General features: G+C 35.4%; 3 protein-coding genes and 1 pseudogene across 3 annotated transcripts; 1 reads left to right on the forward strand and 3 right to left on the reverse strand.

Moving 5' to 3' along the window:
- Window positions 1-11,877: 11,877 nt before the first annotated feature.
- Window positions 11,878-12,812, forward strand: LOC103550125 (olfactory receptor 10G7-like; annotated as a pseudogene).
- Window positions 12,813-28,123: 15,311 nt separating this feature from the next.
- LOC103550124 (olfactory receptor 10G8-like) lies at window positions 28,124-29,155 on the reverse strand. The gene has a single exon (XM_008518858.2). The coding sequence runs from the start codon at window positions 29,153-29,155 to the stop codon at window positions 28,124-28,126; it is 1,032 nt and encodes a 343-aa protein (XP_008517080.2).
- A 24,734-nt stretch (window positions 29,156-53,889) lies between these two features.
- Window positions 53,890-54,822, reverse strand: LOC103550146 (putative olfactory receptor 10D4). Its single transcript, XM_008518872.1, has one exon. The coding sequence runs from the start codon at window positions 54,820-54,822 to the stop codon at window positions 53,890-53,892; it is 933 nt and encodes a 310-aa protein (XP_008517094.1).
- Window positions 54,823-63,478: 8,656 nt separating this feature from the next.
- LOC103550145 (olfactory receptor 10D3-like) lies at window positions 63,479-64,410 on the reverse strand. The gene is given in 2 exon segments (XM_070624636.1): window positions 63,479-63,792; window positions 63,795-64,410. Coding segments are annotated over 2 exon segments (930 nt in total).
- Between the last annotated feature and the right edge of the window lie 7,679 nt (window positions 64,411-72,089).

The following is a 72,089-nucleotide window of genomic DNA, read 5'->3' on the forward strand; positions in this document are numbered from 1 at the left end:
CTTTTCTGGTGGACATGCAAGATGGTACAGCCACTTTGCAAGACAGTTTGGTGGTTTCTTACAAAACTAAATATACTCTTACCATACGCTCCAGTAGACATACTCCTTGATATTTCACAAAGGAGTTGAAAGCTTATGTCCACACAAAACCCTGCACATGGATGTTTATAGAAGTTTTATTCATAATTGCCAAAACTTGAAAGTAACCAGGCTGTCCTTCAGTAGGTGAATGGATAAATAAACTGTTATATATATAGATAATGGAACATTATTCGATGTTAAACAGAAATGAGCTATCAAGCCATGCAAAGATGTGGAAGAATCTGAAATGTATATTACTAAGTCAAAGAAGCCTATCTGAAAAGGCTACCTACTATATGGTTCCAAATATATGACTTTCTGGAGACAGTAAAAAGATCAGGATTTTCCAGGGGTTGAAGGCAGGGCAGGGATGAATAAGTGGAGGACAGAGAAATTTCAGGGCAGTGAAAATGCCCTATATGATACTATAATGATAGATACATGTCATTATACATATGTCCAAGCCCACAGAATGTACAACACTGAGAGTGGACCCTAATGTAAATTATGGACTTTGGATAACTATGATTTGTCATGTAGATTCATCATGTGTAACAAATGTATCACCCTTGTGGGGGATGTTGATAACGGGGAAGGCTGTGTACGTGGAGGGGAATGGGGTAAATGGGAAATCTGTATTTTCTGCTCAATTTTGCTGTGAACTTAAACTACTCCACAAAAACAAAGTCTTTTTTAAAAAAGGGCAGGGAAAGACACATGGGTCAGAAATATGTTATTTTCATCAGACCCACAACAGAGTATTATGTAACTATACTGGCAGAATTAAAAGATCTCTTTGTAGGCTGGAAATGCATAAACTTTCCCCTTTACCTGAAACTTTCTAGGTCAGCAGCCAAATTCACAAAAGTGTCTGGTCCAAATTTGCCATAGATGAAAACACATTTTCAAAGTCCTTCTCACTCCTCGTCTTCAGTCAACACTCAATGACTTATCTCCATCCAAACCTAATCTCAAGAAAGAATCTGACATAAGCCCAGGAACAAAATTCTAAGAACAGATGTTGCGTAATCGTGAAGTAATTTGGAAAAGTACTGAATTTCCTTCACAGATTTTCAAGCAGAACTTATAGGTTCATCTCTTAGGAAAACAGAAGGCGGCATTATTCTCCTGCAAAGGTGAGTAAATTAGATCTTTTCTTCCAACTCTAAATCTAAAATTTTATGCTATTGGCTTTTTATAAATTTTGTGAGTTTCATTGTCACCTCATTCACTGATATTTCTAATTTAACCCTTAGCCTTTAATGACAGAATACAAATATAGACGCCTGTGAAAGGAAGTTCTCACATTCATAAGAAGAATAGATTGATATTGATAAGAGGACTATTTGTGAACAGTGGGAATAATCTTTGATTTTTGTACTAACAGCAAAATAGAATACATGAACAAAGAATCTATCCCCTTCAGTATCCCCCACCTTCCCTTACAAACTATCTCCTGCCACACAAGCACACTTCTCTGTAATACCCTTTATTTCTTCCTCAGTGCTGACTTACTAATGAATCACTGAACTCAGCAATATATAAGAATTTTATTCAGTTGCACGATTTTCTTATTCAGTTAGTTGAGCAGGGAAATGACCAGGACAAATAAAGAATAGAAATAGGACAGAGGGAGAGAAAAGGAAAGAGGTAGTATAAGCAGAACACTTGTCAAATAGAAGCAGGGAAAGCTTTAGACACACACCAGCTAGTGGAAAACACATCCAACATGGGTAGAGAGGTTTTACTAAAGTTTCTAGGCAAGAGGAATGTGTTCTTAAAGCCAAACCTCTTCTTGGGAGTCAGAGGTCCTAGCACAGAGCCAGGGGTTTACACCTTCTGCTCTTGAATCCAAGACAGAGATGCCAAACTCAGCCCTGCCATGTAGTCTGGTCCTGAAATTCTGGATTTATAATGTTCTCAAACTGGAGAGTTTATTTTGAGACAATATCCCCAGTGGCCCAATCTTCAAACTTAAGAAGCATGAATGGGCAAAGGGAGTAATTAGAGGCCCTCCTCTCTTTCCTCACACCCGTTTCCCATTACATATCTCATTATTTCATAATAAATGATATATTCATTGTAAAAGTAGCATTTCAACTTTATAAAACATTTGCAAATATGCAAAAAAAGCAAGAAAAATGTCATGGTTACTCTATCGTAACATTGCCAATGTTAACTTTTAATGTTTTCTTTCCAATCCCTGTACCACATGGTTATGGTATATTCTTAACTAGTTAAAATCGTACTATATCGGTAGTTTTCCATATTTTTCTTTTAATTTTAAATTTTTAATTAACAGTTATATTTCCTAAAATAAACAAATATAGGTAGGTAGGTGGATGGGTAGATATACATATTCTGATGCACTATGATAAATCTCTTAATTCATGCAGTTATCCATATTTGAGACTTTACTAAAGGTAAGCTTACCTAAGTACAAATACTATAAAAATTATAAATATTATGGGTTTTAAGATAATTGTCAAATTACTTACTTTGTTAGAACAAGTGCTTATGAAGGCCAATGCTACCTGCATTATGTATTAAAATATTTCAAAGTTGAAAGGCTATTTCATAAGAAGTTGACCACCAGCTAATTTTTAATATGCATTTTTGGGTATTCCTCAAGCTAAATATATTTACAAGTGTTTATTTATTATTTTTATAGTAATTAAAACAAAGTAGTGTTGATATAGGTTTAGACAAATGGAAAAACAGAATAGAAGAAAGAACATAAAAACACACCCGCTGAATATATAAATAATTGATTTAAGTCAAAGGTGGCATGAAAGATCATAGTAGAAATTTTTTTCAAGGCTTTATGATTGGAGAACTAACTCAACAAGGAAAAAATAAAATTAATCTCTTACTCACACAATACAGAAAATCAATTCCAGGGGTGCTATGAACTCAAATCCGTAAGGGAAACAAACAGCTTTTACAACTTAAACCAGAGAAAATATTTTAGATCCAGATATAGAAACTAGCGACAATAAGGGAAACAATGGTAATATTGGTTGTTTTAAATTTGAGAGTGACATTAAAAGAGTAAAAAAGAAAAAGTGAAAATCAGAGATGTTACTTATAGCACATATTACTTACTAATAATGATTCATTTTCAAATATGTAAGCAACTCCTAAAATATATATTAAAAAAATGAGCAAGCCCTTTGGGCTGGCCCCGTGGCCGAGTGGTTAAGTTCGCGTGCTCCTCTGCAGGCGGCCCAGTGTTTCGTTAGTTCGAATCCTGGGCGCGGACATGGCACTGCTCATCAAACCACGCTGAGGCAGCGTCCCACATGCCACAACTAGAAGAACCCACAACGAAGAATACACAACTATGTACTGGGGGGCTTTGGGGAGAAAAAGGAAAAACTAAAAAATCTTTAAAAAAAATTCATCTTAAAAAAACAAAATGAGCAATCCCATATGAAAGAAGGTAAATGACTTTGCCAGGCTTCACAAAAGAAGGAATACAAATGGCCAATAAACAGAAACAAAAAAATCTGCTCAATCACTTTAATAATTAGGGAAATAAAAATTAAAATTGCAGTACAATTTTGCTTAAAGTCAATGTCAAAATCATCAATTACTAAAACTTTCACATTATTGAAAGGAGTATAAATTTACAGAACTGCCTTAGAAAATGGTTCATCACTTTGAAAAAATTGGGGAAATATTTTCCTCATAATACAGAAATCTCTCTGCAGAAACCCATGTACACGGGCATCAGGATAATGTATGAGTAGTCAAAGCAGAATTTTTGTTATTGCTGAAATCGAAAAGCCAAAATGTCTACCAAGGGTATATTTTACAATGGAATAATACACATTAATTAAAAGAATGAATTTACAGCTACACATAAAGATATATATGTCTTTGAAACATTTCAAATGATAGAAACTGGAGATTAAATAGTACTATATGACTCCACATATATCAATTTTAAAAAGACAAAGTTAAACTATTGTTTAGAGATAACTTCAAAATTACTAAGAAATCAGGTTTACTATAGAAGTCATGGTAGTGGAGTGGAAGAGGATTGGATTCAGGTAGGCAGATGTGAGGGTTCAAAGGTTGCTGGTAATGTTTAATTTCTTAATTTGAGTTGTGGTGACGTGAATGTTTGGTTTATAATAAATTTTAATTGTGCGTTTATGCTTCTGCACTTTTATCTACGTATGTTACATTTCACAACACAAGCAAATGACTAAAAAATAATTGTATTAGAGATGTTCTATTCTGACCCATGATACAATAACATGGATTGGACTTATTATCTCATCATAAATAAATAGAAAACTGGACCAAAGGAGACAAAAACAGGTATTTTTATCTATTGGGCAATAGGCAGCACAAGATTGTAATCCCTGACAGAGGAAAAACAAATGAGGTGAACACTTCTTCTAGGAAGCATATTCTGGACCATAATACATGACTGGGAGCCTCAAGCAGAACAGCAGAGTCTTGCTGACTGAAGAGACAGAGCTAGGAGTTCAGGAAGGCTGACTTAGAGGTTGCAGAGCAGAGTTCCTGACATGACAGGGTTATACAGAAAAACCCTCTAAAAATCTGTGTTTACTTATTACTAATCTGTGCATGTGTAGGATGAAACTCTATTAGATTGGAAAGGTATTAGATTGGTGTCTGTAAGCTGAACAATTCCTGGAGGCCACTCAGTTTTGAGGAATGTTTGAACTATGGTCAGCCAAAATGGAAAGTTCTAGCTGAACACCACGACATTCAGTAAAGACCCCCAGAAGTGTCAGACATTAGTAATAGAGATAAAATGTCCTTTGGGTAGATGCTACTATAGTCCCATCCTATACAAAACAAATACTATCCTCAAAGATGTCAAGTTGATCTTTGGGAATCTAATACCTGTCAAAATAAAGCCCAACCCTCTTTAAAGGAAAACAATAAAAATCCAGACATCAGTAATGTAAAATCCAGCATAAAAAATTACTAGAAATGCAGAGACACAGAAAAATATGACTCATAACCTAGAGAGAAAGTTATCCAGCAGGAAAAAAAATAACAGATGTGATGAGATTAGTAGATAAAACATTTAAAACTGCAATTGTATGTGTGTTCAAAATGCTCAGTGATTTAAAGAAAAATGAAGATAATGAACAGATAAATTGAAGATATAGAAAAGAAAGCTATTGAACTTCTAGATAAGTAAAATGGAATATCAAATTTAAAAATTGCTGGAAGCAAATGAGGCACTGGAGAAGAATATATCAGTGAATCAGAAATCATGACAAAAGAAACTATACAAAATGAAGAACAGAAAAAAAAAAGGAGAGAAGAAAACAGAGTCTCAATGATTTGTGTAACACTGTCAAGAAGTCTATCATATGTTACTGGGACCTAAGAAGGAAGGGAAAAGAGAGAAAAAGTGTTTAAAGAAATGATAGATAAAAATTTTCAAATTTTGATGACAAAGATAAACCAAGAGATCCAGGGAGTTGAACAAACCCCAGACAGGATAAACAAAGAAAATCACACAAGTTACATTATAATAAAATTGATGAAAACCAATGAAAGAAAAAATATCTTAAAAGAAGTCAGATTAAAAATGTATATTAGATACAGAATAAAGATAACATTGAATGTATAATTATCATCAAAACTGTGCAAGACAGAAGACAATGGAAAAATATATTTAAAAGGCTGAAATGAAAAATGTTTATCTAGATTTCTATATTTGGCAAACACATCCTTCCAAAATGAAGGGAAAATAGAGTTGTATTCAGGAAAACAAAAGCTAGAAGAATTTTGTAAACAGTAGACCTGGACAATAAGAAATGTTAAAGGAAGGTTTTCGCACAGAGGGAAAATGAAACCAAATGGAAAATTGAATCTGTAGAGATAGATAGGAGTGCCAGAAAAAGAAAATTCACTGTTTGAAATAAAAATAATAGCAATGAATTGTGGGGTTTATTACATATATATAAGTAAAACGTGTATTAACAATACCACACAGAATGGAAACCGTGCTGCTTTAAGATTCATCCATTACACATGAAGTGGTAAAATTTCAAGGTAAAGTGTAATCATTTAGGGGTCGGCCCATTGGCATAGTAGTTAAGTTTGCATGCTCCACTTTGGTGGCCTGGGGTTTGCAGTTTCAGATTCAGGGCACAGACCTACACACTGCTCACCAAGCCATGCTGTGGTCGCGTTCCACATACAAAATAGAGGAAGATTGATGTTAGCTCAGCGACAATCTTATTCAAGCAAAAAGAAGAAGATTGGCAACAGATGTTAGCTCAGGGCCAATCTGTCTCACCAAAAAACAAAAGGTAATCATTAAAAATTGTGAACCCTAGAGCAACCACTAAAAAAAATGAGATATATGGGACAGGCAAATAATGAAGATGAATAAAAACACTAAAAAATAAATAAGGACACTTCACTAATATGAAATCAGAAAAAGATAAGGAAGAAACAAAGAAGACATCTGAAACAAATAGTAAACAAAAGTGCAAGCTGGTGGGACCTAAATCAGCCTTATTAATGATTAAATTATGCATAAATGGTTTAAACATTCCACTTAAAAGCATGGTATATCAAAGTGGATATAAAAAAGGAGAATCAATGATACGCTATCTAAACAAACTTTACATACCACTTTAAAATGTGGGTGGGTTTTAAGTAAAAACATGGGATAAGGCACACCTATCATGTGAACACTGACTATAAGAAATCTCGAGTGACTATATTAGTATCAGATATAGGAGACTTCAGAACAAGGATTATTACTTGTAATAAAGAGGGAAATTTTATAATGATAATGGGATCAATTCACGAAGAAGATGTTAAAATTCTAAATGTGTATGTACACAATAATAAAATTTCAAATATATGAAGCAAAACTTGATAGAGTAGAAAAGAGAAATGGTCAAATTCCCAATTATTGTTGGAGTCTTTAATACTCCTCTATCAGTAATTGATAGAACATAGAAAAGCAGTAAGTACATGGATCAACACTGTGAATGATGTTGACTAAATTGATGTTTATAAAATACTCCATGGTCTTGCATGAACAGAATACACATTTTTATCAGGTGTATATGGAATATTCAGAAATATCAACCTTTGCTGGACCACAAAACAAACCTTAACAAGCTTAAAATGATGAGGATGTTTTTTGCTACAAAATAATTAAATTAGAAATCAAGCCCACAGGGTTTTACCAGTGAATTCTACCAAAGATTTAATGAAGAAATAACACCAAATTTATACAAACTTTTTCAGAAACTTGAATAAGTAAGAAATGTGCCTACTTATTCTATGATTTCAGTGTTACTTTGATACAAAAACTAGTAAAGACATTTCAAGAGAAGAGCTACTGATGAATATCCTTTAAAAAACAGGTACAAACATTTTAAACACAATTTTACCAGATCAAGTCCAACATATATATAAAAAATTATTATACATCATGATCAGATGGGGTTGAGTCCAAGAATGTGAATTTGGTTTAAGGTTCAAAACTCAAGCAATTTAATTCAGCATACTAACAAACTGAAAAAAGAAAACTGTATGACCATCTCAAAAGATGCAGAAAATTCATTTGACAAATTCCACAAATCCATCCCCGATAAAAACTGTTAGCTAACTAGGAAGAGAAGTGATCATTTCAGCTTATTAAAGAGAAAACAAAAGCAAAAACTAATAAAAACTCACACCTAACATCATACTTAATGGTAGAAAACTGGATATTTTCACCCTAAGATCAGGAACTAGATAAGGATGTCTACTCTCACTACTTCTATTCAACATTGTCTGGAGTATCTAGACAAGGCAATTAGACAAGAAAAAAAATAAAACTCATTCTAATTACAAAAGTAAACTGTTTATATTTGTAGACAACATGATCATCTACGTAGAAAATCCGGTGGAATATCTAAAAAGGCTACAAGAACTAATACGTGAGGTTAGCCATGCAGTAGGATATGACTAATATACAAAAATTAAGTGTATTTCTATTTATTATCAATGAATAATTAGAAATTGAAACATTTTAAAGTAACACTTAAAATAGCATCAAAATAGAAAGTAATGATAAATCTGACAAAAGATGTGCTGGATCTGAACACTGAAAATAGACAACACTCTTGGAAAAAATGAGAGCTATGTGGCATCCATGGGTCAGATGTAATATTGTTAAGATGTCACTTCTCCCAAATTGATGTATAGATTCAATGCAATTCTAATGAAAATCCCTGCAGACTTTTTGATACAAATTGAAAAGATGATCCTAAATCCATACAGAAATACAAGGGACCTTGAATAGCAAAAAGAATTTGAAAATAAAGATAATGTTAGAGGAATGGTTCCCAGCAGAGCAGGCCCAGTGAGGAAAGAGAGTGGCAAATACAAGTACATGGGGTTCTACCCCTCTCTAGCCTTGTTAGAGTATCAACAGAAGTCACAGGAATGTGTGGGTGGGCTCTGCTGTGCCTTTTTCTATGTGCAAACAACTGTCAGTGTAGAATTCTTGATGTTGGAAGTTCTGACTCATTTGACACCTAGAACACCATTGAGTTTTATTGAAATGAGCCTAAATGGCAAGATCATTAATGGAAAGAAAGTAAAAGTTGGCAAATGTCATTACCTTTTGAAGGGAAAAGGGACTGAACAAGTTGTGCACCACTCTTAAGAAATCTAAGTAATCCCTGAACAACAATTGCTGGGCAACAGCAGTGGATTTGGTCAATGCAGTCAGATAGGAAAGAAAATTAAGGTGTGTTTACTTTTGGAAAGCAAAGGACAAAATTAGTATTTTTAAAGATAATATGATTTTATACCTATATAACCAAAGAGAACCAAATAGAAGTTAAGAGCATTCATAAAGTTATATAAAAGAAGTTGGGTAGAAGTTTAACTAAGAAAATTATTAGTAAGAATTTTATAAAGAGATTTTGAAATATGTTAACTGGATCTAAATTACAAATAATTCTTGAAGTAACCTTTCAAGATAACATTGTGATTTTACATTGATTATATATACCTTATACTAAATGGATAGCTCATATGAGAAAATTGGGTAATGTGACAGGTTAGTTGAGAGAAATACTAATTCAGGGGCTCCAGTTCCTCAAAATCTATCCCATGGAAAGTGATATTCTACTGTGTTACAACAGGTTTTCTCCTTGTTTTCATAAAGCCTCTTTCCTGATAACTAAGACCTACATTAATTCTAGAAGAAAAGCATATTTTCCCTTCCTTTAGTTATACTAATTCAAGCTTAAAAAATTCAACTTTCAAGGGCTAGCCTGGTGGCATGGTGGTTAAGTTTGGCATGCTCTGCTTCAGCAGCCCAGAGTGTTTGCATCCCAGGTGCAGACCTACACCACTCATAAAGCCATGCTGTGGCAGTGACCCACATACAAACATAGGAAGACTGCCACAGATGTTAGCCCAGGGCCAATCTTCCTCAAGCAAAAAATGGAGGATTGGCAACAGATGTTAGCTAAGGGCCAATCTTCCTCAATGAAAAAAAATTCAACCTTCACAGAAACTCTAAATATAGTCTAAGTTTAGAGATAAGGGGAACAAAGGCAGAAGACCCTGGAAAGAGAGAAAATCTCTGAGTCAGACAAAGTGAGTTAACATCCATTCTTGACTAGGAATTTGCACAGCCTGCCAGGTCTCAGAGGAAGAAAGTTTAATTAGTAAGATGTTTATCTGGGGGAGTGATAGTCAGATCTCCCTGGATCAAAGAGGCTCCAGAGCTCCTTTTTGTGATCAGCCATAATCACCAGAAAGTAAAAGATTCATCAAGAGACTGTGAACCTCACCAGAGAATTGTCCCTTTGGGGATGGAAGTACATATTTTCTACCTTTGAATTTAAAGAAGAAATTAGAAAAACAAAACAAAACACAACACAATTAAATCATTCCCAGCACGAGGAATTTTCAAACCCTGAGTACCATGGTTCTTTATTTTGGAAATTAATTTTTGGCTAAATAAAATACCTTAAGTAATGATGGCACATCAAATGCCAAACCAGCTTCAAGCTGGAACTTTAAGCTGGTTTCCAACTTAAACTTGGAAAAAAATCTGAGTATTTATCATAATGTAGAAACACTATCCTCATCCGTGAGGAGTGAAGGGCCAAGGCAATTTCTCCTGAGATATCAAATCAATTTTAAGCTCTTTTATTGAAAGTGAGTTTGTTTCTATAGCTTGTTCTTCTTGTGGTTTCATCTATGCAAGGAAAAAAAAAGCATCCTACTCATCAAAGACTGAGTTTCTTTAAATCTTGAATTTTGTTGTCAGATTGGTAAGTAGCAAAAATTGGCAAAACCTTAGCATTTTTCATTGTTGGGAATTTGCGATGGTTAGGACATATTTATGGTCATAGTTTTATTCTTCTTCAGCTTCAACTTCAGCTGTATTGCCTTAGTCATGGCTAAAAGACCAACTTTACATAGTTTTATGAAACATCAAAATTCTATAAAGCCACAGTCAATAAAGTGCTTTCTCTATAAATCTTAGCATTATTCCTCTGAGTTGAAACAACAGAAAAAGTCTGTTTTTATTAAATACTGCAAAATGGAAACATGTTATTGATATGACTCTATATGGCAGAAGCATCTTAGAAGTAAGTGAAGAAATGCTCCTTTTCCATCATTCTATCTTCATTTCTTCATAACTTTTTCTTTCTTTTCTCTGAATAAACAAATTTGCGGACATTCAGATCACTTTTTGAAAAGAAGGAAGAAAAAACCTTACAGTCTGAGCATTGGAACAACAGAAATCCCAGGAAAAAGAAAAAAAAATTTCAAGTATATATATATATATATTTTACTTTTAAAAGCAAATTTTATCTGTTTTGGGTAAATATAAATAATCAGTCTAGGAACTTCAACCTCAGAGATACAGTTTAGTCCCCTTTACTATATAAGCATATCTAACTTCCCGTAGGCATCTCAAAATACATAGTAAGTTGATTTGATCACACTTTAGAGGGAGGATGATTAATTACTTGAAATGCTGGAGGAAGAAATAAAAGTTTACAAATAGAAATAAACATCAGATAAGAGGAGTTGAGGAAAGCCGAGATACTCTGACCATTATTGCATTGGTTTAGTGTCAGATTTCACGTATTATCAGGGGAGTATGGTCTAGGGTAGAAGAGAAGAACTTGGCTACAAGTAATGCTTGACCATTGCTGAGGTCCCACCTTGACACATCTGCTGCTGAACAGAGAGCCTTAGGAAGGCAATTTTCTCTCAGCCATCAATGATGCTTTCTTTAGGAATTTATATTTATAGTGGATGTTCTCTCATGATCAGAGGCTGAACCTGTATATTTGGCTGTGTGTGTGTGTGTGCCTCCATGTGTGTGTTTATATGTGTGTGAGAGAGAGACAAAGAGAGAAAGAGACAGGCCTGAATAAAGGCTTATCCCTGGGAGAGTGTAGCAACTCTGGAAAGTTGCTAGATTGAGCATATCTTTTCTAAATCTACAGAATCCAGAATACAAAATGTACTCCTCTTTTCTATTTGGTGGATTTTATATGAATTTATTCCCCTTTTTTATTTGACTGATTCCTTTCTATTTGGCTGATTTGGGTACTGAAATAAGGAAGTGACCATTCCTCTTTAAAGTCCCACGTTGAAGCAAAAGTGCTAAGAAAATGATAAATGACAATTTACCTGCTGTGTTCTCCACCAGGGAAAAAGGAGTCGCCATATTTCATAGGAAATATGTTCACAGTAAATGTTGGATGTGCCTTTCTTCCTATAGGGACAAAGCAACATAGATGAGAATAAATGGCAAACTTGAGCCTCGTGACAACATTCATCCTCATGGGCCTTCCCCACACAGCACCACTGGACACCCTTCTCTTTGGAATCTTCTTGGTGATTTATGTGTTCACTGTGGTGGGGAACTTGCTCATCCTGCTGGTGATCCTGGTAGATTCCCACCTCCACACCCCCATGTACTACTTCCTGACCAACTTGTCCTTCATTGACATGTGGTTCTCCACAGTCACTGTGCCCAAAATGCTGATGACTTTGGCCTCCCCAGGCGGCAAGGCTATCTCCTTCCACAGCTGTGTGGCCCAGCTCTACTCCTTCCACTTTCTGGGGAGCACCGAGTGTTTCCTCTACACTGTCATGTCCTATGACCGCTACCTGGCCATCAGTTACCCACTCAGGTACAGCAGCATGATGAGTGGGAGAATGTGTGCCCTCCTGGCCACAACCACGTGGCTCAGTGGCTCTCTGCACTCTGCTTTCCAGACCGTATTGACGTTCCGTTTGCCCTACTGTGGGTCCAACCAGATCCAGCATTACTTCTGTGATGCACCGCCCATCCTCAACCTGGCCTGTGCAGACACTTCTGCCAATGAGATGGTGATCTTTGTCAATATCGGGGTAGTGGCTTCAGCTGCTTTCTCCTGATAGTGTTGTCCTATGTGTCCATAGTCTGTTCCATCCTGAAGATCCGCACCTCAGAGGGGAGACACAGAGCCTTTCAGACCTGTGCCTCTCACTGCACTGTGGTCTTTTGTTTCTTTGGCCCTGGTGTTTTCATTTACCTGAGGCCAGGCTCTAAGGATGCTGTGGACGGACTTGTGGCAGTTTTCTACACAGTGCTGACACCTCTTCTAAACCCTATGGTGTACACCCTGAGGAACAAAGAAGTGAAGAAATCTCTGCTCAAGCTGAAAAGTAAATCAATATTCACTCACAGTAAATAATCAAGAAGGGACAGATATGACTAGCTCCTTTTTAAATTTATAATTAAATTAAACTACCAGCATGAACATTACACTATTAAGCAACATTTCAATTACACAGTCATAATTTTTTAATGATTTTTAAATGTTTTTCCAGTGCAATGCTTCTCACAATCCCAGTTTAAGCAACCATTTAATGGTAATAATCTAAGAGGAAGGATAATGGATTATTCTCATTTTTTATGTTCTATCAAGTAATTCACCAATGAAGTGTTTTCTTCTAACCCTTGTATAAATATTCTCCAGAATTTCTGTCCGGTATAATACTTTTGTATTTTATTTTGTGCAATTTAAATCAAGGCTTATAAAAAGCCCCTTATTTCCCTTTGTAGACTTTCTCTATTTAAAAATTCACTTGCGACATTCACAATCCATTATACAATATAAAATCCATACAGGGAAATTTTTACATTAGAAAATATCAGACAAAATGTGCTTGAATATCAAGAAGAATGGTTTTATTCATGTTTATGAGCTAATGAAAACTGTATTTTAAGTTTTTAATTTTTTTCCCTTTGACCTCCAAGATTTTTAAAAGTAAACATGTGTCTACATATGCATTGTATGCAGTGTTTTTACTATATTGGTCGCTGATACAACTGTCTGGATTTCCCTCTGCATTTACAGAGCTCCTGGTCTTTTCTCCTAAATACAAAGCTTATATTTTTAACAATCTTAAACTTATTTCCAGTAACCACTAATCCATCCTCTTTATCCATGTGTTTGTTTATCTTCCACATATGATTGAAACCATGAAGTGTTTGTCTTTCTCTGTCTGAATTACTTTGCTAAACATCATATCCTTAAGATCCATCCATGTTGTTGCAAATAGGACAATTTTGTCTTTTTATGGCTGAGTAGTATTCCTTTGTATACATATATACCACACCCTCTTTATCCATCCAACAGTTGAAGGGCACACAGGTGTCTTCCACATCTTGGTTAATGTGAATAATACTGCAATGAATACAGGGGTGCATAAGTCTCTCTTAATTGTTGATTTCAGGTTCTTTGGATAAATACCCAGTAGTGGGATCACTGGATTGTATGGTATTTCTATTTTTAAATTTTTGAGAAATCTCCATGTGGTTTTCCATAGTGGCTGCACCAGTTTGTATTCCCATCAGCAGAGCATGAGGGTTCCCTTTTCTCCAAATCCTCTCCAACATTTTTTGTTTTTTGTCTTGTTAATTATTGCTATTCTGACAGGCTTAGGGTGATATCTCATTGTAGTTTTGTTTTGCATTTTCCTAATAACTAGTGATGTTGAATAACTTTTCACATACGTCTTGGCCAACTGTGTGTCTTCTTTGGAAGAAATGTATTCAGGTTCTCTGCCCCCCCCCCCTTTTTTTTAATGAGAAAGATTGGCCCTGAGCTAACATCTGTTGCCAATTTTCCTCCTTTTACTTGAGGAAGTTTGTTGCTGAGTGAACATCCATGCCAATCCTCCTCCATTTTGTATATGGGATACTGCCACAGCATGGCTTGACAAGTGGTGTGTAGGTCCTCACCCAGGATGCAAACCCATGAACCCCAGGCCACCGAAGTAGAACACACAACTCCAACCACTACACCACCAGGTTGGACCCTCTCTGGCCGTTTTTTGATTGGGTTGTTTATTTTTTTGTTGTTGAGTTGTATGAGTTATTTATATATTTTGGAAATTAACCCCTATTGGATATATGATTTACAAACATTTTCTCCCAGTTGATGGGTTGTCTTTTTGTTTTATTCATGGTTTCCTTTGCCTTGAAGAAGCTCTTTACTCTGATGTAGTCCCATTTGCTTATTTTTTATTTTGTTTCTCTTGCCTGAGTAGACATTGTGTTTGAGAAGATGCTGCTAAGACCAATGTCAAAGACTATACTTCCTATATTTTCTTCTAGGAGTTTTATGGTTTCAAATATAAGGGATTGGGGGATGAGTGAATGGCACATATGTATGGTGACAGATAAAAACTAGAATATTGGGGATGAGCACAGGGCAGTGTATACAGAAACTGGCAAATAATAATGTACATCTGAAATTACACAACGTTATAAATGATTATGATCTCAATAAAATAATTGAAAAAATGGAATCATACAATACAAAAATTATCTGGGAGTAAACGGGGGACAAATAGTAAATATATGAAAAATAAGCAAATAACCTTAGAGAGAAAGAATACACTACCAAAAAGTTTTGAAAGCAGCTCCCAATTTTAAAACTAGGTCCTAAGTAGTACTTCCTGTGTAATTATACTAGTCTCTAATTCACATTTACTTGACTTAAAGTATAAAATGGACTCTGGACACCATCTGGGGTGGTAAGGCTTGGGCCATGAACCTCACAAACAGTCATCCAAATATGTATTTACGTTGAAAGTATAAATTAATTTCTCACAAGGTAAATGCTTAATTTAAATGTCACATGTATCCTGTTAATGCAATAAATGTCAACAGAGCATAGCACACCAATAAGAGAAAACTGGTAGACAGCTGCTAAAACTGGAGAGTGCTTCTCAGATTCCTCAGAATAGCAGCAGAAGTTGCCTTCCAGAGATGCCTTAGCAAGTCATTCTTTCTCTGCTAGCTTGGCATATCTTGCTTTAAGTAAGCTATGAAGCTATGCTGGGAAGAAAATCATACCAACTATGAAAACATGGCCTATTTAAACCATGAAAGAGTGACCTATGTAAGAGGTTGATTATTAGTGTTCATTCCAATAAACCAAGTCTGGTATGGACAATTATATAATCCTACTCATTTGGCAAAGGAGAAAACTGAGGACAAGTTAGAACAAAATGACTTAGCCATTGAGTTCACTTGGATTCTTTTCAGTTCCTTGTAATCACACTATTTTACTTAACTCACAATAACAAAAAAATGTTATGGAACATTTACTGAGTGTTAAGGCACATGATAAACAATAGAACAGACAAGGTCTCTACCTTCACGGAGGTCGTGGTCTGCTGAGGGAGAAAAGCAAGTGTAGTATTACCCAGGGTACATTGTGATAAGTGTAATGGGTGACCAAGGAGAGAATCATTATGAGTTTTAACTTGGAAATATGCTGTAAGATTCAAAAATATGATAATAATATGTATTAAACAAAACCAGGTTGAAAATAATTTAGATTTTTAATGATGATATATAAGGTAAATAGTAATGTCTTTCTTAATTGAAATAATTGTAAAATCACACAACATTGTAAGAAAAATAGAGAGATCCTTTGATATCTTTGCCCAGCTTCCCTCAGTGGTAACAATTTGTAAAACTATATCATAATATCACAAACAGGAGATTGACATTGATATAATCCACAGATCTTATTAAGATTTCCCCATTTTATTTGTGCATGTGCATGCGTGCTAATTAGTACACAATTTTAACACTTGTGCAGATTTGTGTATCCTCCACCCAAGCCAAGATATTGAACAATTTCAAGACCATAAATCTCTCTTGTGTGATTTTTTTTAGCTAATATGAATATTGACCACTGAATAAAGTTATTGAATATTAATATTTTTGAGTGTTAAAGGGTTAGATAAAACAACTTTGAGTTACATTTGATTTTTTGGTTTACATTTTTAAGTTCTCTTTTTTCTCTTTCCAGCCTGAATCCACGTATTTATTCATTCAATATAAAAATATAAATTAAGTGGCTATTGTGTGCTACACACATGAATATACAGATTGAACAGACACAGACCTCCTTTTCAAAGATTTTATAGTCCCAATATAAAGGAAACATAGGATGCATAAGAAGTCAGAAAAATTAGAGGAATCATGAATAAACTTGCATGAAACACTAGGAAGATAAATTTTTATCTTGCAAATTTGGGAGAGTTATTGAAATAAAGCAGATATAACTACCATATGTATTTAGAGATATAATTTGTAGCACATGGGAGACAGATTGGAGGAAGGTAAGCTTTTGGGAGGAAAGATCAACTAAAGAGCTTTCTCACCTGCATATCAGAAAAATACATGAAAATCCAGGTTCAGGTGGTAGCAGTAGGACTTGAGTGTTTTGCAATGGATGGCAAATAGTAGCCAATTGTGTGAGGAGGTAAAGTTGATGGAAAAATTTAGCATGCTTGGCAGTTGTGATATAGCTCAACAAAACAGAGAAAGTAATAGAGGTAAGTTGTTAGCGTAGAATGAAAAATCTAACTTTGGAAATATTTGGGTTAAGCACCTATGAAAGTTTCAGGTACAATTATCTGGTTGACAGTGTAGCTTAGAAGAAAAGGCAAGCAAAGCTTACTGTTAAGTAAGCAAGAGGACTGGTCATTGTATTCTTTGGTTTCTGTTGGCTGTTAAACACCCAGTTCCTAAACATGAAGAAGGAAACTTCTCCTAATCAGTAGCATAAAGAGGAACCAGATCAGTAGGGAAACCACCTTCCTTCCTACGCTTCCAAAGTAAGTCCAAGAAAGAGATTCTTTGGGAAATTTATACAAATTGGTTATTGAAACTGACAGAATTATTTCTCACAATAACACTCAAAGATCTTTATAGAGATTGTAAATTTAAAGAGGCCCAGAGACAGCACTTATAAAAGCAGCTACTTCTTGAGGGCAGGGTTCTGGGAGATACCAAGGGATGAAAGCACCAAAACTGTTGTTCATCCAGTTCCTTATTGCTGTTGAACTATTCTCCCACAGAGCTCACATATAAATAGCATCAAGAGAATATTCCAAAAAGATTAGAAGGAAATGAATTGTCAAAGCACTAATTTGAATAATGAAGGGCAGCTGGAGGGTTTGGGGGATGAAGATGCACATAGTAGGAACATTATGCACATAGTAGTCATATAATCATACAACTTGTGTGTTAAAAGATAGTGATAAGTGTTGTAAATCATACTAATCGAAAGTGCACAATTGTTATAGGTATCGATATAGAGATCAATGAAGCGGAATGTGGAGTCCAGACTCACACATAGCACTCAGCTGATTTTTAATCAAAATACCAAGCATTTTAAAGGCGACAATATAGTGCTTTCAGCAAGTGATACTGAAAAAGTTGGCTATCCATCAGCAAAAACTGAACTTTGTGGGGCCGGCCCTAACACTGAGTGGTTAAGTTCACATGCTCCACTTTGGCGGCCCAGGGTTTCGTCGGTTCAGATCCTGGGCACAGACCTAGCACTGCTCATCAAGCCAAGCTGAAGCAGCGTCCCACATAGTAGAACTAGAAGTACCTACAACTATAATATACAGCTATGTACTGGGGGGCTTTGGGGAGAATAAGGAACAAAAAAAAGAGAAAGAGAGAGATTGGCAACAGACATTAGCTCAGGACCAATCTTTAAAAGAAAAAAACCCTGAGCTTTGACTATCATTTCACTCTATATGCAAAAATTATCTTAAATTGGATTATTGACCTTAATTTAAAAACCAAAACTGTTAAATTTCTATGGAAAAAAGTGGGAGAAAACTTTCATAAACATGAAATAAGTATATATTTCTTAGAAAAAACAGGAAAGTATGAGCCAAAAATTGTTAAAAATTGAATTTTACTAAAATTGAAAACTTTCTTCAGAAGATTTTAATAAGGATATGAGTAGGCAAGATATATACTGGATGCAAATATTTTAATGCATATATCCAATAAAACATTTGAATCAAAATGTATAAAGATATCCCACAAGTTAAAAACCAAAATCATGATGAGAAAAGGGCAAAGGTTTCAGCCATATACTTTGCAGAGGAAATATGTGAAATGGCCAATAGAAAGATGGAAAAGTGCTCCACATTAGTAATCAGCAGGTAAGTCTAAATTGAACCATAATAAGATGCTACCACACATAATCAAATGGCTAAAACTCAAAAAATTGACAAAATCAAATATTAGTGAGGATGCAGAGCAATTGAAACTCTTATATGTCGCTCTTGGATATATAAAATGATACCATCAGTTTGCAGAAGAATCAGTTTGTTAAAATATTAAACATACACTTGTAATTTGACTTACCATTTCATTAGCAATTCTACGTTTCAATGTTTATCTAGGAGAATTGAAAACACACGTCCACAATATTTACAAATGAAGCTACATGGCATCTTTATTAATAATACACCAAGACAGGAAGTAAGACAAATGTTAAACAACAATTAATGTTAAATTGTGACTTATTTATACAATGAACCAATAATTAGTGTGAAATGAATTACTGATATGTACAGCTGCATCAATGAGTGAGGAAAAGAAGGATAAGTGGATAAGCGAAAGAAGTCAGGCATAGAAGTATGTGTACCATGTGATTTCATCTATAGGAAACTCTGAAAAGGACAAATCTAGTCTATAGTGAGAGAAAGCAGATCAGCCTGGGTCTCAGGGTGGTGGGGAGATGACTGAGAGGAGACACAAAGGATTCTATTGTGGTGGAGTAAAGACTTTTTATCTTGATGGTGATGGTGGACAACATTTGTCAAAACACACAAAACTGTGCACCTAAAGGATGCATTTGAGTGTTTGCAAATTATACCTCTGTAAAATTGATTTTTAAAAGCAGGCAAAGAAAAAACCCAAATTACAAATTTTTAAAAAAGGAAAACTGTTATTTCTACACTGCCATGACAAAGTAGCTGGTTTCAGCCTTAATTTCTCTCCATAAAGAAGTACAAACTGCATAAAATATAACCCCACACTACAAAAATTACTAAAAGAAATTCCAAAATTGAATAAAATTATCCCAGATGGAAGTGCAAGAAGGAATAAATAGAACAGGAAAGGGTGAATATAAAAAACTATTGAGCATTTAAAGCACCAATAATAATACATCATGAGGTTCAAAAAATGTTTAGAAATAAAATATAGACAATGATATAAAAAAATAAAAGAATCTCTCACATGAAGTTAACTGATTGTAAGGGTCTTGGATTAATTAGGATATGGTAAAAGTTTAATGTAAGTAAATTATAATATAAAAATGGTGTTGAATATCATAAGAAGATAGAATTATGAAAATAGCAATGAAAAAAGTAAATAAAATAATGAAAAAACAAGTAACAGACTAAATAATTTGATTAATACAAAGGAAGACAGAAAAACACAGAAATAAAGAGAGAAGAATTTAAGACTTGAACTGAAAACAAATAGCAAAATGTTAGATTTAAACCTAACTCTATCAATAATTACAGGTACAGTAACCATTACAAATAAAATAAGAATATCATCAGACAGCCTAAAAAAATACTTAGTATTTTTAGTTTATAAGAAAGTACATTAAATACAAAGACACACACACACAGATGAAAAGTTAAAGTTAAAGTTAAAGAGAGGAAAATTTATGTCAAAAAAATAATGGAAAAAAATCCTGGTGTGTCTATATTAATATCCGATAGAGTGGGCTTTAAGAGAGGAAGTAAGAGATACAAAGGGCATTTTCTAAAGAAAAAAGGGTCAATTTACAAGAAGATATTAAAATCTGAAATTTGATAGAATTTAACAAAATAGCTTCAAAATATATGCCTTGTGAAAATGGCTATTGGTAGGTCATAACAGCTGACTGATCTTCAGCAATAATGCAAATCAACAAATATTGAAGTGAAGTACAGAGTATGAGGAAAGTGACTGTCAATGAAAAATTGTATGCTAAGCAACTATCAAGACTGAGAGTGAAATAGGGGGCCGGCCTGGTGGTGCAGCAGTAAAGTTTGCATGTTCTGCTTCTGTGGCCCGGGGTTTGCTGGTTTGGATCCTGGGTGCGGACATGGCATCTCTTGGCAAGCGCTGCTGTGGTAGGCATCCCACATATAAAGTAGAGGAAGATGGGCAAGGATGTTAGCTCAGGGCCAGTCTTCCTCATGAAAAAGAGGAGGATTGGTGGCAGATGTTAGATCAAGGCTAATCTTTCTCAAGAAAAAAAAATGAGAGTGAAATTATATTTGGAGACATTAAAAAACTGGAAATATGTACTACTAATAGGCCCTTATCAAAGAACCCAAGAAAATATAATGCAGTAATGAAATTTATCTTGTAAGGAATACTTGAGATACAAAAAGAAATAGAAAGTTAAAAAAAAAAATAGTTACAGGCTCTTAACATCAGCCCTGATATCAGTTCCCCCACATTGAGCCCAGAGTATATGGGGTTAAAACTAAAACCCACCACCCCCTTTCCTGCTTCTCTAGCTCCACTCATATGTAAACACCTGTTTCTTTAAATTTGGACTCTTTGAGCTTTACAACTAAACAGGAGTTACAAATTGTTAAAAGCCCAGGTGGCCTGGAGTTGGAGGCACACTAAAGTTTAGCTAATCATGTGTCCTTGAGTTTGCCAGGAAAGCCGCTGTCTCAAGAACATCAAGGAGCGGGGGCTTCCCAGACCTCAATTCCTCGACTTCCGGCGCTCTAACCAGCCTCAAACAGGAAGATGAGACAATGGTGGCGAAGGACGCCCACCTGCCATCCTCCTATCTCACCATCCCCCACCACCGCCTTGCTGCAAGCAGCCTCTCAAGGCCAAATGCAGGCTGGTGGAAAAGCACCGACCTGCACAAGCTACATGTTCCCCCTCCCCTACCCAAAACCCCAATTAAAAATCCCCACCCATTCCTCATCTGGGGAGCTAGCAATTTTTGAGGCATGAGCCCTTGCTTTGCACCCTGTGCCTGGCATGGTAAAAACCTTTCCTCCTCCACACAAGACTCTGTTCTTGTTATTTGGATTGGCATTGGGTTCAGAGACCAAACTTTCGGTTACAAAATCAAACTCATAAGTAAATCAGAAAAAAACTTTATATCATTAAAAATAGCATTTAATTGTTGAACTTAAAAAGTTATGATTTGTGATTTCTGGTTTCAGCTCCAATATGTAAAGAGCTTGGAAGTTGTCTTGTCACTTGCATTCTTACAAGAGGAAAAATCTGCACAAATTGAAAATCAAAACTTTTCTTGGATCCATCAGAGAACTGAGGTCACAGGGCAAATTGCCACCCAAAATATGAAGAGAAAGGAACAACCAGATATAGCTGAGATCTGCTTATCTGGAGCAGAAGCCATGGAGCCATAAACTAATAGGAGCAGTTAAATATAATTTTGATGATTAGTGAAAGCTATGTGGGGGACTAACATGACAGTGAGAAACTCCTGAGGGATGCAGTCTTTAGGGAGCCTTAGCGCTTTAATGAGCTTTATATCTAGGAACCCCACCAGCGTCTCATAGTGAAGAGCCAAGAAAATTCTTCTCTTGGCTCTGGTAGGGTTAGGGGAAACTTAACCATTGTGAAATATACGCAGAGCCTTCTCCATCCTAAAGGTCTGCTCTTTTTAGGGGAAAAGACTTTTCCAGACTCTTATCCCAATTGGGAGAAGGGCACTTCTTCCACTCCAGTGTGTGACTCATCTAGTCTTCCTGTCTTACCTGAAGGGAGAAAAGCATGGTCAGCAGAGGTCAGAGCTATAAGAAATTAAACTTGAAATGCTGTAGCCAAGGAAAGTAGTAGGGGAAATGGAGCACTCCACTCAATTTCCGCAAGACACAAGCTCCTGAAAAACACTAGCATTGAATCAGAATATTACAGAATAATCTCCCTCCCTCTAACTTACCACCGCACAAGCAGGGCTCCATTATAGTAATAGTGGGTTATAGCTGAAAGAGTTGTAAGATACAGACTCTGAGGAAGAATATTTAAGGATGCCTAAAGTAAACGGGTGGGCAAAACCAGGACGCTAGAGGAATTTGAAGCCTCTGGTACCTATAGCTACTTACTACGAGCAGTAAACACAATCCAACTATGAACCAGATAATCATAAATCCTCACACTAAAGCCCTATTTACTTCAGTTCCTATTACCTGATACAAACTTGCCCAGCTTTCAACAAAAAGTTACAAGGCACACTAAAAGGTAAGAATAACCAGTCTGAGGAGATAAAGCACTCATTAGAACCATTTCCAGATATGACATAGATGTTGGAATTAGCAGACAGAGAACAACTATGCTTAATATGTTGAGGTCTTAATTAAAAAAGTAGACAACATAGAATAGCAAATGGATAATGGAAGCAGAGAGATGGAAACTCTAATAAAGAATCAAGGGAAATGCTAAAATGAAAAAAACCACTGTACTGGAAATGAAGTATATCTTTATGGGTTCAAGATTTGTCCCACTTGTCAACAAGTCTTGAGTAAGTTTAAAGTCATTCCAACTGGGTAGAAGTGGGCTTGTAATGGCAAAAAATTCTTGTAGACTACCACCACTATCTCTGAACATAAGAGAAAGAACATCAGTAATCCTTGTGTTGCATTCTTAGTGCTGAGTAGAACTTAGTGTGGCCTCTGACAGTGGTGTTTAATGAATGTACAGCAGGCTGCCTAATAGGGCATTGCCCTCTGTGTTGATTTCTACTTTTGCCCACCTGTGAAATGCTTGGCACACTTCATTAATGATTTCAAATACTATCATACCACGTCATCAAAGGGAATAGATAGCCAATGCACAGATTTTAGAAAAGTAATAGAAAGTCCCATATGTTTTATCCATTAATATTTCTTGTCTTCTACTTATATCTAATGATCTTAAGTGCTATCATTAGGGTGTCTGACCACTTCAGACTTATTGCTGCATAAATTTCAATCATATTTTCAAGATTCTTTTATGGCTTTTTACAGCCCCTGCTGACAGTGGGGGAATTAGATGAATAGAGTGATACTGAATCTTTAGGGTTTCACAAAATTTTTTTGATCTAATATGCATGCCCTCTAGTCACTTTTGGCAGTTCAAGTATATAAAATATAGTCACGTTCCATATAACAATGTTTTGGTCAATGACAGACCACATATATGAACATAGTCTCAAATGTTAGTACCATATAGCCTAGCTGTGTAGTAGGCTATGCCATGTAGGTTTGTGTAAGTACACTCTATGATGTTCACACATCGAAATCACCTAATGACTCATTTCTTAGAATGTATCCCATCCTTAAGTGATGCACGCCTGTACGAGAATAAAGTCGTTTGAAAATATTTCGCTGATGACAACTTTGAATAAGGATATGAGAATACCCATTTTGTTTTTGTTTTTGTGAGGAATATTGGCCCTGAGCTAACATCTGTTGCGAATCTTCCTCTATTTTGTATGTGGGACACTGCCACAGCATCACTTGATGAGTGGTGCGTGGGTCTGTGCCCAGGATGCAGGTCTACAAATCTCAGACTGAAGAACCAAACCACGTAAGCCTAACCATTATGTCACTGGGCCGGCTCTGATAACACCCATTTTGAAAACATCCTCCCATTCTACCAAGGAGGAGGAGACATGCTTTTGTCTTAATTTTGCCTATAGTGAGGAAAATAAAGTCACACTGTAAACAATTGAATTAACACTTAGTGCAGTCCACCTGATACTTCCTCATCTCCACCACAGGGACATGGTAGCATTGCACATTCTGGCTTTCTTCTGGTTGGGGATGGGCAAGTCCTAGCCAATATGTATGCATGGTCTGGACACTGAGATTATCAGAGAATAAAAAGAAATGTGAAAGCTTTGGATTTAGTCTCTTCTGTCCAAATTATCTTCTTGTTAGAACTGAAAGATGCAAAATGCATTGTGATTTGGCCTGGAGAATGGAAGCCCTGTCATTTGGGAGCAAACTCCAAAACACATAAATTGAAACAATCTTTGTATTATTCATACTCTACAGGTTAATTCTTGTCTTATGTGGTTGGAGCAAGCCTTTGTTACCTGTATAGGTAATTTTCTTTATTTTCAGATGGTGATTTACTCCACGACTTAATGTGTGTTAGATGACATGTGGTTTACCATGGCACCTCATACATACTTTATGACCCTCTAAAATTCGTTTGTTTACTTACGTGTTTCCCATTGGACTCTGAAGTTCTGGAACACAAATGCTGTCTTCATGTTCTGTATCTCCTGTGCTTTAAATAAAGTAGTCCCATAACTTAAATTGTTGAAGGAATTATTGCACTGATTAATTAACTGAGAAAGCAAAACTGAATTGATGAACAAGTATCAGCATTGGGATTGTTATACAAGCTAGCTTATTTATTCTAGACTTGAGCCAGATTCTATGTTAACTTTTTACTTATAATTTAGCTCTTTACTTCTGTAGTTTAAAGCCATTTTCCACGGCTACTAAACTCAGATATAGCTTCAAGGAATCAGTTAGACTCATCTTTTCATTAAAAAACAATATTTTAAAAATTCAGGTCAACAGGGGAATGAAAGTACTAATAATGAGCCTCAGTGGACAAGTTCAGTACTCCAGAGCTGCTATTTCAAGGAAAACTCCAAGGGAATACATCAAAACGTGGAAAGATGTGATTAAGGATTTTCTCAGATTTTATCTTCCCCTATGTAGAATGCAAACATCAATGCTGAAGTATTTTATTCTTTTTTTATTTCCCATTTTGAAAATAGTATTGATATCTCTTAGAGCATAATAATGACACAATGAAGTGTTTACAAAATGAGTTGTCCCAATTATTATTTGATAATGCAGAATATTCACTATCAAATATTAAAATTATCCATCATTTTTCTTTATTTTCCAGAGGTTTTCATGCCATCCTACCACCCTCATCTTTCTCTGTTTATCTCTTCTCTTATCCCTTCTTTGTAAGAAGAAGAAATGTATGAGGAAGGATTATGGACAGACCCTCTGAGTTTCAGGGGCTTTGTATTGGGCCAATCATAGGCAAATAAGATACAAATATTGAAGGAGAGATTTTTAAAAGTTTAGTTTTAGACATACAAAGTTTGATGTAATAGCTTTATCTCCAAATGGAAATATCTGACAAACTAAAGTCAGCAAGGATTGAACAAAGAAGGCAGGAACTTCATAGATAGGAAGAGAAGGCATTTGTTTAGGAATAATATGTGATATTATGAGTATGGATCAAAAGCCAGGACCCTCAAAAAGTAAGTAAACATAATGGAAATCACAAAGGTCTGTAGCAGAGAGAACATTCTAAGGAAATCAGACCAAGATTTATATATGTGGATTACTATAGGATTAAGGCAATATTTTTCCTTGAAGAATCCATATCTTAATGAGGAGCAGAGGAGTAAACAGATGGGCTGATATAGTGTGATGAAGCATTTGGAATCTACATCAGGTGGGGGTAGAGCAGATAGCTACCTTTCATAATCAATGGAAAAATAAATTTTTTAAAACAATCCCACATTTGACATGTAAAGAACACATACTTATACAAAAATCTGTGCTTTATTTCAATTATTATTCATTTTTATTGATGTTGTCCTGTTACCCAAAGACACAGAAAGTTCTTGAAATTCACTGATGGCAATGTAGGGTAGAACTTAACACAATCAATTTTGGTTCCAGATAGTCTGGGCTTAAACCTTGAACATATTCCTACTAACTGTGTGAATTTAACTAAGTAAACTAATGTTCTAAGTCTTCTCATCTTATATAATAGCATTATCTGTCTCATGGGGTTCTTATAACGATTAGCTTATAAAGTGTCTGGCATATCCCAAACTCAATAATCTTTACTGTTTTTGCTTCTGAATTATTCTAGAATAACTTAAATCAGTATAATTTGAATGCTTCATATATTTTATTGTAGTTAAATTACTTGAAAACTAATAAATATGGGAATACAAAATTTAGAAAAATAATAAGAATGATTACATTTTCAATAATGGTGTTAATTATGACAGTATCACTATCAGTGATTTAAAGAAAGCTGCATTCATGCATCTTCAAAAATACTATGCCAATGACTAGGTAGTCATTGAAATAAATTGTAAAGAGAATGATTCTGAGAATCAGGCTATCTGGCTGGTGGCCTCAGCTTTAAATTTTAAAACTTTAATTAAAAATTTATTGAGGAAGAGTGGAAAAGATGTTAGCTCAGGGCTAATCTTCCTCAAGCAAAAAAAAAGAAAGAGGAAGATTGGCAATGGATTTTAGCTCAGAGAGAATTTTCCTCGCCAAAAAAGAGAATATATTATGAATCAATATGACTCAAAGCACTTTTATTTCTATTAACTCATTAAACTCTCATAAGAAGGTTTTGAGAGCAGGTCTTTCACTGATATAAAATTGGGATAATGTCCATAAAATTACTTCTAAACTTATTTGGCCAATATTTGTTTTTGTGTGCATGTAATTGCAGCATTCATCCATTACAGAAAAACGGCTACAGTGTGGACTACGTAGCTATTCATTAGGTTCTATTAGGGTGTTTTGTCTTTACTAAGTCTTATTTTTCTAATTTGTAAGAGAACAATTTTGAAATCTCATGATAACTAACTAATTAGTTATATTGTCATTTTTCTATTTTCTAAATAGGGACACCATTGGCCCCAGCCTGCAATGGGGGGTGTCTCTATCTCAGAGCAGATTATAGTTTGGTGTGGTTGAATTTCCAAGACTCTAAGATGGAGGGAGAAGGAGCTATCTGGGCAGCATGACCAGCTACCACCATATGTAGTAAAAGGATCTAGTATAGAATGGTTCTGTGGTAAACATGGGCATCTGGCAGGTAGCACAGGAATTCAAGGTCAGAATATGTGATGGAAACTTCCCGTTACCTTTGTCTTGATTTGACCCACCAAACCAGAGAAATTGCAGGGCTCTTATAAGGTGGTGATTATTCCCAGTTAGTGAAAGAAACATGTCAGTGCCACAGCTTATCCTGGCAGACCTACATACAGAGATAGCAAACTGTTCAGAAGTTTAGAACTCTTTCAATGTGGGAGTAATTAACAGGGTCAAGATGTATTGAGAAAGAGGGGTTGTCATCTTGAAACTCACACATACTCACGCACAGATACACACACACACATGAAGTCACTAAAAGGATTGAAAGGGCAGTTGAACAGCTGCAGCCGCTAGTAAATGACCTCTGATGTTTGTTGCTATACTTGAACAGTATCCTCATGATTATAAACTCCCAAGTTGTGTTATAAGACGTAACAAGAAAAGGCATATTATCAACTTAGGTATATGAATAACTCAATCCTTATCTGAGACCCAATCAGAATATTAATTTAAAAAGGTAGAAACAATGTTTTATGTCAATTATGTGCAAAAAAACCTGTAAAAAAGGTCAAATAAATCTATCAGAGAAATGAGTTGATAGATCAAAATTTAAGCATGTTCACTGTAAAAAAAAAAATTGTGATTTTTTTAAACTCTTCAGAAAAAGCTGTGAAACAAATATTCCTGAGTAGGTAGTTTTGGATACGTTTCACATTGAGAATGATACATGAAATAAATTACTTGTGGATGATTAAACTACATTACCAGTTTTTTTAAGACTGCACATATCTACATCAAATGTTTATTTACTCTGAGAATATGTTACTTTGTCTTTCAGCTTCAACAGAGCTTTCTTCACTTCTTTGTTCCTCAGGGTGTACACCACAGGGTTTAGAAGGGGTGTCAGCACAGTGTAGAAAATGGTCACAACTCCATCCACAGCATTCTTGGAGCCTGGCCTCAGGTAAATGAAAACACCAGGGCCAAAGAAACAAAGGACAACAATGCAGTGGGAGGTGCAGGTCTGAAAGGCTCTGTGTCTCCCTTCTGAGGTGCGGATCTTAAAGATGGAACAGACAATGGACACATACGACAGCACTATCAGGAGAAAGCAGCTGGAGGCCACTACCCCGATATTGAAAAAGATCACCATCTCAATGGCAGAAGTGTCTGCACAGGCAAGTTTGAGGATGGGTGGTGCATCACAAATGTAATGCTGGATCTGTTGGGGCCCACAGTAGGGCAAACGGAACGTCAGTATGGTCTGGACAGCAGAGTGCAGAGAACCAGTTAGCCACGTGGTTGTGGCCAGGAGGGCACACATTCTCCCACTCATCATGCTGCTGTACCTGAGTGGGTAACTGATGGCCAGGTAGCGGTCATAGGACACGACTGTGTAGAGGAAACACTCGGTGCTCCCCAGGAAGTGGAAGGAGTAGAGCTGGGCCATACAGCTGTGGAAGGAGATAGCCTTGCCGCCTGGGGAGACCAAGGTCATCAGCATTTTGGGCACAGTGACTGTGGAGAACCACATGTCAATGAAGGACAGATTGGCCAGGAAGTAGTACATGGGGGTGTGGAGGTGGGAATCCATACTGATCATCAGTAGGATGAGGAGGTTCCCCACCACGGTGAGTAAGTAAATCACCAAGAAGATTCCAAAGAGAGGGGTGTCCAGTGCAGGTGCATGGGGAAAGCCCATGAGGATGAATGTTGTCATGAGGCTCACGTTTGTCGTTTCTCCACACTTTTGGTACCTCTCCCTGTGGGAATATAAAGAACATTCAGGATTTATGTAAAAAGGGAGAACCCATTCTCTGTGTAGCAACTGCATCATCCATGGCAGATAATTCTGGAGTTATGCTCAACTTTGCTTACTGCAAAGCTTCTTTTATAAAGGTGATGGCATGATTTCATCATCTGCCTCTCTCTATGTCTCATATACACACACAAAATAGAGGCAAACACAGATATATGCAAAAAGAAGTAGGAGAAATCCATGGCATTAATTTCTACTGATTTCTACTGATACCATAAATTACTTTACATTTAGCAGCGTAAAGCAATTCAATTTTACTATCGCGCAATCTTTTCAGTCAGGTCAGTTGGGTCCTTTGCTCAGTCTCATCAAGATAAAATCAAGGTCTCAGGTGGGTCTGTAATCTCATCTGAGGCTCAGAATCCTCTTCCAAGTTTATTAAGGCTTTTGGCAAAATACGTTTCCTTGCAGCTTTAGGACTCAAGTCTCTGTTTTCTTGGTGGCTGTTGCCAGGGAGCATCTGAAGTCACCCTTATGTCCTAAACACCTGACCATCTGGCAACATTGCAGCTTCCTTCTTCCAAGCCAGCAGGAGAATCTCTCTCCAGTTTGCTGGGCAAAAGGGAAATGCAACGTAATGTAAGTGAGAGAGTCATATCCCACCATATTCACAGGTCCCACCTTTACTCTAAGGGAGGCTATTTAACAAGGAGCATACACCAGGGGGAAGGAATCTTGGGAACTCTTTTAAACTCTGTTTTCTCCCCAAAAGTTATTGGGAAATGTAAAGAATCAAGAATTTAATTGTTGCTAGCAGTGAGCATTTCAAAAGTCTACAGTAAGCCTAAATCTTTCTCTTGTGTCCTCATATATAATTTGGCAGTAATAACATCTACCTAACTAAGAAGTTGTAAATATTAAGTGAGATACTGCAGGTAAAGTACTTAATACAGTGCCTGACATGTAATAGCTGCTCCATAAATGATAGTGAATCAGGGGGCCGGCCCGGTGGTGCAGTGGTTAAGTTTGCACGTTCAGCTTTTCAGCGGCCCGGGGTTCGCTGGTTTGCATCCCGGGTGCGGACATGGCACTGCTTGGTAAGCCATACTGTGGTAGGCGTCCCACATATAAAGTAGAGGAAGACGGGCACGGATGTTAGCTCAGGGCCAGGCTTCCTCAGCAAAATGAGGAGGACTGGCAGTAGTTAGCTCAGGGCTAGTCTTCCTCAAAAAAAAAAAAAATGGAGCAGAAAAAAAGATAGTGAATCATGTAACTCTGTTCCTTATATTATAGAATTGCCATATATATATAGAGAGAGAGAGAGACAGAGAGAGACAGAGAGAGATTGACAATAAATAATAAAAATAAAAGTCTCTTTGTGCTATAGAGACTTCTCAATTTCAAAGTTAGATCTTTGAGGAAGATTCATCTCTGGTATTGGTACTGGTACTAATGCCTCAGTACCACCACCACCTGCTTATAAAGAGACTTCTTTAGCTTCAATCAGAGCAAGCTAGAACATCAACTCCATAATAGGATAACTGCAATCTCCCGTATGATTCAGAATATGCAAAGCCTTTTACACTGCTAGCCTCACACTTCTCTTATACTAAAACATCCTTTATGAGGCTCTAAGAATATAAAGTTCACATTTGTTCTCCGAACCACAACCGATTGTGTAGGGGCTGGTTTTCTAATATACATCCTTCAATCATAGATATCTAAATATTTTCTAATATCGGCTTTGTTAGAGAAAATATCCCTCCCCCATCTTCTATTCCTCTTACTCATAAATCCAGGCAATTCCCTCATAAGAGAAGACAATTTCATCAAGTATATGGTTCTTATTTAAAGCCTGCTACCTGAGACTGGAACAATGGGACCAATGCAAGAGGAAAGGACCTATATTGGCTCTATGTCAAGAAAAGTTGGAATTCCATACAGTGAAAAGTGAGGCAGAAATGACGTTATTGATTTAATCTAAAATACTATCGAGTTCTGGATTGTTATTAATTCTTCTATGATAGAAGACTCTGAAACTGGCTGACCAATATGAGACAAATGAGGATCTCTGCTCTTAGCAAAGCCCAGACAAAATTTATCCTATCTCAAGGCAATGTGGCTTAAGCTGTATTAAAACTATATTTTTCAAATAAGAGAATAAATAGCAGAGAAAGGATTATCCTAATCACCTACATGAATATCAAAACTCAAGAAATGTAACAAATGTATCTTTGAAATTTCTCCTATATTAGTGTGATCTCATCACCAGAATAATCTCACATTCAGATTAGATGAAATATGAAATTTTTCATCAGGTGAATTACAAGGTAACCTGAGACTTAAGTCAGGAGATTCAGCCAAAGGTACCAATGTTTGATTTGTTTGTCCATGCTGTAGCAACTTAGTTCCCATTTGTAGGCCCTCAATTACTAATTGTATGTATATATGGAAGGAGAGAGACTAGATAACCAAATTTAGAAAGAAGGCTAACAATTGCCAAATATCTTAACACTGAGTGGATATTTAAGGAGGAAAGCAGAGGGAAATAAGAGAAATCTACCTTTCTTAGAATTCACCTTACCGTATGTGATTCATTTCAGTAGTGTAACTCATCTGGTTTATTTCCCCTCAATTTTTCGCTTTTTACATGCTACGATGAGGCTGTCGTTTGCAAGTTATTATCCAAAGGACAGACACACCTATGATTCCTTGGTGAGAAAGAGTGGTTCATATCTACACAGGGACCCAACTAGTTGAAGTACAGGGAATAGAAACTAACATGGCTGGATGGGTAGGAGCCTGACTTGATTTAGTGTCTCCAGAGATAGGATTACTCTTGAGTCTTCAGGTCCCTTGAGGAGCAGAAAAACTACAGGAAAAGACTAATGAAAGGTTTTTAGTAATCATGCATGTGTTTTCCCACGTGTTTGTTATTTGAACCCTCCTGAGAAGAATTCATGTCTTTCTGGAACTAATACATATAACTAAGAGGAAAGGAGGAGTCAGTTACCATTTTTTTATGACCAGTGACACAGATAGACTCACAACTACTTACTCTCAACTTGAAGTTGTCCAGAATCCATAAATGGTCATCACCTGCTTGCACTGTCCATCTCAACAGTACTCTCTCTTTTAAAGATGGTTTAAAACATTTAAATTTCCAAACATTTTTTATGCTGTATTGTAGATATAACTATGGTAGTATTTATGACTGATTTAGGTAAATATATTTTAAAGAAAACAAACAAAAAAAGGCTAATTATAAAAACTAAAACATTGAACTAAATTGATTGTATTTTAAAATATAAATTTTGCAGCTAATTTTATTTGATCATATGTAATAATGCTAGACCTTAATAATCAGATTATAAGTAGAGAAAACAAAGCAGTTGGGACCTTAAACCGATTTCCTAAACTCCGTTTCAGTTGACAAAGTAATTACCACTATACTCTCTAATTATGTAGAATGTAATAATATCCTTATGTAAAATCTAAAGTAAAATTAATTCCAGATGAAGTAAAGATTTAAGTAAAGGAGAAAAATCTCAAAATACTAAAATATTATCAAAGTAAAACCTGGTAACTTGGGTGTAAAGAAAACTTTCATCATCACTTTTGATATCTGGTATTGTGAATCTTCTAGTTTTTATTTCTTCAAGATTATCTTGGCTATTTGGGGGTCCAATCCATTTCAATATACACGTTAGGATCCATATGTCCATATCTACAGAATAAAATCCTGGCATTTTATTTATAATTGCATTGAATCTATAAACAATTTGAGAATTAAAATCTTTAAAATATTGAGCCTTTTAACCCATGAGCACATTATAATCCTCCATTTCTTCAGCAACTTTTAGATATCTCTCAAAAATGTTTTGCAATTTCTATTGTTATGGTGTTACAAATCTTTGCTTACATTTGTATCCAGATCAGGGTTTCTCAACCTCAGAACCATTGATATTTTTGGCAAGACAAGTCTTGCGGGAGCTTGCTGTGCTTTGTGAGATGTTTAGCAGCATCCCTGACCTCCAGGCACTAGACGTTAGTACCTGTGACATAAACAATTTCTCCAGACATGGCCAAATGACAGTTGAGAGACACTGATCTAGATATTTAATAGATATTTGAGTTTTTATTTTGAATCTAAACGTGTATAAATCTAAAAGTTCATAGGCCATTTTTACATGGAGTTTCAGATCATACATTCTCATTGCTATACGGCAATCCACTGTGTGAATATAACATAATTTATTTTTAATTCAACTTTTGATAGGCATTTGAATAATTTCCAATTTTTGCCTATCAAAATTAGTGCTGCGCCCCTACGTTCATTGCAGCAATTATCCACAACAGCCAAGACTGAGAAACAACCTAAGTGCCCATCAATAGATGAATGGATAAAGAATATATGGTATATACATGCAATGAAATACTACTTAGCCATAAAAATAGAGGAAATCTTGCCATTAATGACAACTTGGATGAAGTTGAGGGTATTTTGCTAAGTGAAATAAATCAGACAGAGAAAGACAAATACCGTATGATTCCACTCATATGTGTAAGATAAAGAAACAAACACAGATACAGAGAACAAATTGCTGGTTACAAGGAAGGGTTGCAAAAGGGGTAAAGGGGCACGTGTGTATGGCAATGGATGGCAACTAGACTTTTGGTGGGGAACACAATATAGTCTATACAGAGGGTGAAATATGATGTATATCTGAAATTTATACAATTTTATAAATCAGTGTTACCTCAATAAAAAATTTAAAATCAGTGCTGCAAAAAACTAGAGTACATGTTTGTATATACATAAACATATATTTGTATACACCATACATAAAAATGCTATATATATACATATATACATATATGGAATTTCCTTTGGCAAATCTATATGTTACGTATTACGTGCTTTTCTTTTGGATACACATGTGTATACATACACACATACTTTTCTATATCAGAAGGCAGTCCCACTTAAAGGAAAAGTGTTTAAGTGAAATATAAATAAACTAAATGAATAAATAAGTATGCTAATAAAGATCCATGCCAGTGCACCACACTGACAAAACACCATTTGTATACATCCTTCCCTTCATATTTACACACAAACAATGTTAACACTAATACAATGCAACATTTTTCCTCATGTCACTCCCTTCAAAGAAGGAGCCATTCCAATATATCACCTTTCATTTCATCCAGATCCAAATCTGGAATCTCTGAGTGATGTTAATTGCATCTTTGGTTCTGAGATAACTCTAACTCAACATTGTGTGACATACAGACAAAATAATAAAGTTACCATGAACACATCATGTATATAATAATGAAGTGAATGGAGGGAGAAAATTAAAACATGTAAATACCTATATGGCAAAGCCATGTAAAAAATACATGTAGGAGGTACCATACTTATTTTGCAAATAGATCTGAGGTAATAGCTTACATTAATAACTTCTGTCTTCTTCAATGCTTTTTCTTATCAAGAAACTCAGCATGTTGTTGTGACCAAATAGAGTGAATCAAATCATTATTTCTGCAAGACACAAGCACATTTTGACATTGCCAAATTAGGCTGCAGTCATTTACTATTAATTTTTATCTCTGGGTACAGTTATATGCAGAGCCATCCTATGGAATTACCAAAATTCACTGTCCGGGAAAGGAAGAGGGCAAAGTAGCAAAATTATTGCCTTGTGTGTTAGTACCAATATTTGGTTCAGTACAGGGATAAAAGTCAATAATTCTACAATTTTGTGTTCATGTGACAGGACAGATATATCTCATCATGCAGTGTGCCAAGAAAATGAAACCTTGGAGAACCCATCAGTGTGAAAATACAGATATCATGGCAAGTCATGTCCTTTCCTCTATATAAATATGGCATATAAATCTTTTGAACTATTTTTTGATGCTTCAGGAGTAAAATGAAATAATCTTCAGCACAGTAAAGATGACATTCTGGAACATTATAAAAATTCCACTAGAGTTTGTGGACTAGCCTACTCACCCCAAGGCAACTAGATTATCAGAAATGTTACTGAGGTGACAGTTTGTTTCCATAGGTTCTTCTCCTACGATATGGTACACAAATGAATTTGCAAGGCATCTTCTATTTTCCATTCACCAGGTCCTATTAGCATGACATTATCAACAGAGTCAACCAACATAATATCCAGTGAGTTTGTGAGTACACAAATCACTACAGAGTAATTGTTACACAAAAACTATGAGGGCAAAACATGACCCCAAACAGTAGCTGGTACACAGGTGATAAAAAGTTAGTTTTGAGTATATAAATGCAAGACTTAGGAGAGGATTTTTCTTTAAAAGTCACCAAAAAAGTAAATAGACATTCTTAATTTTAGCATGATTGAATTAAAAAACATTATAAAGATAAAGAAATTTAAGTTACACAATGATTTAAACAAAAAATAAAAGTGTTAGTATTTTAAATATAGAAAAAACTGTATATATCAATAAGTAAAATAAAAGCAAATGAAAGGAATAGGCTAAAGTCACATACTGATTTTTCAGAAAACGGAAAACAAAACATTTGAAAACCAAAGAAAGCGTGCTTAACTTCATTAGCAATCATGGAAATGCATATCAAATCTACACTTAGATATAATTTCATACATTCAAGAAAAAATTTGTAAAATCTGATATACCAAGTAGTAGCAGAGATGTGGACCAAAGAGCCCTCTTAGCTCCCAGTTAATGTGAAAACTGGTATAAACACTAAATTACCAATACAATTGCAGATATGGATACTCTTTAATCCAGCAGTTCTTTACCGGAAACCTACATAAATTTTGCACACAGATAGTTTGCACCACGTATAAAAATATGCTTAGCAGCTCTGCTTAAATACAGCATAAAACCATTAATAACTCCAATGTTGTTTGGAAAATGTTGTTTGTTGTTTTCACATTGTTGTTCAATGTGAAAGGACAGAAGGAAAATAGACAAAAGGAAGGAAGAGAAGAACGTATTTTGTTCATAAAATAAATACCAAGAAAGTAAAAAAAAAAAAAGAGTATTAAGCCACCAAAATCAAAGTTTCAAAAACTAAATTTTATTTAAGAATACTGCAGTGTGATTCCACTTATATTAGTTCAAAACAGGAATGGACACTTAGCTGGTAAACTTATAAAAGACAATCAAGGGAAGGGTTAACAGAAATTGCAGGATAGAGGCCTGCCCGGTGGCGCGGCAGTTAAGTTCACACATTCTGCTTTGGCAGCCAGGGGTTTGCCAGTTGGGATCCTGGGTGTGGACCTACGCACCACTTGTCAGGCCATGCTGTGGTAGGCATCCCACATACAAAGTAGAGGAAGATGGGCATGGATGTTAGCTCAGGGCTGGTTTTCCTCAGCAAAAAGAGGAGAATTGGCGGCAACTGCTAGCTCAGGGCTAATCTTCCTCACAAATAAATAAATTAATTAATAAGTTAATTAATTTAGAAAAAGAAAAAAATTGCAGGATAGTTATTAACTCTCATAGGGAGAGACGAGGGTCACGGGAGAAAAGCATACGGGACGCTGCAGTGGTTCCTATGACATTTTATTCTTAAATTGGATTCTGGTTACACTCATTTTGTTTTATTAAAATTATATATGTCTATATATATACGCATGTATGCATGTGTGCATGTATATATATGTGTGTGTATATATTTTGTGTGTGGGAATTTTTAAGTATGACACGTTGTATTTGGAAACTTTTAAAGTAGCATTTACCAGTTGGGGATCACCATGCTAATGGTTCCACTGGCATATTCTAATAAGACTATATTTAGATCAGGAGCTAGGATATTAGTCACTACTTCGTTAAACCTACAATTCTCTGTCACTCTGCACCTGTCATATTGTAGAGTTAAATGGGCATGTGATAGAAATTTCCTTCTGAATCTTTCAAATCTTGGAAGTAATGTTAATCTCCATGAGCCTCCCCAAAGACACAAAAGTATCTATGACTCTTTTATTGAAAATGGGGAGACCTGGGGCTTCCACATAGCCCTCTCTATCAGCATAGTTGCTAGTTTCTTTAGGGTCAGAAAGCTAATGTGGAGATACCATCAGCTACTGAGGACATAAATCCCAACTCCACTCTCATGAATTAGGAAATAATTTTAGGGTAATGTGACATTCTACCAAGGAGAACTTGATTTAGTGCTCCATTTATTTACCTGACAAAGCCAAAGTTAATTACATTAAAAATAGTCTGGATAGTTTCCTTGACTGATTACTCAATGGAAGGAACACAGGTCCATTTGAAGAAAGTTAGGAAGAATATGCAGAGGACATGCTTATGTTCTTACTGTAGAGAGCACCTAGCCTTTCCTTTTTGAAAGTGGCATTGAATCAATGAACTGACTCAACCAGGGAAGTAAGTAAGGGCAATGACATTCAGGGTGGCTCAATTTTGGCCTCTTTTATGAGAATTGATAGAATTTTGTTATATTAATCAAGAAGGAAAGACTTTCTGGGTTGGAAAATTTCTTTGGTGTTTGGCCTCTTTACTACTGCATTGCTCTTACTACTCACCCTGATAGCTTTCCCCACCTCTTGTGTGATAGTTATGGCCCACTACTTATAATCCTTAAAATATTATAAAAATTAAAAGCTCATTTCAAGTACATTAATTCCAACCAATATTCTTGGCTCCTGATGTTTCACTTCCTCAGTATAACCCCTAGAGCCTCTATAAACAACAAATTCTTGGCCCTTTTAGGTTACATGGTCTGTGAATGAGTGGGCAGGTTGTGCATGATAAATCCACTTCCACACTCCAATTTCTCATGTCATTAGACTCCTCCCTACATCTTTATTTAGCATAAGTCACTGTTAGTCCAAGCGTCACTCAACCAATCAGTAAGTAAACAGTGTAAGAGTACTATTATGTGATCAAGTCAGCACAATGAGGGCAGAACTTCTGAAAAGCATGTTCATATTGGTAATTCCTCCAAATCTTTAATGACATGATTTTCTCCTTGGTAGAACTCTTTCAGAATTTATGTTCATCTGACTAAAACTAATGTGGGGAGCAGGTGAATTGAGGAGGAAGAAAGGGCACTTAGGGTGTGTGACTGAGGAAAACCATCCTCCTCTTTGAAGGAGAGGCCTTATGCATTTCTAAGCATGGGAAGAGCAGCCTCATCAAACAGGGCAGGAGGGGCTGACTTTTCCGGGCAGGGAGAAGTGTTGGTGTGCGGATTCAGGCACCACATCAAATCCTGCCACTCGTCCCCATTCCATGCCTCAGAACCCTGTTCTTTTCTAATCATTCCCTAATTTTGCACGAGAGCCCTGGCAAAATAAGAATTTCATCTGATATTGTAATTAATAATTCACATTCAAAATATGTGTATTTTTTTGGATTTGACACCAAAAACAAAGCCAACAAAAGCAAAAGTAAACAAGTATGACTACATCAAACTAAAGAGCTCCTGCATAGCATTGGAAAACTATCAACAAAATGCAAAGGCAACCTACAAAATGGGAGAACACCTTTGCAAGTCATAGGCTTAATGACAAAAATATATAAAGAACTTATACAAAGAAATAGCAAAAAAACAAAAACAAACCACAATCCAATTATAAAATTGGCAGAGGATGTGAAAGTCATTTTTCTAAAGAAGACATACAAATGGGCAACAGGTACGTGTAAAGGTGTCAACATCACTAATCACTGGGGAAATGCAAATGAAAACCACAATGAGATATCAGCTCACACCTGCTAGACAGACTATTATCAAAAAGACAAGAAATAATGAATTTAGGCAAGGATGTAGTGAAAAGGGAACCCTTGTTCTGTTGGTGGGAATGTAAATTGTTGCACCCACTATGGAAAACAGTATTGAGATTCCTCAAAAAATTAAAAAGAGCTATTGTCTGGTCTGGCAACTCCACTTCTGGGTATTTATCCGAAGAAAACAAAAGCATTAACTTGAAAATACATATGCACATCTGTGTTCATTGCACTGTTGCTTACAATAACCAAGATATGGAAACAATCTAAGTGTCCACTGATGACGAATTAGTGAAGAAAATGTGACATATGTATGCACAATAGAGTATTAGACATGAAAAAGAAGAAAATCTTAACATTTGCAACAAGATAGACCTTGAGAACATTATGCTAAGTAAAATAAGCTAGACAGAAAAACACAAATACCGTATGATCTCACATTTATGTGGAATCTAAAACAACAACAAAACCCAAAACAAGCACATAGATACAGAGAAGAGATTGGTAGCTGCTAGTTGCAGGAGTTAGAGGGTGGGCAAAATGAGTGAAGGAGGTCAAAAAGTACAAACTTCCAGTAACAAAATAAAGTCATGGGATGTAATGTACAGCATGATGACTATAGTTAATAATACTCTATTGCATATTTGGAAGTTACTAAAGAATCGAGCTTAAAAGTGTCATCACAGGCAAAATATTTTTTTGTAACTAAGTATGGTGATGGGTGTTAGCTAGACTTGTTATGTTGATCATTTTGCAATATATACAAATATTGGTCACTATGTTGTACAGCTAAAATTAATACAATGTTATATGTTAATTATACCCCAATTAAAAAAAATCAAACCAAATTTTACTGCAAAGAGCTTTGAGAATATAAGATATTATGATATAAAATTTTTGATTTGCTAAATTAATAATTGGAATCTCATGTCAAAAAAATCTAAGGCAATTTTTTTAATTCCTCAGAAAATTAGTGAAACAAATATTCTTGAGGAGGTGGTTTGTGATTATGTTTAACACTGAGAAGTATATATGTAATAGATTTCATGTTGATGACAATTATTTCATGTTATGACAATTTTAAAATCACCTAAGATTGAAATAAACATGGATTGGAAGAAGAATGTTCTCTTACTACCAAAGATTTCAGTAAATGTTCAGGCATGATTGTGACAATAGCTGATCATAAAGGATGAGTATAAAAGTGCTGATTGGACTTTTACAGGACAAAAGTTTTTGCAGAAGAATAGGAGAACTAAAGAAGTTCAAACTTGACTCTGTTGAGTAGACTCTGGACAATAATTTTTTTTCTATTAAATTATTTGCAACATTTAAAAATTGAGACACTCTACATAAGCATCTATATTTCTAGGTCACCTAAAAAATAAGAGGCACTAGCAACAATTAACTTGCTTACTAACGTGTCAACTAACATAACTAGCTTTATCTACATATGGAATTTTCAGATGCAACAAATACAAATTCTGCTGAAAGAAAGAACTTTCTTTCAGTTAAGACAGGGAGTGTAAATAACATTCTTAAGAAGATAAGGATGTACAAGTCTTTATTTGCAATAAAATACAAAGAGACATATTTATCAGTATAAAATGGGCTATGCCATGATAACAAGTAAACTGAAAATTTCAGTGGACAAACACAACACAGATTTATTTCTTCATCGTAAAAAGTCCTAGATGAGATCAGAAACTCCTTCAATGGCTTCCAGAATCCTCATGTCAGGAAGAGTGGAGAGGAAGGTCACTAAATTTATTTTCATAAGCTATTCCTGAGAGTGGTTTGCATCCCTTAAGCCAATATCTCATTCATCAAAAACCAGTACATGGCTCCAACACAACTATCAAGGAAGCAGAAATACCCTCTTCTTTTGTGCCCAGGAAAATAAAAAATAAAACAAGATTTGGTGTAAGTGTGGAATTGCCTTTGTCCTAAGAGTTTTTGCAGAAGATAATAGGAAGGATTAAGAAATAAGCCATCACTGCATGGGATTATCGTTGTGAAGGGAGCATAGAGCAGCGTGAGTATGTGAGAACAGGGGAAGGCATAGAGCTTATGGGCGGAGTTAGGGGAGGGCTTGCACTTATGGTGGTGATGAAGAATAACTAGAATGAGAGTCATGGTAGGATTATAGGGACCTAAGGTTTCATTCGGATGCAAACAGGTGATATCGGAGCCTTGGTGCAACTAAGAGAAAATAGCCTGATATGCGAAGGACTTAGGTTAATAGAAGCTGAAACTTCTGTAGTGTCAAAATTCAGGTGATTCTCAAAAGTAGAAATCTTCCCATTCGTGCATAAATACCATGAGGTTTCAAACACTCTTGGCTTAAAAAAGAAACATTTACTTTTATATTTAGCAAATGTTTTTGCTTAGGATTATTTTAAAAAGGAAGAAAATAGAAAATTTTTACACAACTGCTAATGTGACAAATAGTTGACATTCTTATTTGTCTGACAAACTAAAAACTCACAAATTGAGAAAGCATAACTAATCTAGCTTACATCATTGCTCCTCTAATGTTATTGTATTTTTATTTAACTATTTATTTGTTTTTGCTGAGGAAGTTTCGCCATGAGCTAATATCTGTTGCCAATCTTCCTCTTATTTTATGTGGCCCGCAATCACAGCATGGCCACTGACCCAGAGTGGTGTAGGTTTGCAGTGTGTACTCAACCCAGGCCACCAAAGTGGAGCAGGATGAATTTAACCACTAGGCCACTGAGGCTGGCCCTGTAACGTCATTTAATCAAAATGGATCAACCATTTATAGTGAGTTTAATTTCCTTTATTGTGCTTAATTCATTGATATGTAGAAATGCAACCAAACACAAATAATGCAAAAATATTATTTTACTAAAGAAACAGATGAATGAGCTTTCTTTCAATGAATAGTGCATATAAAGGGGATCTGGTAATGAGCTCAGGATGGCTACCCCCTAAATATAAACAATAGCAAGGATTCTACATTCTGGTATAGAAAATTGGCAAGTTCCCCACCAAAACCAATACGGATTAAGTACAAATCATTAAGATAAGAAGTAGAAGTAACAAGTGAGTCCAAATCCAATAGAGAATAAATCCATGAAGAGGAAGTACATTTTATAATATAATATTTCCATTTGGGGAGGTTATGAGTAGATCTGGCAGCAAACTCGCCACATTTTAAACAATATCTCCTAATTAAAATGCCATAAGGATGGGCAAAACTTGTGATCATGCTGGAAACCAAAAATATAAAATAGTTTTGGAAAAGATATATCAAAATCTCGGAAAATTTTCCAAAAATAGGAAGACAGATGAGAATGATTTCAAACAGAGAAAAGAGAGAGAGAGAAAAGAAAGCAGGACCTAACCATGACTTGACCTCTAATCAAAAATGCAAGTTAAGGAAGAAGAAAGAATAAGGGAGAGTAAATCCGTCGTCTACTCCCAGTTCTATCATCCTCTCACTCCTGACTATGTCATCCTCCCATATACACTCTTCTCCATCAATGTTCCTTTCTACAGCTCTTTGAGATGGCAATTTCTAACATGCACCATAGCTGGATAGCTGGAGATAGGGAGAGAAAGAAGGTGACTCCTCGCACATATAGGACAAATAAAGAGAAAATATCTGTAAATAATGTAGTGTAGGTAGTAAAAGTAAAAAAAACAGGGTCTCTAGTAACAGGAAAACAGGAGTCATGCAAATAATAGGCTATCTGAAGAGAAAGTTTAAGACAAAAAAAAGAATGCCAATTTAGAAATCCAAAAGGAAAATTTACAGGCTTTTTCTTTCTCCTCAACTACGTTTGGATTGTCAATAATTTCTACGCCCCAAATTGCATATTATCATAATTTAGGATGCTAAAGCCATTAAATATTGTAATAACAGGAAATAGTGATCAATAATCAAGTTGCAAAGTTTAAAAAAAATTCTTATAAAGCTTAAATTGCCTTTAAAAATTGGTACATCGCTAGCCGATTTTGAACCCTGTATACAAAAAAATGACACAATCTGATCATATGTTAGAATACAAAAATATCTTTAATCAATTCCAAAATAGAAGACATAGTATCAATATTTTCTAATGACAAATGTATAAAATAATACTTTAAAAAAACAAAGTTAAAAAATACTAAAACTCTTTATAATTAGACATATGGGTGAAAACATCATAAATGTACTTACAATTTTATAGAAAATAAGAGAAAAGAAATGGGTTAAATAAAAGACAAATGTCAACAATATTGGAAAGAGTGAATAGCAAAAATGCAACCAGACATCTTTCACATGAAAACCAATGTCAAGATAATTGATAAATGAATTCAAAAGCTTTTCTTTCAGGAAATAACTGAATAAAAGGCAAACTTTTGGCAAATCTAATTTTGTAGAAAGGGAAAAAGTGCAAAAAAATAAAGTCAGAATCGGGATATGATAAAAGATACAAAGAAAATAGTTAATGTAGTTATTCAGATAAACTTGAAAATACAAATTAATCTCCTAAGAGTGCTTGTTAAAAATACACATTTCTGGTCTTCTCTCCAGACCCCATGAATCAGAATCTCTGGAGGATGACACACCTGAAAATGCATTTTTAAATTATAATCTCTAATTCCACAGACACACAGTGATTTAGGTAAATAAAATGTGAAAGTCATTGGTTAGAAAAAATAAAAATTTTCATTAGAAAAATATTCTATCACATGAGCAGCTCAAGAAAAAAAATAGAAAGGCTGAAGAGATTAATGGTTGTGAAAAAACTGAACAACATTTTTCAAGAATTACTTATAAAAAGCACCTTACTGCCAGATGACTTTATATATTATTTCAAGAAACAGACAATCTTTCCGTGTTCTCTTTTCTAGAGCATACAAAATTTACTCAGTAGATTTATGAGATTTATTGTATAAAGGTAACAAATGAGACTAAAAATTAATTTCAAAAACATTCTACCAGATCCATAAGTAAATTAGATGTTAATCTCTGAATAAAAATTATCAAATGAAATCCAAGGATATGCTAAAAAGCCCAATTTCAGTGACTATTTAGTTTGTTCTAGTATTCCACAGATAGATTAACAATAGGAATGCACTAAAATATTAAATAATAACACAAGAGGTTGGCTATTATAAAGATAAGGAAAAATTAAATTTCATCTTGTAATCAAGTAAATGCCAGGTATATTAATGAGTTTATTTTAAAAATAACCTGTAACTCATTATTAAATATTTATGAGAGGAATTATAAGAATTTCTATGTTTCCATACAACACGAAAAAGAATGAAAAACAGAAAAAGATTGATAAATTAGATTACACAAAAAAGAAAGACTTCTCTACATAAAATATAGCAGTGAAACAAAGATAAATAATAAAATGAGTGAACATGTAACACATGAGAAGTTAATATTCTAAATTTATGAGGAACACAAGATGATAAGAAAATTCCCAAGATTCCATTAAACACCGACAAAGAATGATGACTAATTTTATACTGAAGAGGATATTCAAGTAAACAGATAAAAATGATACAGCCTCATTTGTAATAACAATGAAGTCTAACAATAAATTATTAATTTAACAAATTGTGTGACAGTATTGTATGTAATGCAAGGAATATGTATTTCTAGGAGTGTTTATTTCTGTAACATGTTTTGTATTTATTTATTCATTTACAGTTATTTATTTCTGTAAAGTATTTTGGCAGGGAACATAAAACAAACAAACAAATAAACTCGTATTCTTTAACCCAGTAATACCACAAATAAAAATACATATGAAATGTTGGTAAAACTTTAACCATCAAGAATTTCACTGTAAGGTTATGCTAATGCAGAAAAATGAATCAAATTATAAGTTTGGTAATGTAGGAATCATTAGGATGAGTAAATTAATTGATAAACTGGGATATCATGCAGCCTTAAAAAATATGTCCATTAACATTTTATGGTGTGGGGGATTTTTAGCATGACAGTTTGAGGAGATCTGTGGACCTCCTCCCAGAAAAACTGGTAAAAATCATAATAAAGGACTATTTAAAGTTTCTGGAAATGGTCCTAGGAATATATACCAAATAAAAAGAAACATTTATTCAAGAAAATGCACTATAGGGGCTGGCCTGGTGGCATAGCACTTAAGTTCGCACGTTCCACTTGGTTGGCCAGGGGGTTGCTGGTTTGGATCCTGGGTGTGGACATGGCACCACTTGGCAAGCCATGCTGTGGCAGGTGTCCCACATATAAAGTAGAGGAAGATGGGTGCAGATGTTAGCTGAGGGCCAGCCTTCCTCAGCAAAAAGAGGAGCATAGGCAGCAGATGTTAGCTCAGGGCAAATCTTCCTCAAAAAAAAAAAAAAAGAAATGCACTATAATTTGTTAACAACAAGGAAAGTTCCTATTCACTCTAGTGAAATGGAAACTCAAGTTGAGATGGGTGCAGCTAAGAACACAGGGTTCCCTTCCTCCCCAGCTCCAAATCAGAGCGTATCTTCCTGAGCTGGGCAGGATGTCAGCATTTCTCATCTTGTCCCCAGCTAGGTGTTGCTGAGTCTAAGTCCCAGGTGATTGTGGACAAATGCAGAGGCTCCTGTCTTCTGTCTAGATCCCGTTTATGAGCCAGCGATTTTATCTTGGTTTCAACACCACAGAGAATATTGAGACCCTGACTATCCTTGCCTCATCTCATAAGGTGAAGGTTCCACACAAGGAAGGGCAATATGAAGTGATCGCCCATTCACCATTTCCACTGAGTGCTCAGCTTCTAAACTATGGATGTCCAAAGAGAAAAGCACATTATTGTTCCCACTTCTAGCTCCAGAGCCCTGGCTCAGACATTATGTCTAGTGGAAGCAGACAACCTGGGGGAAGACAGCTGAAAGGAGCCTGTGTGGGGTCAAAACAAATCACAAACCTTGCCTCATGAACTACTTCTAAAAAGACATGAAAAGTGATTGAGTTAGTCTTCAGAGCAATTTAGGTCCCAGGAAATTGTTAAAAAAAATAAAGCAATCAATCAGAAATTAGTGGAGTTGAAGAGCTATGTTGGTGAGGGAAAGAGACCATCGAAGTGAGCCCTGCCAATGCCGGTGTTATCTGAGGATGCCTGTGGGAATACTCATGGCTGTACCTCACTCTGGGAAGCAATGTCAGAGGTTTAACACCGCAAGGGAAAAAGCAGACTTCATTAAAATGATTCAGCCAGGCACTAAACAAATAAAAAATAATAACATTCTCTGGAGACAAGCAGTAACCAGTACCCAGCACTGCTAAAGTATAATATCTAAAACGTTCAGTTTTCAACAAAAAATTATAAGACAACCAAAGAAACAAGAAAGCATGATCCCTATACTAGAAAAGAAAAAAGAGGCAAAATAAACTGCCTATGAGAGTAATCAAATTTCAGATTTTAATAGGCAAATACTTCAAAATAGTCATTACACATATGTTCAAAGAACTAAGGAAGCCGTGCTTAAAGAAGTAAAGGAAAGTGCAATGACAACATTGAATCAAATAGAGAATATCAATAGGTACAAATTACAGGAAATAACCAAATGGAAAAGCCATGGTAGAAAAGTACAATACCTGAAATGAAAAATTTACTAGATAGGCTCAACAGTAACCCGCAGAAGAAAGAATTAGCAAACTTGAAGATAAGTTGATAGAGAATACGCAAGCCAAAGGATAGAGGAAAAAAATGCAGAAAAGTGAACAGAGCCTCAGAGAAATGTGGGACACCATCAAGTGCACCAACTTACACTTAATAGCAGTGCCAGAAGAAGAGAGACAGAAAGGAGCATTAAGAACAATTCAAAGAAATACTGGCTAAAAACTTTCCAAATTTATAGAAATGCAATAATCTATACACCCAGGAAGCTCAATGAACTCCAAGTAGGATAAGCACAAAAAATCCACAAACAAACATCATAGTAAAAACACCAAAAGCCAAACAGAAAGAGAAAATGTGGAAAGCATCAAGAGAAAAATCTCTCATCACTTACACAGAAACCCAATAAGACAAATAGCTGACTTCTCATGAGAAACAATGGTGGTCAAAAGGCAGCAGGATAATTATTTAAGCGCTCATAGAAAAAAAAGTCAACCAGGATCCTACATATGAAAAAGACATTTTTCAAAACTGGATATGAAATAAAGACATTCTCAGAAAAGCAAAAATTGGGAGATTTGTTTCCAGCAAATGCACCTCACAAGAAATACTAAATGAAGTTCTTTAGGCTGAAAACATGTAACCCCAGAAGGTATTCCAAATCCAGAAGAAAAACTGAAAGATAAGTATGCAATTGTAAAAGAAAGTATAGATGCATGTTTGTCATTTCTATGAACTTCTTATTGGACATATAATATACAGAAATGTAATATCTTTTACTATAAAAGCCAAAAAGAGGTGGGTGGGAGCAAAGGTGCAGTGGGTTAAGGTAATAACTCCAGATGGTAATTCAAATACACAGAAAGTAATGAAGTCAACCAAAATTTTTATAATAATAATACCATGGAAAGGGAGAAAGGAATAGAGCTGCTTAGGAGTAATATTTCTATATCACTCTGGAATTATTTTAAATCTGAAGCTGATTTTGATCAGCTAAGTTGTGAGATGATAAGCCCTAGAGCAATCACAAAGGTAATGACTCAAAAACTTTAGTAAAAAACTCATTAAGTAAATGAAAACACTACCTTAGAAATTAATGCAAAAGGAAAAATAAAGGAACAATGGAGCAAGAAAAATAGAGATGACATGAAACAAAAAATAAAGGGGGCTGGCCCAGTGGCGCAGCGGTTAAGTTCGCACAATCCGCTTCTTGATGGCCTGGGGTTCACTGGTTCGGATCCCGGGTGTGAATATGGCACTGCTTGGCAAAAGCCACGCTGTGGTAGGCATCTCACATAAAGAGTAGAGGAAGATGGGCACTGATGTTAGCTCAGGGCCAGTCTTCCTCAGCAAAAAGAGGAGGATTGGCAGTAGTTAGCTCAGGGCTAATCTTCCACAAAAAAAAGAAAAAAACAAGTAAAACAGCACATGTAAATCCAACTCTGTTGACATTAACAGAAATGTGAATGGAGTAAAAGTTCAATCAAAAAGCAGAAATTGTAAAACCCCAACATGATCCACAAACTGTCTATAAGAAACACACTTGAAATTCAAAGATACAAATAGAATGAAAGTAAAAGCATGGAAAAAGATACACCATGCAAACAACAACCACAGAAAAGCTGAAGTGGTAGACTAAACGACAAAATTGCCTTTGGAAAAATGTTACTAGAGATAAACAGGGACATTTTATAATGATAAAAGGGACAATATATCAGGAAGATATAATGATTAAAAGCATATAGATATCTAACAACAGTACCAAAATGCATGAAGCAAAAGAGGGCAGAAATGAAAAGAGAAATAGACAATTCAACAATACTCAGTTTCAATAATGGATAAAATAACTAGACAGAAGGTCAACAAAGAAATAAATGAATTGAGCAATGCTATAAACCAACTAGACCTAACATATATCTATAGAACATTCCACCCATCAATAGCAGTTGTCCTCAAGTTCACATGGAATTTTCTTCAGGATAGATCATATGCTAGCCCATTAAACAAACCTCAATAAAAGAATTGAAATATCCAAGCTGTTCCTAAGTACAGTGAAATGAAATTAGAAACCTACATCAGAAAGAAATTTGGAAAATTCACAAATATGTGAAAGTTAAACAATAGACTAAAAATAAGCAATGAGTCAAAAAAGAAATCAAAATGTAAATTAGAAAATACTTTGAGATGAAATAAAGATACAACATGATGAAACTTATGTAATGCTGCTAATACAGTGCTTAAAAAGATTTGTACTTTGAATACCTATAGTAAGAAGAAAGTCCTGAAATCAATAACCTAACTTTCTGCCTTAAAACCCTGAACGAAGAAGAGCACAATAAATCTAAATCAAGCACAAGGAAGAAAATAGTATATATAAATTAATGAGATAAAAAATAGAAAAACAGTAAGAGAGAATAAATAAAATCAATAGTTGGTTCTTTGAAAGGATCAACAAAATTGACAAACCTTTAGATGGATGGACGAATTAAAAAGAGAGAGAAGACTCAATTTATCATAATCAGAACTAAAGGATAGGACATTGTTGCCAACCTTACAGAAATAAGAAAGGATGATAAAGGAATAATGTGAACAACTGTATGTAAATAAATTAGATACATGAAATGAATGAATTCTTTGAAAATTATAAAGAAGCTACTGAAACTGACTCAAGAAGAAATAGACAATCTGAATACGAAATAAAGATTTGAGTTACTAATCAAAAAACTACCCACAAATAAAAGCCTAAACCCACGTGGTTTCACTTTTAAATTCCATGAAACACTTAAGGAAGAATTAATATCAATTTTCACAAACACTTTTAAAAATAGAAGAAGGAGGAACATCTCCAGGTAATTCTATGAAGCCTGGATTACCCTGATACTGAAAACCAAAGACATTACAAGAAAATAAAACAAAATATAAGTCAATATTTCTTCTGTCCATAGAGTAAAAATCATCAGCAAATATTTACAAACAAAATCCACTGACCTACTAAAAGAATTATACACCAAGACGAAATGGGAATTTATCCCAAGTATGCAAGTTTGTATTGACATCCCAAAATCAGTTAATGTAATAAACCATGTCAAATAACAGGGGTCAGCCCAGTGGTGTAGTGGTTAAGTTCACAAACTCTGCTTTGGCAGCCCAGGCTTTGCAAGTTTGAATCCCAAGTAGAGACTGAGCACCTCTAGTCAAGCCACGCTGTGGCAGCATCTCACATAAAAAAGAGGAAGATTGGCAACAGATGTTAGCTCAGGGCCAATCTTCCTCACAAAAAAAGAAACCCACAAAAAACACATGATAATCTCAATCAATATAGAAAAATCACTTGACAAAACCAACATACTTTCATAACAAAAACACTCAACAAACTAGGAATAGAATGGAACTTCCTCAACATGATACATGGCATCCATGATAAGCTCACAGCCAACATCATACTTTGTGATAAAAACCTAGATGCTTACCCCCAAGTGAAGAAGAGGACAAGGATTTTTCTTTTTTTTTTAAAGATTGACACTTTAGCTAACAGCTGTTGCCAATCTTCCTCATTTTTTTTCCTTTTCCTTCTTCTTCTCCCCAAAGCCCTCCGGTACATGTTTGTATATTCTAGTTCTAGGCCCTTCTGGCTGTGCTATGTGGGATGCTGCCTCAGCATGGCCTGATGACAGTGCAATGTTCACACTCACTTTCTGAACTGGCGAAACCCTGGGCCTCCGAAGTGGAGCACACAAACTTAACCACTCGGCCATGGGCTGGCCCAAGAATAAGACAAGCATTTTTGCTCTTAGCAGTTCTGCTCAACATTGTGCTAGAATTTCTAGACAGACAAATTAGACAAGAATAAAAAAACTGAAAGTAAAGAAAAAGAACAAAAAATTATCCATATGGGAAAGAAATAGTAAAACTATCTCTGTTTGCAAGTGGCAGGATCATCTACACAGAAAATCCTAAGGAATCCAGTAAAAACCTATTAGAACAAATGAAGGAGTTCAGCGAGATTGCAGGATACAAGATCAATAAACAAAATCAATTGTATTTCTATATATAGGCAAACAAAACTCTTCAAAGGATATTAAGAAAACAATTCCAATTAATAGCATCTAAACGCATAAAATACCTAGAAATGAATTTAACCAAGGAAGTGAAAGAGTTGTACACTGAAAACTATAAGGAATTGCTGTAAAAGAAGTTGTGGATGAATGGGAAAACATCCCTTGCTCATGGATTAGAAGATTTAATATTGTTAAGACGACAATTCTCCGCAGGTAGATCTACACATTCAATGCAATCTATATCAGAATCTCAGCTGTCTCCTTTGTGAAAATTGACAAGTTAATTTTTAAATTCATACCAGATTGCAAAGGAACCACCCAGAGTACAAAACAATCTAAAAAATGAAGTAGAAGTAGGGGGACTCACTACTCAATTTCAAATCTTACTGCAAAATAATGATATTCAAGTGAGTGTGGCACTGGCATCAGGATAGACATATAGATAAATGAAGCAGAATTTAGACTTTAGAACTAAACCAAACTATGTCTGTATGTCCAATTGATTTTCTACAAGAGGGCCAAGACCTTTCAGTGGGAAAGAATAGTATTTCAAAAAATAGTCTTGGGACAATTGGAAATCCACAGGCAAAAAAATAAATAAATTTGGAATCATCTCACACCATATACAAAAATTAACTCAAAATAGATCAAAAACCTAAATGTAAGAACTAAAACTATAAAATTCTTTGAGGAAAACCTTCATGATCTTCGATTTGGCAGTGATTTCTTAGATATGACTTCAAAAATACAAGCAACAAATGAAGACATAGATAAATAGGACAACATGAAAATTTTAAACTTTTGTCCATGAAGGACACTATCAAAGGTGAAAAGACTACTCACAGAGTGGGAGATAATATTTGAAAATCATATATTTGATAAGGGTGTAGAATCCAAGAATAAAGAACTCTTACACTCAGCAATGAAAAGACAAACGGCCTGATTTAAATATGGGCAAAAGATTTGAATGGGTTTTTGTTCAAAATAAGATATACAAATGGCAAACAGTGCATGAAACAATGCTCAACATCATTAGTCATCAGGGAAATGCAAATCAAAACTACAATGAGCTATTAGTGCATGATCATTAAGATAACGATAATCAAAATATGGAAAATGATAAGTGTTAGCAAGGATGTGTTGAAATTAGAACCCTCATACATTGCTGGTTGGAATGTAAAATGTTGCAGCCACCACGGAAAATAGTTTGGTGATTCATAACAAGGTTCAACATAGTATTACCATATGGCCCAATAATTCCAATACTAAGTATAGACACAGAAGAATTGAAAATAGGTGTTCAAACATAAATGTACACAATAATATTCACAGCAGCACTATTCACAACATCCAAAAGATAGAAACAACTCAAATATCTATCAAATGAATGGATAAGCAAATTGTCACATATCAATACAATTGAATAGTATTTAGGCATAAAAGGGAACATGCTAGCCCATAGAATGGACAACACCAAGAGTAAACCGTAAGGTAAACTATGGACTTTGGATGCTTATGATTTGTCAATGTAGGTTTATCCTTGGTAAAAAACGTACCATTCTGGTGAGTGATGTTGATAATGGCTATGCCTGCGTCGAAGTAGGGAGTATTTAGGAAATCTCTGTACTTTTCTCTCAACTTTGTGGTAATCCTAAAACTGCTCTAAAAAAAGAAAATCTTTTAGCGGCTGGCCCATTGGCATAGGGGTTAAGTTCACCCACACTGCTTTGGTGACCTGGGGCTCACAGGTTCAGATCCCAGGTGCATACCTACACAGCACTCATCAAGCCATGCTGTGGCGGCATCCTACATGCAAAATAGAGAAAGATTGACACAGATGTTAGCTCAGCAACAATCTTACCAAAAAAAAAAAGAAAGTCTTTTAAAAAAATAAAATAAAGGGTGACAGGAAGTCAAAGGAACTGGAAACATTCAGGCCACATATGATAAGAACTGGAAACAAAAAAAAGGTAACATGGTACAACTTGGATGAACCTTGAAAACATTATGCAAAGTTAAGGAAGCCAGTCAAAAACCTCCCACATATCACATGATCCCATTTATATGAAATGTCCAGAACAGGCAAATCAATAGATACAGAAAGTAGGTTACTGATTGTTTAGAGCTGAAGATAATAGAGCAAGAGAGGGATGATAGCTAAATGGTGCAGGATTTCTTTTTGTGGTGATGAAAATGTTCCAAAATTGTGGTTGTGGTTGCATGTTTATATATTAAAAACAAGTGAATTATACTCTTTAAGTAGGTGAGTTGTTTTGTATATGAACTACATGTCAATAAAACTGTTGAAAAATTGTGGTGATTGAAAATGCTTAATACACTCCTAAAATAAGATAATAACCTACAAAACAAGATTAGAACTGTATAAATCTCATACATATATAGATACATATACATATAGGTGGTATAGTTGAAATAATTCTAAACAGGAAGTCAGAATCTCTAGTTTTCATTTAGTCACTAATGAGAGAGAGGAGAAATGCCCGTGTTAATAGTGGCTATGTTTGGGTGGTAGGATGTGTGAGTGATTACTATTCACTTTACATTTTTACAATTTCCCTATTCTCTTCAAACTTATTTATTTACATGAGAAAAAATTATCAGATATTTTCAGATATTCTGGAATTCAAATTCAGTCTTTGACTTAAAGAAAGGAAATCTGCTATTTTGATTACATACTCCAAACAGTTGTCATAAGGAATGAATATACTTAACTGGGGGTGCAGGCTCAATGCTAATATAGGTTAACAGATATATGGATATCGCTTGGTTCCTAAAATGTAATCAAATTTCTTTATATCAGACTCAAATACCTGTCATTCATTGAAATATAGACTACAAAATAATAGAGATCAATGGAATAAATTTAACATAGTGCAGATTTTTTGGCAAGTTGGAGGATATTCTACGTTAATTGAAGAGAAGTTTCCAGGAGAAGTAAATATTTATGCTATTTTTCATACAATAGAGAGGCGGCATTAGCACTAGGTTAAGATCCTTTTGTTCACATCTTAGCTTAGCAACCTTCTAACTGTGACACTGGAGAATTGTCTTAAACTCAGTGCCTTAACAGCCTCCTCAGTAAATTGGGATAATAATATTACCTAGTCCATATGATAATTATAGTAATTATAAATGTCAGTATTTCTAAAGTGCATAGAATAGTGCCTGCATAAAATAATAATCACTGTAAAAGATTTTGGTGAGCAAAAAAGTGTATAAATATATATGTATAAATCACATGAGATTATATTCAACTTCATCTATTTGTCCCAAATCCCACTTAGCAATCACGCCAACTACAAGAAACTACTTGCCCCAGATAAATACAAGGTAAATTTGTAAGGACAGATAATGACGTGAAAGCTTAGGCTCCAAGTGTAGATACTCCTTGGATCAGTGCGTTTCTCAGAGCCAACTTCACATCCTTGTTTCTCAAGGTATATATCAGAGGATTCAGGGAAGGAGTAACAATATTATTCAACACCTGAACCACAGAATCCAGCCAAGGGCTGGAGGCAGGCCGGAGGTAAATGAGGACCACAGGTCCATAGAAGAGCAGGATGGAAGTCAGATGGGCACTGCAGGTTGAGAAGGCTCTGCGCCTGCCTTCTGAGGAGCTGATTTTCAATATAGAGATAACAATGCGAGTATAAGAAGTGAGGATAAGAAGAAAACACGTGAGTGAAACAACACCTACGTTGGTGAAACTCACCATCTGAGCCAGAGAGGTGTCTGCACAGGCCAAGGGCAGCACCACAGGGATATCACAGAAGAAATGATCCACCTCATTGGGGCCACAGTAGGGTAACTTAAAGATGAGGAATGTGAGGACAGATGCATGCAGACAGCTCCCCATCCAGGTGCCTAAAGTCATTATGGTGCACAGCCTGTGGTTCATGATGACTGTGTATCGCAAGGGGTGACAGATGGCTGCAAAACGGTCATAGGCCATCACGGTGTACAGGAAACACTCAGTGCAACCCAGGAAGTGGTAAAAGAAGAGCTGGGAGGCGCAGCCCTGGTAAGAGATGGTCCGGCTTTGCCCCATCAGGTAGGACATCATTTTGGGGGAACTCACTGAAGGAAAAAATACGTCAAACACTGACAAGTTTCCCAGGAAGAAGTACATGGGAGTGTGGAGGTTGGAGGAAGTGAGGATGGCCAGAAGAATGAGCAGGTTCCCCAGCAGAGTGAGCAAGTAGAAGGCCAGAAAGAAGACAAAGAGCACATTTTCCAGCCCTTCTGTGTGAGGGATTCCCATGAGGAGGAACTCAGTTACAGGAGTGTGATTCCTCATCTCATGTCTAGTTAGACCTGGAAGATCAAAGAATGGCCTCACTGAGAAGAGCTTTCCCCAAAATCTAATACCTTCCTAGAACCTATTGGAAACTGATAATATGTATATATTACAAAAGAAATCTTAATATTAATCATTTCAGTTCTGTAATTACCGTTTCACTTGGAGTACATCATTTATTTAATTTATATCTATTTTCTCAGAAGCAAAATAGAGACAACAAGAGACAGCATAGAAAGAGGGCAGAAAATAAACCTTACAGTTGGACATATCTGAGTTTAAATGTCAAATCTACTCCCTACTCTGTGACTTTGGATAACTTTGGAAAATATCTCTAAATCTCCTCTGTATCTGTATATGTAGTATAAAACTATCTTATGATTCCTGTGAGGATTAATGCTTTAATGTATCTTAAGTCCCTAGTGTAATGCCTACTCCTACTCGCCCTTGTTAAAAAATCCATTCAAGATACTAATATTCTGATATTTATGAGCCTTTGTTCCACACAGTATTTCTTTTAGGTTTACTTGCAGCAGTCCTGAGATCATCTATTAATGTGAATGATTCATGAAACTGCTTTTTCCATCACCAGCCCCACAACTGAAAACCGAGAATTGTCTAGTGGGAATACAGTAAAACTGGACACAAAAAACAGTATTTAATGTAGGAAAAAGCAATAGATAATTGGCAATATTTTAAAAAGCCATCTTCTTTCAATATAAAATTTAGTCTCTCAGTAGCAATTATGTCTACAATATGACTGAATATATACAATCCCCATTAAGGTTTTCAAGATTAAGCTTCATCAGTTAGAGAATATCTTAAGAAAATACCAAGGAGTCAACCACGTCAGTGTTTGCCCAAACTCAAATAGAGCCAATTCCCACGTTTTTCCCACCTTCCTCTAGTGCATATGACCCATCAGAAGATGAGGAAAAGAAAGCGCTCTACACAGAAGGCAGTTACACACCAGACTGAAGGGAAACAGCTGGCTCGGGCTGAAGCAGGCCCCACATCCACCCTCCCCTGTTTCCTTTCCTTTTAGATGCTGTGGAACATGAGGGCCAGGCTCTGAGGCCAGAAAAGCTGAGAAATCCTCTTTCTCAGACTCAGCCTCTCAGGCCTGACAGTCTAGATCCGATAGTGCCTCTGGACCCTGAGTGAAGGAGCAGCATTCATTCCCCCAAGAGAGAATAAACGTCTTTAGTGTTCCTTTGGGACTCCCTTCCCTCATGAGCAGCAACTTAAAAGTCTGTAAAGCAGAGGGAGCAATTAGACTAGAGACTTTTCTCTCTTCTCTCCCTCCTTCTTTCTCCCCACTGCCTCTCCCTCATTATTTCTTAGACTAAAACAGTTATGTAGCAGCATTTAGTAGTTTTTAAATCTCTCTGATTAGCAATAACTCTTGGGCATGTTTTTCCACTGCTGGAGTACCATTCATTGGATTCAGATATTTGAAATTGCCCAGTGATCCAGGCCTTGGAAGATCTATGTTTGGAGAAAGTTCTGGGGATTAGAAAAATAACTACTTAAAGAAAACAGGCAAGAATCCCATCTTGGTGTTAAAATAAAACACACCTACAACCGTTTTCCCCATAATTAGTTTTATAATTCTGGCAACGTTCACTTCTTCAACTGCCAGAATTCATATCTTACCATTTTCTAAAATCTCTTCTCTTTATTTTCCCATTAGACTGCTACTGATAGTTCTTTCAGCATGCTTTAGTTACTGTAACTCAGTTCAATTTCTTTTTTAAAGAATTCAGTCTGCTGACTGCCGTGTGGAAAGTGGATCAGAGCAAACAAGAATAGAATTTGGTAGGGCTGTTAGCACATTATTTTTACTGGCTGTCTAAAGAAACAAGCACATGCACCTACTAAAAATGCTATGTCTAATCTTTTTAATAATTGTGATGAAGGAAAAGCCACAAAATGACAAAGTTTAGGTAACTTTTAAAACATTTTAATACTCATTGTCCTTTTTTATGCCAAGGCATTCAGAAAGATTTCTGTCTCCATGGTTTTGAAATCATAATTACTGCTTATGGAGAATCTCCTTTTTTTTTTAACCAGACTGTTCAAGGCCCTTTTATTTCATCCTTGCATCAACCCCATGAGCTAAATGACATTTTCTTTTTAAGGACGAAAGTAGGGGTGAAAAAGATCAAATAATTACCAAAGTCTACTCCAAAAGTCAGTCACTGACTTTGGATTTGAAGTTTAGTCGGTCTGCATTTAAAACTTGAGTTCAATTCCTACCAAATAGAATAAATATTCTGAGTCTTAATTTAAAAAGTAAACGTGCTTAGTGACCTATTTCTACCTATTTTTCTGTTCTGTAGCTTTGCTTTAAAAATGAAGCTATTGAGAGGCTGGCCCAGTGGCACAGTGGTTAAGTTTGCACATTCCAATTCGGCAGCCAGGGTTCGCTGGTTCGGATCTCGGGTATGGACCTACGTGCTGCTTGTCAAGCCATGCTGTGGAAGGTGTCACACATATAAAGTAGAGGATGATGGGCATGGATGTTAGCTCAGGGCTAATCTTCCTCTAAATAAATAATAAATAAATAATGAAGCTATTAAACCAGATCATCATAAAATTCAACAATTTTAAGTGTCCAATTGAATGAGAATGTACTTACAAAGAGTATATACTCATAGAGTTGTGCAATCATCACCACAGTTTTACATTTCCCTCATACTAAAAAGAAACCTCTTGCCCATTTACAAGCGTTTCCATTCCTACTCCCAGCTCTAGGCAATTAATATATTTTCTGTCTCTCTATATTTGCCCTTTTTAGATATTTCTTACAAGTGGAATCATAAAATATATGTTCTCTTTTATCTGACTCCTTTCACTGAACATAACGTTTTTGAGATTCATCCCTGCTGTTGCATGCATTAGTATTTTGTTCCTTTATATTGATGAATAGTAATCTATTGTGTGCATATTTCTATTTCCTGAACCATTGGCTAAGATTCTCATATTATTCTTGGTGCCTACAGATCTCTAAAAGATTATTGGTATAATTAGAAACATTTTGAAGATCTTGAAATCTTTATTATCATAATCCAGTGAAAAATGAATGTGTCATGTATTAAACAGCCCAGTGTATGAATTCTGAATATGGGTGAATAGATAGATGGATAGAGAGAGAGAGATAGATGTGTATATTTCCATCGCTTTGATTATTGCGTTCCAGCTTATCTTCTCAATTTCTTCCTTCCAAGTCACTATGAAAAGAAGTGCTGAATTAATGAAAATCAGCCCAACACTGAAGTAATTTATAATTAGTAATGAGCCACAATCTTCCCTTTTTCAATTGCTCTTATTATAAATTTAACATTTCACTTTACCTTGTATTAATTCCGAGGATTAATTCTTCAAGATATTTATATATATATATATATATATCATTACTATCCCTATGACTGATTGAAACATACACACACACATTAGGAAAAAACACAGCCATAATGAATTTCAAAATATACCATCTCATTTCCACTTCCCAGAATTTCTGTTCTTGGTAAAATCTCCAGAGTTACTGAAGTAGCCATGTAATAGCCCCAAATTGTATCATTCTCTATGTTACGTGTAATTCCTAAACCTCACGTACCATCAATTCATTCAATAAGTATCTGTTGCAGAAATTCATTTGTCACCCAGCCAGATTAAATCAGTTTCACAGGACATTCACTTTTAAAAGACTAATATATATATATATGATTTGTAGATGAATTTGCAAATATTTGATTAATACACATTATATATGAATATCAATGTATAAATTTACAAGAAGAAATAAAACCTCGTATTCACTAGAATGCCTGTGTTAGTGGGTCAGCACATTCTTTTTCAAATAGTAAAATTTTGCATTCAAAGCAAAATACTCTCTCAGGAGGCTGTTGTGAGTGGAATGTAAAATTAAAGCAGAGTGAACCGCATGATTATCTCCAAGTGGTCTCCTGCTGCAATAATTTGACACACTTTTCTTTACTATATCAGTATATTTGTCAGGCAGCTGAAACGTCCGGTCTGCTGGTATTTCCTCTCCCCTGGAGTTGAAAGATATACTATCCATTTGTTCAACATCCGCTTCTTGATTATTTGTCAACAGTTTAATCAAGGTACAGTTTAAATATCATAAAAGTCGACAGTTGCAAGTGTACCATTTAAATATTTTTAGTAAATTTATAGCGTTGTGCAAACATTGTCAAAATTCAGAATGTTTCCATCACCCCCAAAATTTCCTTGGGGCTAATGTGCAATCAATTCCTATTCCTACGCTACTCTCTAAGAAACCAGACAACAATTGGCTTTTGCTTCTATAAATCTATCTTTTCTAGGCATTTCATATAAATGGGAGGTAGCCTTTTGAAACTGGCTTCTTTCGCTTAGCATAATGTTGTTGAGGTCCATCTATTCTGTAACACGTAAAAATAGTTTGTCTTTTGTATTGTCAAATAATATTCCATAGTATGAATGTACCATATTTGTTTATCTTTTCACTAGATAATGGACATGTGGAATGTTTCTAATTTTGAATACTATGGATAATACTTGTATGAAAAATTACATACAGATATTTGTGTGTATTCATTCCCTTTTCATCTACTGGCAAAGATTGTAAATTCCTCTTTGAGATTTTGATAAGATTATCATACTATCTTCTTTCTGATATCAGTATTAAGTCTCATAAAATCAAATTAAATTATAGAGTGATTTTTGTAGATATCCAGTCTCACCACTTACATGTTTATTCTTACTACTTACTGTCTCAAAGAATGCCCTTTTCCTGATCCTTTGTGTCAGCCTACTACAGCACTTTATAGACACCGTGCAGATATGAGGAAATATCTGATAACTGTCAGAGATAAGTCATTTCAAAATAGCTTGATGGATCTCCAGATGTGTGACTGTACTGGGCTGACCTAAAGGAATATGATTGAGGTGTCAAAAGTTGAAAAGAGTCTCTAGTCCAATGGGTGCAGAGGCAGCTATGAATTATTCATCCCTTCATAGGTTTACTGGAGCAAAGTTTCCCCAAGGATAAGTTTTTATAAACTTTGATCCAAAGACAGTAGTTGATAGCTCTTTCACTGATTCAAACAGGGACAGGATTTTTAAAGTTTAGAGCAGATCGCAGGAAGTACCTACAAAGCAAAGAGCACTTTGTGACATGTATTAGATCCATGGAGAGATATTATGTGCAATTTTTTACCTCAGAAAGATTGCAGACTAATTCAGCAGATAAGTCATTTATTAAAATGGCTTGTTATTTTACTTTTTAAAATAATTTGTTTATTACAGTGAGGGCTCCTGTCAGTAGAGAGCCCTCTTTTTCCTAGAAAACAAGAACACTAACTGGTCACCTTGATGTATAAAGAATTTTAAAAATATTTTAGAATCATATTTATCAGAATTCTTTTCTTAAGGTGCCATTCCATTCATTTCAGGGGTACTATTTCAATTCATTCCAAAGTGCCAGCTAGGAGGAGTACTAGTGTTGAAGTTAGCCAAGTTGAGTGTTACAGAGCATAAATTGAATAATAAATTTGATGCTCCTTATCTCCAGGCAAGTACTTTAGGTTTCATCTTTTGCTAAATTTTCAGTTTCTTTCCTTCATTGGCCTTGGTGTGTTCATCTAAATCTGAGTTTTCACAGTTCCTTTGATTTTTTCTTTTGTGAGAAAGATTGGCCCTGTGCTAACATCTGTTGCCAATCTTTCTCTGAGCTAACGTGTTTTTCATGAGTTTCTGTGTGTGTGTGTGTGAGGAAGATTGGGCCTGAGCTAACATCTATTGCCAGTCTTCCTCTATTTTATGTGTGATGCCACCGCAGTGTGGCTTAATGAGTGGTTCTAGGTCTGGGCCCAGGATCCAGGCCTGCGAAACCTGGGCCGCCAAAGCAGAGCATGCAAAGTTAAGCACTATGCCACTGGGCTGGCCCCTCAATTCCCTTGATTTTTATTCAAAGCCTTTATCCCAATCGTGTATTAGGTATTTGTTCCACTTCCATCTTATCCAATATGTTTTATACTCCATAAAGACAGGGATACTATATATCTTGTTCACTACTATCTCCTCTTTGGCTATATATATTATATAAATTTACAAATAGTAAACTGCCGATAAATATTTGATGTTACCCTAATGGCTGCCCATCTGACTAATTGTTTTCTAGGCTAGTCATTGATTCAAATGTTGAATAATAACTTATGAATTATATAACTATCCAAAATGATATTATAAGAACTGTTATAATTTTTTATGTCTTAATGACAAAGCAAATAATTTAAATAATAAGAAGTATCTGCTGATAGAAGAAAGAGATCTTTGTGGAATGAGATGTTTGGGGAAGGTGTGATGGAAAGGGTCGACGATGAACAAAAATCCAAAAGCTATGTGGTTCTCATATAGGCAGAAAGGACTATAGTGGACAGTCTAAATTGCGGAAACCATGTGAAGAAACATGAGGTACAGGATACATCTTTAGCATATAAAATAATCCTAAATGAACAGTTCCAGTAAGGGAAAAGTTTAAATATTGTGGACATATACTTGTGGTGGGGTAGTTGGAAATACATCAACAATTTTTTTGACACTCCCTCCAAATGGTGGAGACTAATTTTCCTTCCACAGAGTGTGGGGTGGACGTAGTGACTTACTTCTAACAAAAAGAAAGTAAAAGCTGGAGTGACGGTATGTGACTTTGGACTAGATTACAAAAGGCCTGTGGCTTCCTGCTTAGATTTTCTTGTGGATCACTCAGCTGCCATTTTGTGGGAACATTTAGGTGACTATATGGAGAGGCCCATGCAGGGAGTGAGGAACTGAGGCCTTCTGCCAAGAGCCACGTAATGAGCCATCTTGGAAGCAGATCCCCCAGTCCCAGTTGTGCCTTCAGATGGCTGTAGACTCCCCAGCAGGGGAGATCCCAAGACGAGATAGCCCAGCTAGCTACTCCAGGATTCTTGCCCCTCAGATACTGCAGGAGACAATAAATGATTTTGTTTTAAAATGTTAAGTTTTAGACTAATTTGTTGTACTACAACAAATAATTAATACAATACCATGGATAGTGCCAGGAATCCAAGATCATTCCAATAAAGGAAACGTAGTGATATTGGCAACTGTTGTAGTAAATCAGGCAATTGCGTATAAATGTTTGATTTATATCACAGATGGGTAGATGTTGTTCCTCCCAAATACTTTTTCCCTTTTACTCTTTGTATAGGTAATTTAGTAAAACTCTATTCTGATCCCATCTGACACCAGGTAGATATATGTTTTTAAGTTAATCAGTCAATCAGTGACTGAGTGACTATTGCTATAGAGTGGGAAAGAGCTGAAGTTATTATTTTCCCATCATTGCTTATTTCTATGAATATTACTCAGAGTGCTTCACTAGTTATGTCCAATGTCATCACTATTTTTCTATTCTGCAGTTACTTAATCTTCTTGTGCCTCAGTTTTCTCATCTATAATTGAGGAGAGTAATTGTGCTTACCTAGTAGAGATGCTATTCAGATGACAGTTATCATGTGCAAAAAGTTAGAACAATAAATGATATATAGAAAGCATGATATAAGGATAGCTATTATTATTCAGAATTTATGATTCTTCAGTTCTTTGTGTAAAGCAGTAAGATTGTAGTTCTAGATTCAGACTCCCTAGATGTGAATACTTTTCTGTCATTAGTTGTTTCATCTATAAAAGGAGGATATCAGAGTGTCTACTAAGGATTTTGTGAGTTAACAGTGAATACATGTAAACTGCTTAGAACACCATCATACACATAGTAAGAAGAGTTTGAATCTTAGCTCTTATTCTAAGTGTTTGAGTGGATGACTCTAAAGAGATAGGTAATTGGCCTGAAATCCACTTGATTCAATGTTAAAATTTAAATATTGAACGTTTCAAAAATAAATAATAGATATTGTTACTTATTCAATTTCAATTAATTATAGATCTATTAGATTTTCAAGAAACAGACCATACCTACAATGGATAGGGAACTCTGGCTCAAAAAGCCCTTCCTCTGCAAATTTTACAGAAATCCACTCTCCTACTTTATAAGGTAGATTAATGTCCAGCTTCTCACTTGAGACATAATGAGTAAAGTCTAACACCGAACTTCTCTGATGGCCAAAGAAATAAATCTCCAAATGGAATTATTTTGTAATGGGAAGATATGATTAAAGCTAAAGAAGTTATAAACTAAGTTTAAACTTAAATTTACATAAGTGTGCAATCCAACTTTTAAATTTCATACCCCGTTGACCATAAAACCTACCTTTATTGAACGGCTAGAAAGAACTTGTACTAGAATAGAGTGAGCCATACATTTTGAAAGGAAGGAAGGAAGGAAGACAGTTCATGGCCTCTAGACACTTGCATATTTATGGTAATCAATCAAAATAGAGTTCCCACAAGTACAGACTATGTGAAGCAAAAAAGATAAATTGTTTTGGGAAATTCAAAAACAGAAAAAGCTAGGCTAATCTAAAAAGCTTCCTTGAGGGAGTAAACAAGTGACTCAGTCCACTTTCACTACATGTGACTATTAGGACTCCAGAGAAACACCTGATAGTAGCTTTGTCCATCTTGATATTTGGTAATAAGACGAGTGGAAAAGAATTAGCCCTTTTCCTTATACTCCAGAACTGTGGACCATTTGACTTAATACTTTCCTCAAAGCCAATTTCACATCCTTGTTTCTCAAAGTGTAAATCAAAGGGTTAAGTGAAGGAGTGACAATATTATTTAACACCTGAATAACAGAATCTAGCCAGGGGCTTGAAGCAGGCCTGAGATAGATGAGCATCACAGGTCCATAGAACAAGAGGATTGAAATCAGGTGAGCACTGCAGGTTGAAAATGTCCGGCTCCTCCCTTCAAAGGAGCTGATTTTCAATATGGAAAGGAAGATGCGACCATAGGAAGTAGGATAAGGAAAAAGCATGTAAGAGTCACAATATCCACATTAGTAAAACTCACTGTCTGAGCTAGAGAGGTGTCTGTACAGGCCAGGGGTAGCACCACTGGGATATCACAGAAGAAACTATCTACCTCAATGGGGCCACAATAGGATAACTTAAAGACAAGAAATGTGAGGATACTTCCATGTAGACAGCCACCCAGCCATGTGCCCAATGTCAAGCCAGTACACACTCTGTGATTCATAATAACTGTGTATTGCAATGGGTGACAAATAGCCACAAAGCGGTCATAGGCCATCACAGTGTAGAGGAAACACTCAGTACCACCCAAGAAGTGGTAAAAGAAGATCTGGGATGCACAGCCCTGGTAAGAGATGGTCCGGCTTTGCCCCATCAGGTAGAGCATCATTTGGGGGGAACTCACTGAAGGGAAAAATATGTCAAACACTGCCAAGTTTCCCAGGAAGAAATACATGGGTGTGTGAAGGTTGGAGGAAACCAGAATGATGAGGAAGATGAGCAGGTTCCCCAGCAAGGTTAGGAGGTAGAAGGCTAAAAACAGGACAAATAGCATGTTCTCCAGCCCTTCAGAATTAGGAATTCCTAGCAGGATGAATTCCGTCACGGAACTGTAGTTCTGCATGTTCATACATCCAGCAGTCCTGGAAAATCAAGCAATAATCATGATATAAGATCACAAATAACCAAGAAAATATCTTCCTAATTCAGTTATTTCTATTTAAGACAGTGGCTGCAAGCAAAAGAAGGCCAAAAGAGGAAAAGGAGACCAATAATAAATCTGGCCCTACAGCTAAATAATGTGCCATGTTTGGCCTCAGTTATTTTGTGCGTTAAATTAGGTAGCAGAATAGTGTATCTTTATAGATGTCAAACTTCTTAAAGTCTTCAACACTTAATGTCAATTTTATGCAGCTTCTTCCAATTTGATTTAACATCACACAAACTGACATATTTCATTACTATCTTCTCCACGGAAAACTTGTCATCATGTGATAACTTCACTTTAACATCAGCCAATTCATAGTTAGTTGGTAAATAGTCCAATTACCCAAGTATATGCATATAAAAATGTGAATCTACACAGAAATTATATACACTTACCTATTTATATTTATTTTCAGCAATACTCTTTCAATTTTGTGGCATTTATACTTTTTAAAAGTGTACAATTCATATTTACAACCTCCTCACACACATATAGAAACTGGATTGAGACTAGAAGAAAGCATTGCATAGGTAATAGAAATAACTACTGAATTCTCCTAGAAATGCATCCTTCCTCAGCTAGATGTTATTTCCACACTGCAGACCTTGCAAACCTAAATTTCAATGACACTAATGTTATTTATCTTTGTTAATTTATGTCACTGATAGATAAACCAAAAAAACTCAGTTAGATTTTCTGAAGGCCCAATATCTCCTTCTATTCATTTATATCCCATTTTATGTTAGCCCTCCATATGTTGTCACTGGATGTAACTAATTTCCTCTACTTGTGATCAATATTTGTTCATGGCAAATAATCTGATAATTCTATTTATAGTAATTTATAAATTGCTGATTTGTTACCATTTCCTACATTATTTCTATTTTTGCAAGGATAAAGGCTTACACCATGGAGAAAAATCTCAGTAAGTAGAATTAGGGCAAGAAGGAAGCGGAGGAAACAAGAGCTCTTCAGACCATTCTTGTAATCAATCTGTATAGCCAAGCCCCTAGATAAAGCTTGTTCTGCTAAAATGTTTGAATATATTGTAATCCTGACAATGATATAGACAGGAAGAAAATAAAAGACTTCTTTCCAGCCCTAAATGCAATTTAAACATTGAGCTTGGGCCACGGCAATCACTTTAATCTCACAAACATTTGTTCTCTATCTACCTGCTGGAAATATAAAGATGAATCAAATAAAACACTATTCCTTAAAGAGTTTACTCTAGAGTTATATTAAAAAAACCAGTTTCTAATCCTGACCTTGATTCCACTATTTGCACCTCTGGGGTCATAAGCAACATACTTGACCTCTCTGAGCCTCATCTACTGTGAAAGAGTGATGGATAACAATGTTGTCAGCTTCATGGGGTCTTTGTGAGGATTGAATTTGTTTCAAAAATAAAATGGCTTGCTCAGTGCTTGATACTCAGTAGTAAATGGCAATATTATTTTAACAACTAACCTGGTGCATATAAGTCTCTGATAATGTGGGTGATAATTTAGTAACAACCAAAGCATTGCAGATGCAGTAAAGATATAAGAAATGGACTTGAAAAAGGATTTGTGAGATTTGAAAAAAGGGAAAGTAAATAAAGTCAACTGATCTTTGACAAAAGAGCAAAGGTAATATAACAGAGAAAAGATAGTTCTAACAAATGGCTCTGGAGTAACAGGGCATCTGCATCCAAACAAGTGAATCTAGACACAGGCCCTACACTCTTCAAAAGTTAACTCAAAATGGATCATAGACCTAAAGGTGAAATGCAAAACTGTAAAACTCTTAGAAGATGACATAGGAAAAAACCTAAATGACCTTGGGTATGATGAATTTTTGATACAACACCAAATAACGATTCATGAGACAAATATTTGATAAGCTGAACTTCATTAAACTTAAAAAAAATAAACTTCTGCTTTTTAAAAGCTTCTATCAAGAGAATGAGAATACAGGCCACAGAGTGAGAGAAAATATTTTAAAAGATACATATGATAAAGGACAATTATTTAAAATATACAAAGAATTCTTAAAATTCAATAATAAGAAAACAAACAACTCAGTTACAAATTGGGCCACAGACCTTAGCAGACACTTCACCAAAGAAGATACACAGATGGAAAATAATTATATGGAAGGTGTCATATGTCATATGTCGTAAAGGAACTGCAAATTTAAAAAATGACGTACCACTACAAAACTATTAGAATGGCCAAAATCCAGAATATTGGCAACACCAAATACTGGTGAGGGCGTTAATCAACAGGAACCATCATTCTTTTCTGGTGGACATGCAAACTGGTACAGCCAATTTGGAAGACAGTTTGGTGATTTCTCACAAAACTAAATATACATTTACCATATGAACCAGCAGTCTTGGTCATTGATATTTACACAAAGGAGTTGAAAATTTATGTCCACACAAAACTGTGTGCATGGATGTTTAGAGAAGCTTTACTCATAATTGCTAAGACTTGGAAGCCACCAAGATGTCCTTCAGTAGGTGAAAGGGCAAATAAACTATGGTAATCCATACAAAAGAATATAATTCAGTGCTAAAAAGAAATGAGCTCTCAAGCCATGCAAAGACATGTATGAATCTTAAATACATATAACTAAGTGAGAGAAGTCGATCTGAAAAGGCTACATAGTATATGATTCCAACTATAGGATATTCTGGAGACAGTGGTTGCCAGGAGTTGAGGGCAGGGGAAGAATGAATAGGTGGAGCAGAGAGAATTTTTAGGGCAGTAAAAATACTGTGTATGACACTGTAATGGTGGACACATGTCATTATACATTTATCCAAACCCACGGAATGTACAACACTGAGAGTGGACCCTAAGGTAAACTACGGACTGTGGGTTATTATGATGTGTTGATGTGGATTTATTTGTAACAAATGTACTATCCTGAAGGAGGATGTTTGATAATGGAGAAGGCTATGTGTGTGTAGAGGAATTGGGTATATAGGAAAACTGTATTTCACTCAGTTTGTTGTGAACCTAAAAATGCCCCTGAAAAGTAAAGGCTCTTTTTAAAAAGGGCAGAGCAACACACAGAGGTTAGAAATACATACATTATTTTCATGACACCCACAACAGAGCATTATGTAAATATACTAGAAGAATTAAAAGATCTCTTTGTAGGCTGGAAGAGTATAAACTCTCCCTTTATCTTAAACTTTCAAAGTCAGCAACCAAATTCACTAAGATGTCAGGTCCAAACTTGCCTTAGGAAAAAGTGTACATTTCACAAATTACCTTCGATATAGTTTCAAAATCCTTCTCACTCTTCCTCTGTGGTCAGCACTCAATGCCTTATCTCCATCCAAACTTATTCTCAAGAAAGAATATGACATCAGTCCACGAAAAAAAAAGCTAAGACCAGATCTTGCATAATCATAACGTCATTTGGAAAATGACTGAATTTCCATCACAGAAGATTTTCAAGCAGAACCTATAGGCTCATCTCTTTGGGAAACGGAAGAAGGAATCATTCTCCTGCAAAGGAGAGTAAATTAGATCTTTTCTTCCAACTGTAAATTTAAAATTTTATGTTATCAGCTTTTTTGTAAATTCTGTGTTTTACCATCACCTCCTTCACTGATATTTGCAACTTAACCCTTAGTCTAACTACTGAATGGAAATATATGGGCCTGTCAAACGAAGTTCTCATATTGATAAGAAGAGTAGATTGATACTGACAAGAAGACTATTTGTTAAGAGTTGGGATAATTTTTAATTTTTATACTAACAGCAAAATAGAATACGTGAACAAAGAATCTATCCTCTTCAATATCACCCACTTTGCCCTATAAACCATTCTCCTGCCACACAAGCACACCTCTCTCTAAGACTTCCCCCCTTCATTTCTTCCTTGGTGCAGACTTACTGATGGAGCACCGAACTCAGCAACATATACAAATCTTCAGTTGCACAGTCCTCCTTCTTCAGGTGGTTTAGCATTGAAATGACTAGGAAAATCAGAGAGTAGAAATAGAACAGAGGGAGAGAAAAGGAAAGAGATAATATAAGCAGAACAAGAGTCAAATAGAAGCAGTAAAGTTTTAGACACACGCCAGTTAGTGGAACACACATCTAACATGGGTAGAGAGGTTTTCCTAAAGTTTCTAGGCAAGAAGAATGTGTTCCTAAAGCCAAACCTCTACTTTGGAGTCAGAAGTCCTAGCACAGAGCCAGGGCTTTGCACCTTCTGCTCTTGAATCCAGAACACAGAGATGCGAAATTCAGCCCAGCCACATAGACTTGTCCTGAAATTCTAGATTTATAATGTTTGCAAACTGGAGAGTTTCTTTTGAGACAATGTCCCCAGTGGCCCAATCCCTACACTTAAGGAGCATGAATGAGCAAAGGAAGTAATTAGAGGCCCTCCTTTCTTTCCTCACACCCCTTTCCCATTACGTATCTCATTATTTCATAATAAATGATATATTCATTGTACAAGTAGCATTGCAGCCTTATAAACTATTTGGCAAACATTCAAAAAAGCAAGAAAAAATGTCATAGTTCCTTTACCTTAACATTACCAATGTTAACATTTTACTCTTTCTAATCACTGTATCACATGGTTATGGTATATTTTTAACTAGTTACAATCATGCTAGATATGTAGTTTTGCATATTTTCCTTTTAATTTAAAATTTTTAATTTATGATTATATTTCCTAAAATACATATGTGTAGGTAGGTAGACAGATATACACATAAAATGCACTATGATGAAATTCTTAAATCAGTTATTCATATATGAAACTTTATTAGAGATAAGCATAGCTACGTAGAAATACTATAATAATCATGAATAATATTGTTTTTAAGATTGTTATCAAATTATGTACTTTGCTAGCAGCAGTGCTTATGAAGGCTGATTTTGTCAGCATAATGTATTAGCATATTTAAAAGTAGAAAGGTTGTTTCATAAGCAATTGACAACCAACTATTTTTTAATATGCATTTTTTGGTTATTCTTAAGGCTAAATATATTTATAAATTTCTGTTATTTTTATGTTTTTTTAATTTTTTTTTTTTGGTGAGGAAGATTGGCCATGAGCTAACATCCAGAGGTAATCTTCCTCTTTTTTTTGAAAAAGATTGTCCTAAGCTAACATCTGTGCCAATCTTCATCTATTTTGTATGTGGGACACTGCCAAAGCGTGGCTTGATGAGCGGTGAGTAGGTCCGTGCCTGAGATCCAAACCTGCAAACACTGGACACTGAAGCAGAGCACACAAACTTAACCACTGTGCCAGCGGGTCAGGCCCTCAAATTTATTATTTTTATAGCAATTAAAACAATGTGGTGTTGATGTTGGTTTAGACAAATGGAATAGAAGAGAGCATAAAAAGCAGACCCCTTGAATATATGGATAATTGATTTTAGTCAAAGGTGGCATGAAAGATCATGTAGCAGTTTTTTTCAATAAATTATGTTTGGACAACTGGATAATCAAAGAAAAAATAAAATTAATCTCTTACCCATACCATATACAAAATCAATTCCAGGAGTTCTATAAACTCAAATCTATATGGCAAATAGTACAGCTTTTACAAGTTTAATTGGAGGAAATATTTTTGTACCTGGATATAGAAACTAGTAACACTAAGGGAAACATTAATAATTTTGCTTGCTTTAAAGTTGAGAATAACCTTAAAAGAGTAAAAAGAAAAAATGGAAGTCAGAGATGTTATTTATAGCACATATTACTAATAAGGACTCATACTCAATATGTAAAGGACTCCTAAAATGTATATATAAAAAAAGCCTGCCAATATGAAAGCAGACAAATTACTTGGGTAGGCTTCACAAAAGGAGAAATACAAACAGCCAATAAACGACAACAATGACTTTTGTTCAATCACTTTAATAATTAGGAAAATAACAATTAAAATTGCAGTAAGATTTTGCTTAAAGTAAATGTCAAATATCATTAATTACTAGAACTTTCACATTACTGAAGGGAGCATCAATTTATAGAACCATCTCAGAAAATAGTTCATTGCTTTCAAATAATTTGGGTAATATTTTTCTCATAATACAGAAATCTCTCTGTAGCAACCCATGCACACGTGCATCAGGATAGCATATGAGTACTCAAGGCAGAAATTTTGTTATAGCTAAAATCTGATCACTCAAAGGTCTACCAAGGGTATGTTTTACAATGGAATAATACACATAAATAAAAGGAAGGAATTTACAGCTACACATATCAATATGTAAATTTTTGAAACATTTTAAATGATGGAAACTATACATTAAATAGCAGTATATGACCCACATGTATAAATTTTAAAAAGACAAACTTAACCTATTGTTTAGAGATAACTTCAAAATTAATCAGAAATCAGATTTCCCGTAGAAGTCATGATAGTGAAATGGAAGCAGATTGGCTTCAGGTAGGGATATGTGGGGACTCCAAGCTTGCTGGCAATGTTTAATTTGTTAATTTGGGTGGTGGTGACATGAGTGTTTGCTTTATAAATTTTGCTTTATAAATTTTAACTGTACATTTATGCTTCTACACTTTTATCTGTATATGTTATATTTCACAACACAAGCAAATGACTAAAAAGTTGAATTTGAGGTGTTTCTATTCTGGTCTATGATATAGTAAGATGAATTGGATTTATCCTACTATCATAAATAAATAGAAAACTGGGTCCAAAAAGATAAAAATAAGTATTTTTATCTGTTGGACAATAGGCAGAACAAGACTGGAATCTCTGACTGAGGAAAAACAACTGAGGTAAGTAGTTTTGCTAAGAGGCACATTCTGGACCATGATACGTGAATGGGAACCTAAGGAGAGCACAACAGTCTTGCTGATGTGAGGAGACAGAGCTAGGAGTTCAGGAAGGCTGATTTAGAGGTTCTGGAGCAAAGATCCTGACATGACAGGCCCATACAGAAAAAGACCTCTAAAAATCTGCACAGGGACATGCTTGAGTGTTTTCTGATTACTAACCTGTGCATATGTAGGATGAAACACCATCAGGTTGAATAGATATCAGCTTGGTGTTTATAAGATGAATAATTCCTGGAGGCCACACAGTTGAGAAAGGTTTGAACTACGGCCAGCCAAAATGGAAAGTTCTTGTCGATCACCAGGACATTCGATAAAGACTCCCAGAAATGCCACACATGAGTAATAGGATTAAAGAATCCTTTGGGTGAATGCTACTATAGTCCTACCCAAAAAGCCTTAAAAACAATCCTTGCAGGTCAGGTAGATCCACAAGGAATTTAATACGGGCCAAAATAAAGCCCAACACTCTTTAAAGAAAAAAGAGCAAATGTCAGATGTCAACAATGTAAAATGCAGCATAACAAAATACCAGAAATGCAGAGAAGTAGAAAACTAAGATTGATAACCAAAAGAAGAGTTAAGAGAAAAATACACAGAAATAACAGATATGATGAGATTGAGACAAAGTATTTAAAACTGCTATTGTATGTATGTTCAAAATACTTAATGATTTAAAGGAAAAGTGAATATAAAGAGGAGATAAATGGAAGGTATACAAAAGAACACAGAACTTCTAGATAACAAAAATTTAATATCTGAAATTTAAAA

The sequence above is a fragment of the Equus przewalskii genome, chromosome 6 (assembly GCF_037783145.1).
Source record: "Equus przewalskii isolate Varuska chromosome 6, EquPr2, whole genome shotgun sequence".
NCBI lineage: Eukaryota > Metazoa > Chordata > Mammalia > Perissodactyla > Equidae > Equus > Equus przewalskii.

Coding starts and splice junctions, on each gene's coding strand:
- LOC103550124 (XM_008518858.2), bottom strand. CDS start 29,155: ATGCAGTTGCTACACAGAGAATGGGTTCTCCCTTTTTACATAAATCCT.
- LOC103550146 (XM_008518872.1), bottom strand. CDS start 54,822: ATGAGGAATCACACTCCTGTAACTGAGTTCCTCCTCATGGGAATCCCT.